The sequence below is a fragment of the Triticum aestivum genome, chromosome 4A, assembly GCF_018294505.1.
Source record: "Triticum aestivum cultivar Chinese Spring chromosome 4A, IWGSC CS RefSeq v2.1, whole genome shotgun sequence".
NCBI lineage: Eukaryota > Viridiplantae > Streptophyta > Magnoliopsida > Poales > Poaceae > Triticum > Triticum aestivum.
Window position 1 is genome coordinate 434,773,717 of NC_057803.1, and position 72,089 is coordinate 434,845,805.

The window sequence follows — 72,089 nt, forward strand, 5'->3', positions numbered from 1 at the left end:
ACTAACTGCAGGAATGGACCGCCTATGAAGAAGATCTGGGTGCCGAAAAGGTGTTTGGAGAATCTTCCTGTGAATGTCATCATGACACCACAGGTGAAGAAGACAAACCCCAGACCACAGGCTTCATACGGTCCAAAGGCTTCATACAGACAGAGGACTCACCTGAGTCGCACTAACGCAAATGTTTTGCAGGGAACCATACTCAGGCCTGTGAATATGAGCGCGTTTCATCAAACCGCCATGTTCATAAGACCAAGAACTATTCTGCTTATTCTTATGAGTACTATTGTCCACCTGCAAGACTTTTTGCTAGGGCTCCAAAGCCAAAGTTCTCAGATGCTGCACTTAGACTCATTGCTTCGAAGCCACCCTTGAAGATGTGGGTGGCTAAGAAAGCTTAACTCTCTTTTGCAGGGAAAGGTCTCCAGCCGAAAACCAAAATCGTCTGACACTATTGCTGGGGACCTTAAACATCTTGTAGGGCGCAAGATCAAATGCCCAAATGGTCTTATTATGTACTTTGTTCCTGAATCGCTTGCTACTTGCCCTATCAGTCCTAATCTCGATCTAAGCTTTAATAATCCACTGGTTCGTCAAATGTTTTTGCTTCACAATTCTCTTCGTGAAGCCTATCCCCCTAACTGCACTGTAGGGTACGACACCAGCTGCTTCAGAATGGATTATTGATAGTGGGTGTACAAATCACATGACTGGCAAGCGAAGCCTTCTCATGGACTCAACTTTACGTCCATCTGACAAAAGTCACATCACATTTGCTGACACTGGTAAAAGCAAGGTATTGGGTCTAGGTAGAGTTGCAATCTCAAAGGATCAACACATGGATAAAGTCATGCTTGTTGAATCCCTTGGTTTCAACTTAATGTCTGTCTCAATGCTTTGCGATTTAAACATGATTGTGATGTTTGGAAAATATCGTTGCCTTGTACTAATGGAATCTGACAAGTCTCTAGTGTTTGAAGGGTATCGGAAAGATGATTTGTACGTGGTAGATTTCTCAGCAGGACCACAACTTGCAGTATGTCTTCTAGCAAAAGCTTCTGAATGCTGGCTCTGGCATCGAAGGCTAGGGCATGCTGGCATGAGGAACCTCCACACCCTTGCAAGGAAGAAGCATGTCATAGGCATCGAGGGCGTCAAGTTCAAGAAGGATCACTTATGCGGTGCCTGTGAAGCAGGAAAGATGACGAGGGCAAAGCATCTCTCGAAGACAATCATGACAACGACTCAACCCCTCGAACTGCTCCAAATGGATCTTTTTGGTCCCACTCATTACTCAACTCTTACTACTACTGCTTGTCTCTATGGCTTTGTCATTGTTGATGATTATTCAAGATATACTTGGGTGCATATAATCCTCTACAAGACTGAAGTGCAGGATGTCTTCAGACGCTTCGCCAATCGAGCAATGAACAACTATGGCGCCAAGATAAAGCACATCAGAAGTGACAATGGCATTGAATTCAAGAACACTGGCCTAGATACATATCTTGATACCTTAGGCATCACACATGAATTCTCAGCTCCGTACACGCCACAGCAGAATGGCGTCGTCGAACGCAAGAACAGAACACTTATTGAGATGGCTCGGACGATGCTTGATGAATACAAGACTCCAAGAAAATTCTGGCCTGAAGCCATTGATACTGCATGCCATATCATCAACCGTGTTTATCTTCACAAGCTTCTGAACAAGACATCCTATGAGCTCCTTACTGGCAAGAAGCCAAATGTCAGTTACTTCAGAGTATTTGGCGCCAGGTGCTGGATCAAGGATCCACATCACACTTCAAAATTTGCACCAAAAGCACATGAGGGTTTTATGCTTGGATATGGAAAGGATTCGCACTCCTACAGAGTCTTCAACCTTTTTCACTATAAAGTGGTTGAAACAGTGGATGTGCGGTTTGATGAGACGAACGGCTCACAAAGAGAGCACCTGCCAAATGTGCTAGATGAAGTTCCATCCAGTGAATCAATCAAACTTATGGGAACTGGAGAAATCATACCGTCTGAAGCTCAACCTGAAGAGGAACTTATCATCTCCGCACCTGATCAACCTGAAGACAATGCTCAGCCTGAAGACAATCCCTCTAACAATGACAATGATCAGCAAGAGCAAAATCTTCGTCCTGTACATCCTCGTGTTGCAAATGAAGTACAGATTGAGAGAATAATTGATAGCATCAATGCACCAGGTCCACTCACTCGTTCAAGGGCAACACAGCTAGCAAATTTCTGTGGGCACTTCGCATTCGTCTCAATATCTGAACCCAAGAAAGTTGAAGAAGCCTTCATGGAACCTGAATGGATTCAAGCTATGCAAGAAGAGCTTCAACAGTTTGAGCTGAATAATGTATGGGAACTGGTTAAGCGTCCTGATCCTCGCAAGCACAATATAATAGGCACCAAATGGATATATCGCAACAAGCAAGATGAGCATGGTCAAGTTGTCAGAAACAAAGCTTGTCTCGTTCCTCAAGGATACACTCAAGTTGAAGGGATTGACTTCGATGAAACATTTGCTCCTGTGGCTAGACTTGAAGCCATACGCATACTGCTGGCCTATGCAAATCATCATAACATACTTCTATATCAAATGGATGTGAAGAGCGCTTTTCTCAATGGCAAGATTGAATAAGAAGTGTATGTTGCACAACCGCCTGGCTTTGAAGATCCAAAACATCCTGACATGGTATACAAGCTCAACAAGGCATTGTATGGCCTCAAACAAGCCCCTCGGGCTTGGTATGACACACTCAAAGACTTCCTGAAGAGCAAAGGCTTCAAATCTGGTTCCCTCGACCCCACTCTCTTCACGAAGACATATGATGGTGAACTGTTTGTGTGCCAAATATATGTGGATGACATTATCTTCGGCTGCACCAATCAGAAATACAGTGAAGAGTTTGGATATATGATGCAAGAGCAATATCAGATGTCCATGATGGGTGAGCTAGAGTTCTTCCTTGGTCTTCAAATACGTCAGCAACGCAATGACATCTTCATATCTCAAGAGAAGTACCTCAAAGATTGCCTGAGGAAATTTGGTATGCAAGACTGCAAAGGCTTCACGACGCCGATGCCAGCCAAACATCATCTGGGTCCCGACGACAATGGTAAAGAGTTTGATCAAAAGGTATACCGCTCCATGATTGGTTCTTTACTTTATCTATGTGCATCTAGGCCAGATATTATGCTTAGTGTTTGCATGTGTGCTCGATTCCAAGCGGCACCAAAGGAATCGCATCACTTAGCTGTGAAGCGAATTCTTCGATATTTGGCTTACACCCGAACACTAGGATTATGGTATCCAAAGGGCTCAGAGTTTGATCTGGTTGGATTCTCGGATGCTGATTATGCTGGTGACAAGGTGGATCGCAAGTCTACATCAGGCACATGTCATTTTCTGGGACGATCACTTGTATGTTGGTCTTCAAAGAAGCAGAACTGTGTATCTCTCTCCACTGCTGAATCTGAATACATTGCTGCTGGATCTTGCTGCGCTCAGCTTCTGTGGATGAAGCAAACACTCAAAGACTATGGCATTCATCTGAAGCAAGTGCCACTCTACTGCGACAACGAAAGCGCCATCAAGATTGCCAACAACCCAGTTCAGCACTCGAAGACAAAGCACATTGAAATTCGTCATCACTTTCTCAGAGATCATGTTGTGAAGGAAGATATTGATATCATACACGTCAACACTGAAGAGCAATTGGCAGATATCTTCACCAAGCCCTTGGATGAGAAGAGATTTTGCAAGTTACGGTGTGAGCTAAATATCTTGGAATCCTCAAATGTCCTGTGATCAGGCACACATCCTAACACTTATGCATATTGATGACTTAGATGTGCAACACACGAAGTAAAGTATATCTTCAATCAATGAAGACATACATTCTAAGTGTGAATACATTAATGTGGAATTTGACTTCGGAGCGCCACGATAATTGTGCGCCGTGTCTGGGTCTAATACTTCCTATACGGTGGGTAACGCCACCACCAAATTCTTCTGTTTGAAGTGTTTTACCCATGGCGTTACATTTGCTATGTCTTCACATTTGTTTGTCTTCATTCTCAACTTGTCTTCATGATTATCTTCACTATGTTGGTTTGATTGTCTTTTCACATATATATATATATATATACTAGTGTTCTGTCCTCTACAGCATTCACTTATAGCTATGTCTTCTTGTTGAATCTTTTGAACTAAGTGAATGTGATCGGACCCTAACCTCTCTATGCTTTCTATCTCAAACTCTATCTCTCCAAATCATATGCATTCTCTTGAAACTGTCGAATGTCTTCTCTGCGTCCTTGTCAGCAGAAGATACAGAGACAAACATTAAGTCCGCTTTCAATGCTAATTCCTTCACCTGAAACCCGGAGAAGTGGGAACGACCACCCGACAATCCAGGCGTGCGTGGGAACGTGGAACAACCTCCGATATGTTGCATGATGGCCACGTGTCCTTCAGATGTGAATCGCCAGGGGCACCTGTGTAATAACACTGTGCCGTCCCTGTCCCTATAAATACACGCCTCACCACAGTCATTATCCTTTCTTCCACTCTCGCACAAACCCTAGCGCCACCGCTAGCCCTCGACGACGCCGGCGACGAAGCGCTTAGCTGCCGCGACCTCTCCGACGCCGTCTTCACGCCGGCCGCGGACATCGTCTTCTCCGCCGTCGCCGTAGGTGTCCTCCGTCGCCAAGTTAGGGCACGGACGATCGAACTGCTCGGCCTCCTCTTCCACTCCGTCTAGCAGTTCTTCGTGTGGTAAATAAAACTTCCTTTTTACGGCCCCTTTGATCCTATAGATTCGTCACTTTCTACCACAAGCAGTTTCTGTTCACACAAGTTGGATCTATTTCATACTGCATCTCATAATATGCCTAGTATGTTCACTTATGCTTCACAAAGTAGTTAGATTCCTCACTTGTACTGATCCGTGGATTCGTACAAATCTGGAACCAACTCCTTATCTATGAGTGAATGTCTTCGCACGATGAGGTCAATGTCTTCTAAACTGATTTATCTTCAAAATCTTCTGAGAATGCATATGACCTCTTCCCCTTCCCTCGCACCTTAATGCTGTCACAGGTACATGTCCGTGGGAGAATCCCTTGGTTCTCATAGTCTGCATTCATTTGCAGAATTCTTACAGCATCATATAAATTCTCCCGAAGCCAGTTCCTGTTTGTCCAGCAAGCGAAAGCCTTTGAAGCCTTTGAACGTGTTGAAGCCATTCAGTTTAAAGTTCATGGCTGCAGAGAAATCAGTAAGGAAGGGTGGCAGAAAGCGTCGAGGTGAAACATCAAGAGATCTGCCCGATGACCTCTCAGAGCTGTACAAGACAGATCCAGAAGAGGATTACAATCAGCGCAAGACACGAATCCAATGGATTCGACGATATTGGGCAGAACAGTGGTTCAAGTACAGGTTTGTGACCAAGGAATATGCTGAGAAGAATGCCATCAAGCGACCATGGGGAGACATCCTATACAGAAATCTTCAACCCAGGTCCAGAGATGAAGCCATTGAACAAGGCTTCTATCCCTGCATGGTCCGTGGACCACAGCCTGCGGATGCTGACCCATCGTCATTGCTATGGTGTCGTGACGACAATCTGTTCAAGCGCAACTTCCAGTTTGCCCAGAATTCGGCGAAGCAGAACAAGAAGTCATTGGGACTAGACTTCAACCCTGGTCCCTCTGCTCCCCGTGCCGATGGCACCCGCGAAGCTGAACCCAATCTTGTTGGGCCCTTCTACAACCTGGAAGGTCTCATCACTCATATCATGGTTCAAGGGACAGCCGTGGATGAGCCTGCAGATGACGCTGAATCTGATGAAGCGCCTGCACCGCCGAAGCCAAAGAAACTGAAGCAGCCTAAAGCTTCAAAGCCTGCCTCAGCACCAAAAATCTCACGGGCGAAGCCACTGGCTACTGCACCTCCTGAAGACAGTGTGCAGTCTGAAGATTTGTCATGCATCTCCAAGCCCTCAAAAGTCAAGATGCCTCTGCAACACACCAGCCAAGAACTGACTGCTGCTGCTATTCTATGCAACGACGCCATTGATCTGTCCAGCGATGAAGATCTTGCAGATGACGCTCTTGAGCAACTGATCAAGAGCAAAGAAGAAGCAGAAATCTTCAATGATTTGCCTCTCTTTGACGTGGCAATCATCCACAACTTCATTGATGAGTGGTTTGACACGCCCAACCTCAGCTTTGAAGATCTGCAACTTCCAATTGGCCTCAGTGTCGCCTTCCATGGCGCCATTGCTCCAGAGCTTGCTCTAGCTCAGCGCATCGTTGAACTGAAGCAAAAGATCGACTTTGAGAAAGCTCAGTTCAAGAAGCACATGGCCAAGCTCAGCGTGCAAGAGGTCAAAATTTCAAGATCATGCTGCACGAGCTCAAAGAAGCCTTTCTCAAGAAGCGTGAAGAAGCTCAAGGTTCTCGTGAGCGCATGAAGAGCCTGGCTGACAAGTGTGTGCAAGCCTACAATGAGGCTGAGAAGCGCAAGGCCCTTGGTCGTCCTGGCATCGACCCCAGGATGGCTGCAAAGAAGAAGAAGAAGCCAGCTGTGGCCGAACCCGAAGCACCAAGGCAGGAAGCACATCCCATTGTCTTCCCAGCCAGCATGACTGGCTCGAAGCCAAAGGTCAGGTCAACCGCTTCAGAACTGAAGAAGACGAGGACTGCTGAGGCTGAAGCGAGAAAGAGGAAACATCCTGAAGCCTCTTCTGCTGCTCCCTCCAAGAAGAAGCGCAAGACCAAGAAGGATCGGGCTGCTCCCACAGAGCCCTTAGTTGTTGAACCTATCTCCATGGTTCGCCCTGCAGCTGAACATCAAGAGCGCCAACTGACTGTCCATGAGCCTGCTTCCACAGAGGCTCATGAAGCTGAAGACATTCCAGCAGCTGATCCCACCGCTGCTGAAGACATTGGTCACCATGACAATGTTGAAGATGATGTAGTTCTTCCTCAGATCGAGCACCAACAGGTATCATCGCCTGTGCTTACGCACAGCGAACTCATCAGCATTGGTCGTCCTCTGACGCCAATTGCTCAGGATGCATCATGGGCTGATCACCCACAACAACAAGTCACACCACCCCGGCAAGAAGAAGAAGATGACTTTGAGGCCCAGCCAACTCCGTCTCCAGAGGCGTCGCCAGCGTTACGCAGGCTTCGCAAAGGACCAAGGTCTCAAGTCCCTCTTTCGAGCGTTCCAGAAGGAGAAGTGCCCCACCAATCTGTTGCACGTCAAGTGTTTCCAGATGCCACTCCTACTGTGAATGTCTCTGAGTCTGAGGCTAAAGCTGCTGAAGACATTCCGGCTACATCAGCCGACGACACCCAAGAAGAAGAACGTGTCCCTACTCCCCCCATTACTGAAGAAGTTGTTCTCGAGGAGAACGTGTCTGTGCCCGACCCTCCAGCTCATCAAGTGGAGGTTGAGAATCTTGAGGCTGCCACCACCAACACAAATGAAGCCAATGACGTTGTCATGGCTGAAGCAAATGTGGAGCCTGCACCAACCAATGTGCCAGAAGTCAGTGAAGCCAATGATGCTACTGCTCCTTTCCTGCGCCTGCTGCTGGTCCTCAGTTTGACTATCACGTTGAGCACAGACCTCAGGTACAGAAGCCAATGCCAAGGTTGCCCAGGTTTCCAGGTCCTGCATCAGCACCCGGATCCTTTAATGTCAATGGCTTCAAAGCAGACAACACCTTCTTCAATAGCGCCAAGAACCCCTACTCAAGGGAAAGAATATCTTCTGATCGGTTCTGGAGCTATCCGCAGCGAAGTTATTACTCATGCATTCTGTACAATCAAGGTCGCATTTTCCCTCATATGCGTCTTGACACTGAAGCCATAACTGGTCTGCCCTTGCTTGGAAGAAGCTCTGGATTGCTTCAAAGAGTCTGGATTGTTGCCTTTCGTCACCGACCAAGAGCACTGGAACGAAGAGTTGCTGCTCCAATTCTATGCCACTCTTCACATTCGTGGCTACAACAGAGATCCGAAGACTTGGGTCCTTGAGTGGATGACCGGCAATGTTCATCACGAAGCCAAAGCCTTTGATATCATTGAGCTCACTGGTCTGCCCACTCCTGGAGATCTTTATGAACCTGGTTGTCAGCTTCACAGTGCAGCTATGGAGAGCATCTTTCAGAAGCCTGAACCGAACATGAGTCAGATGCTTAGCATGATGAAGCCTTTGCCTCCAGATGCTGCATATCCTAAGGAGTTCTTTGTTGAAGACCTTGAGTATCTGCCACGCACTATCTATCACATTATCAGGCGAACTCTCTGGCCCATCAAAGGACATTCTCCACATGCAAAGCTGGAAGGTGCAATGAAGACTTTGGTCTTTTATATTCTTCACGGCAAATGCTTCAATGCACAAGACTTCTTCATCCGCCAACTTGCTGCATCAGGATCTGATCTTTTTGGCTTGAAGTTTTACGCTCCATGGATAATGCGGCTGATCAAACTACACTCAGCTGTCTCATATCAGCCCTCTGCTCGCAATCATCGGATCTTTCTGCCTGACGTGGATATGTCCGTTGAAGCCATCTATCCAGAGCCTGCCAAGGAGCCTCTTAGTCTTCAGAATGCTGAGCATCAAAGTTTCTCTCAAAACATTGAAGGAGTTGAAGCAGTCACTCGTGTTTATCCTCTGGTTGGTACTACACGTGCACCTCATGTGCCCTCACTGAAGCCACTGAAAGCACTATTGCCCAACGGCCCAAGAAGCGATCTCGTGTTCTCAATGACCGAGAGCTTCTGGTTGCCCTTCATCAGAAACAGGATAGGCATCATGACTGGCTGAAGCGCCAAATGCAAAGCCTCTTGGTGGATGTCAACCGCATTCGCAATCTTGCCACCAAGAATGCCTTTGTTGCCCATGAAACCTGTCAGCGTACATGGAAAGGGCTGACGCTTATGTGTTCTGAGGATGATCTTCAAGAGGATGGCTTCTCTGAACGTTTCAAGTTTGACTCCACACCTCCAAGAAGGACTGTGCTGCGACGAACTCCGTCTCTTGAAGACTCTGAGTTCTCTTCCTCCGCAGCAACTGTGAATGCCAGAGTGATCGAGGACGAAGACGATGCCACTTCACCGCCCCCTACTTCTGCACGCATCGACACTGCCCCGAGTTCGTCTGCACCGCCGAACAACCACCGACGACCTTGCTGCTTCACCTACTCCTCATGGGAACGAGTAGATGCTCTATGTCTTCAAACCTTTTTGGTCCTTACTGACAAAAGGGGGAGAAGCATATGAGTTTGATAGTCTTCAAGCGGGTCCATATGGGCGGTTACTTTATGTTTTGCCTAGTGTTTACAACTCTCGTTTTGATACATTTGGTTCTTTGAGTTGTAACACTTAAACTCGATGGTCGTCTGCTACTTATTTGCTATTCTGTGATGCGATGATAAATTCCGCATGTGCGACGATAAATTCCGCACTTAGATCATTTTGCAGACGTCCATTTTTCATTATGCATGTCATTATCTTCACATACTTTTCATGCATGATGAATTGTCATCATAAGTTGAAGAGGATCTCCACAAGTACAACCTGCCATGTGCATTTGCATTCCAAAAGCAAATTACTTATATGCACATCTTCAGGGGGAGCCCTTGCAACTTATGAAGACAATTCCCTATCCTTTACAATTTCACATATTATATTCCCCGTTGAAAACTTCAACTAGTTTGTCATCAATCACCAAAAAGGGGGAGATTGTAAGTGCATCTAGTGCCACCCCTAGTTGGTTTTGGAGTATTGACGACAAACCTAGTTGAGGGACTAATGTGTTTGTGAGAATTGCAGGATAACACAGGTAGAAGTCCCTCATTGATTCGGTTTTCCTACCAGAGATGACCCCTAAAAATGTATGAAGACATTGAAGTCAAAGGTGGTATGTGAAGACATTCACATTGAAGACTATGACAAGAGAAGACATCGCATGAAGACTATGGAGCGCGAAGACTTAGCAGTTTCGTCGTTCTGTGTTTTTCTTTGTTGAGTCATAGGAACCACCGTACTGTGAAGTGGGGTCCAAGAGAACCAGTCAGAATGACTGAAGTGATGCTTAACCAAAATCCTATGTCTTCGAGTGAAGACTATGAGAGCGAATCTTGTCCAGAGTTGGACAAGTCAGCTTTGCTTGTAGCCCAAGTAAAGTTGCCGTGTGTGTTTGAAATCTGACCGTTGGAACACGTGTCAGTTCCTTAGTGACCCAGGGTCATTTCGGACAAATCAGGTCGGGTTGCCTAGTGGCTATAAATAGCCCACCCCCTACAACCATAAACGGTTGGCTGCTCAGAGTTAAAGTACGGCTTTTGTCGTTTGAGAGCAACCCACCTCGAAGCCTTTGAGAGAGAATTCCTTGCGAGGATAAAGCCCTAAACACCCAGAGCCAAAGAGTGTTAGGCATCACTTAAGTCTTCCTGTCTGTGTGATCTGAAGACTTATTACACTTGAGGACTGTGAATCCTCCAGCCGGTTAGGCGTCGCGTTCTGAGCATCCAAGAGTCATTGTGGATCGCCGGTGAACAAAGTCTGTGAAGGTTTGGAAGTCTACCTTGAAGACTTACCAGAGTGATTGGGCGAGGTCTGTGTGACCTTAGCTCAAGGGGAATACGGTGAGGACTAAGTGTCCTGAGCTGCGTGTTCAGGACTAAGTGTCCGGGACTGAGTGTCCTCAGGTTTAAATACCTATCCACCCTAACCAGACGTACAACTGTCACCGCAGTTGGAACTGGTCTACTAAACCTTTGTCTTCATCTCGCACATTGGTTCTATCCTTCCCATCTCTTTATTTATAGTTGGCTCTAGTGAAGTCAGTGCCTATTTGCATTATCTATTTGTCTTCACTGTGTACTTGATCCTTACTGCCTAGCTGCTATTAGTCATTGTGGTTTCACTTCATTGAATATGTGACTATGGTCTGCCTAGTGTAGTCTACCTTCCGCTGCATGGTAATAGGTTCGTTTCTATCATTTGTCTTCAAAACTTCCATGTATTGAAGACTTTCATAAAAATCGCCTATTCACCCCCCTCTAGTCGATATAACACACTTTCAAATCATACACACAATATGCTCGATATGTGTAAATACAACATGGCATCACAACATAACTCTACGACTCAAGTATTTATTCATTAGGCTCCGAGGAGCGAGATATTACAAACATGGGTCTCAGGACCCATCATTCAGAGCATACAAGCAACAAGCACATGCGGAAGCTTAACTTGCATGGGTACAGACAACTACAAATGAAGAAGGCTCAAAAGCCTGACTATCTACAAGACCCTCCCAAGGGTACAAGATCATAGCTGAGGTAACAAGCTAAACGTCGAAGTCCACACGGAACTATTAGCGAGACTGACGTCTCTCTGCAAAACATAGAATAAGCAAACGTGAGTACAAATGTACCCAGCAAGACTTACATCAGAACTATCTACATATGCATCAGTATCAATAGAGGGGTGGTGGAGTTTAATTGCAGCAAGCCAGCTTTGACTCAGTGGCTAACCTGAACTACGACTGCAAGTAACTCTTTGAGTTGGCGCACACGAGTCCACATATTCACCATATCAATACTCCACTATGGATCCGCTCACGTCTCCCTACGAGAACGCCATCCATAGCACTCACGCTTATCTTGCGCATTTTAGAGTATCCACTTTCACTTGTCTATGAACTGTACAAGGGCTCCAAGTTTTCATATCCGAGGAATCCGGCTATTTGAATAGATAATGATAACCCTGCATGGGTGTACTTCTTCACACACGCTCTCGCCACTTACCGCCATGTACATGTCATGTACCTCGGCAACCTTCAAGAGGAAGCCGGGCGAGGGAGTCGGCCACGACATGACTAACCAACAAGTCTCTAGTCCAGGTTTATCGCCTATTTGGGTTCCATCTGCAAGGAGATCCGGCTGGGGTGTCGCTCACAGCCCCAAACAATGTGTGCAGGGTTCCCAAGCCCACCATCCGGGTGCCACTATGCCTAGTCTGTCCCAAGCCCACCTGTACCGGGTGCCACTTGGTAGACTACTAACACTACCTACAAACACTAGAAACTAGTTGCAACTCCTGGACAGAGATCGAGTTGATTAATAAGTCGAGATGGGTCGAGTTACCGGAACCCAATGTGTGGTAGTAACTATTCATGGATCACAAACACATAACTCGGTTCATAAGGACGGCTACAATGAGACAACCCACCATGTACTCCTACATGGCCTCTCACCGCTACCTTTACCAAATCGTGTTCACACACTTAGCTCTCAACGGTAGGACATGTTCACCACATTCCAATTCATCCCCAATGAATCAGACCTGACTCAACTCTAAGTAGTAGTAGGCATGACAAACAAACATGAATGATTAGGCACATCAGGGCTCAAACAAGTCCTACTCATGCTAGTGGGTTTCATCTATTCACTGTGGCAATGACAGGTCATGCAGAGGAAAGGGGTTCAACTACCGCAACATGTAACAGTTGAAACGTTGTTGTCCTAATGCAGTAAAAGAGAGCAGGAGCGAGAGAGTGGGATTATATCGGAATGAACAAGGTTTTTTTTTGCTTGCGTGGCACTTCTGAAGATAATATAGTTCTTCATGGGTGTCATCGATCTCATCGTCGGAACGTCGTCTACTGAGAGGGGACAATCACCAGCAACTGAGAAAGAACACAATCAATGCAATGCCACAATATGATGCATGATCATGACATGGCAATATGCTGTGATTTGAGCTAATGCATCTAGCTATGATTTAAATGAAGTTGGTTTGAATACATGATTCAAATTCCAACTCCATATATGATTATTTAAATGCCCTTTATTTGTTTTGTCCAAAAAAGAGGACAAACATTGTTCAAACATGCATCAAAATGGTACAGATGGATTCCTTGAATTTTTCTGATAATTTTTCACATATAAATTATTTCATTTGGAGTTATAGATTAATTTCTATGATTTTTTGAAGTTTATACTATTTTCTGGAATTTTCTGAATTATTTTTAACCTAGAAAATGACTTATTGCATCAGCAATGCCTCAGGGTGATGTCAGCAGGGTCAACATTGCTGCCCGGGTCAAACCTGACCGGTAGGACCCGTAGGTCAGTGACACAGCGCTGGCTAGAGTCACAGACATGTGGGGTCGGGTCAACGGCCACATCAGCACAGTCAAAACTGATATGTGGGCCCACTAGAATTAGATTAAACTTAATCTTATTTAGTTAGCCGGTCAGTTAGGTGGTGGGGCCCGGATGTCTGTTTCACTGGAGGTTAATTAGAGGCGCGATTAGCCGCTAATGACGGCCACGTCGGCAGTCGCCGGAGCCTTGTCAGCGGCAACCAAAACGACGGTGGCTCTGCTCGGATTTGAGCTATGGGTGGTGGTTTGGCGAGCTAAGGGCACCGGGGAGTAGCTCTTGCTCGTCCGCATCCAAAGGACCGGATGGGAGGCTGCAAGGTGGCCGGGAGCAGCGCCGGCGGCGAGCAAGGCGGCAGCCAGAGTTCGGCGTCGGTGAGGACGACGCTGCGGTGCACATGAGAAGGAGCTGATGCGTGCGTTCGGCTCCTGAGAGCACGGTGAGAACAGCGACACACTCAAAAGCGGGCGGAGGCAGCTCTGGCCGCGACAGCGACATGGCACAGCGGCGGCGAGGTTCGGGCACGGCGGTGAAGCTAGCTGGGGCGCAAAAGCAGAGAGAGGAGAGAGGGGGGAAGACGCAGTAGCTCACAGGGAGGACGGGGAGAGGGTCAGCGTGCTCGAGGAAGGCTTGACGGCGTCGGAATCCCGACTGCGATCTCCCATGGCCGAGGAAGAAGATGAGGTCGAGGACGACGCGTCGGGGCTCTTCCAGTCGCCTGAGTCGACGGAGAGGGCTACGGCGATGATTCGGAGCTCCTGGACTGCTCAAGGGGAGGAGGGAGAGGCGGTGGCTGCGCGTACGGCGGTCGGCGTCGACGACCACGCTCGGTGGACGCGCGTGAGAGAGACAAGGGAGGGGAGAAAGAGCGAGGAGAGAGAGAGATCGATCCAGACGGCTCCAGGGCTTATCCCCTCACCGACGAGGCAGGCAAGGAGGCAGAAGGTGGCGCGAGGAGGGAGTGCGTGCGTTGGCCACGCGCTCAGTATCCTACTGGCGAGAGGAAGGCGATGACTAGCGTGTTGGCTGCCTGCTGGGCTGGGCCTCAGCTACAGTGCTGGGCCACGAGGTGGGTTGCACGGGTGATTTCACTGCCTCTCTTTGTTTTGCTATTTAATTTTCTGTTTTCTATTTTTTTTCTCTGTTTTGATTTAGTTTTAAAACTAAACCATTTTTGTTGCTTCTGTAAATTATTGTATGGACTAGAGGTATTACTCTAGAGCCCCACAATAATTTCCAAAATTATTGGACATGTATTTATTTTATAACAGAAATAAAGCCAATTCAAATACATTATGGTTTAATTCAAAATGCCCAATTTAATTACCCTTAATGCCCTAAAATATTGGTTTGGATTTTTACCTCTTGCCAATATTTTCAAGGATTAAAGTGTACATTTCCTTGGGCTCATTTGAAGAAATTTTTAACTTGCTCATTTTTTTAAAAGATTTCTGAGGCTTTGGGAATTCCCTCAATTCAATTTTCCTTTGAATTTAAACATGATGCAACAACCAAGGCTAGACCACAACAAGGCTGAAGCTAGGGCTGTGACAGCACCCTTGATGAGTGATCTATTCTTGTTGAATCTCGATCGTAGTGATACACATATTCATAATATTTATGCCAAAAGATGCAAAGTTGATAATGATAGTGCAACATACTTGTGGCACTACCGTTTAGGTCACATTGGTATAAAATACATGAAGAAACTCCATGCAGATGGACTTTTGGAATAACTTGATTATGAATCATTTGATACTTGTGAACCATGCCTCGTGGGCAAGATGACTAAAACTCTGTTCTTCGGAACAATGGAGCGAGCTAATGACTTATTGGAAATAATACATACAGATGTATGCAGTCCGATGAGTGTTAAGAACGCGGCGGGTATCGTTATTTTCCGACCTTCACAGATGATTTGAGTAGGTATGGATATATCTACTTGATGAAACACAAGTCTGAAACATTTGAAAAGTTCAAAGAATTTTAGAGTGAAGTGGAGAATCATCATAACAAGAAAATAAAGTTTCTACAATCTGATTGCGGAGGCGAATATTTGAGTTGCGAGTTTGGCCTTCATTTAAAACAATGTCGAATTGTTTCACAACTCATGCCATCTGGAACGACACCATAGCGTAATGGTGTGTACGAGCGTCGTAACCATTCTTTATTGGATATGGTGCGATTTATGATGTCTCTTACCAATTTACCACTATCATTTTGGGGTTATGCATTAGAGATAACCGCATTCATGTTAAATAGGGCACCTTCTAAATCCATTGAGAGGACACCGTATGAACTATGGGTTGGTAAGAAACCTATGCTGTCGTTTCTTAAAATTTGGGGTTGCGACACTTATGTCAAAAGGCTTCAGCCTGATAAGCTTGAACCCAAATTGGAGAAGTGCGTCTTCATAGTATACCCTAAGGAAACAATTGGGTACACCTTCTACCATGGATCCAAAGGCAAGATCTTTGTTGCCAAGAATGGATCCTTTCTAGAGAAGGAGTTTCTCTCGAAAGAAGTGAGGAATGTAGAAGTTGATGAGGTAATTGTACCTTCTCTTGAATTGGAAAGTAGCACATCAGAGAAATCCATTCCCGCAATGCCTACACCAACTAGAGAGGCAGCTAATGATGATGATCATGAAGCTTTAGATCAAGTTACTACGGGACCTCGTAGGTCGAACAGAGCATGTTCCGCACCAGAGTGGTACGGTAATCCTATCCTGGAAGTCATGTTATTAGACCATGGCGAACCTACGAACTATGAAGAAGCTATGATAAGCCCAAATTCTGATAAATGGCTTGAGTCCATGAAATCTGAGATAGGATCCATGTATGAGAACAAAGTATGGATTTTGGTGGACTTGCCCGGTTATCGGCAAGCCATTGAGAATAAATGGATTTTCAAGAAGAAGACGAACACTGATGGTAATGTCACCATCTACAAAGCTCGACTTGTCGCAAAAGGTTTTCGACAAGTTTAAGGGGTTGACTATGATGAGACCTTCTCACCCGTAGAGATGCTTAAGTTAGTCCGAATCATGTTAGCAATTGCCACATTTTATAATTATGAAATCTGGCAAATGGACATCAAAACTACATTCCTTAATGGATTTCTTAAAGAAGAGTTTTATATGATGCAACCAGAAGGTTTTGTCAATCCTAAAGGTGCTAACAAAGTGTGCAAGCTCCAGCGATTCATCTATGGACTGGTGCAAGCATCTTAGAGTTGGAATATGCGCTTTCATGCGGTGATCAAAGCATATGGTTTTATACAGACTTACGACGAAGCCTGTATTTACAAGAAAGTGAGTGAGAGCTCTATAGCATTTCTAATATTATATGTGGATGACATATTGTTGATTGGAAATGATGTAGAATTCCTGGATAGCATAAAAGGATACTTGAATAAGAATTTTTCAATGAAAGACCTCGGTGAAGCTGCTTATATATTGGGCATCAAGATCTATAGGGATAGATCGAGACGCTTAATAGGATGATACGTCCATTTTGCATCATGCTTTTATATTGATATTTATTTGCATTATGGGCTGTTATTACACATTCTGGTACAATACTTATTCCTTTTCTCTCTTATTTTACAAGATTTACATGAAGAGGGAGAATGTCAGCAGCTAGAATTCAGGACCGGAAAGGGGCAATTCTGAGAGACCTATTCTGCACAACTCCAAAAGCCCTGAAAATTTACGGAGAATTATTTTGGAATATATAAAAAGTATTCGGTGAATAAAATACCGAAGGGGACCCACCAGGAGGCCACAAGCCTGGGGGGTGCGCCCTACCCCCTTGGGCGCTCCCCTTGGGCTTGTGGCCCCCCTGGCAGGTCTCCGGTACCCATGTTCTGCTATATGAAAGGTTTTGACCTAGAAAAAATCATAAGGAAGTTTTCAGGATGAAGCGCCGCCATCTCGAGACGGAACCTGGGAAGAAGCAATCTAGGGCTCTAGTGGAGCTGTTCTGTCGGGGATACTTCCCTCCCGGAGGGGGAAATCGAAGCCATCGTCATCACCAACGATCCTCTCATCGAGAGGGGGTCAATCTCCATCAACATCTTCACCAGCACCATCTCCTCTCAAACCCTAGTTCATCTCTTGTATCCAATGTTTGTATCCAAACCTCAGATTGGTACCTGTGGGTTGCTAGTAGTGTTGATTACTCCTTGTAGTTGATGCTAGTTGGTTTACTTGGTGGAAGGTCATATGTTCACATCCTTAATGATATTCAATACCCCTCTGATTATGAACATGAATACACTTTGTGAGTACTTACATTTGTTCCCGAGGACATGGGAGATGTCTTGTTATAAGTAATCATGTGAATCTGGTGTTCATTTGATATTTTGATGAGATGTATGTTGTCTTTCCTCTAGTGGTGTTATGTGAACGTCGACTACATGACACTTCACCATGATTTGGGCCTAGGGGAAGGCATTGGGAAGTAATAAGTAGATGATGGGTGATAACCCACATGTATAGGGCATTATTTGTAGCCTTCTTCGATAAATAAGAGTGTCAAACCCAATGAGGAGGTAAAGGTAGAACAAATATTCCCTCAAGTTCTATCGACCACTGATACAACTATACACACACTTGACTTTTGCTTTACCTAAAACAACTATGAAACTATTTTGCAAGAATAAAACTACAAGTACTTTGCGAGAATAAAACTACGGATAAATTGCAAGGTAATAAAAGTGGATAGCTTTTGTCAACAAGAAATTCATTTGTCCCTAGGCAATCGATAACAAGTACCGCTAATCATTCTTGTAAGTTTACATGAGGAAGAGGCATGAGCTAACATACTTTCTCTACTTGGATCATATGCACTTATGATTGGACCCCTAGCAAGCATCCATAACTACTAAAGATCATTAAGGTTGTGAAACCCAACCATAGCATGAAGTATCAAGCCCTCTTTACTCCCATACACCATAACCCACTTATCCGCGTTTAGGCTGCTTTCACCCCCGCAACACCGACAATAAGCAAACCATGAACATATTGCAACACCATACATCGCGGGCCCCTCATGTTTGCGCGGGACGGAGGCACCGTAGGACAGCACCATAAATAAAATATACAATCATACCAACCAAGATCACGATTAACCCGCAGGACACAACAAATCTACTCAAACATCATAGGATAACCATAGATCATTGGGAAATAATATATGGAGTTGGGCACCATGTTTAAGTAGAGATTACAGCGAGGGGATGAGCTGTTACACCGCCGCATAGAGGGGGAGAAAGTTGGTGTAGACGGTAGCAAGATTGTTGATGTAGATCGCCATCACGATCCTAGCCCCGGTGGCACTCCGACGGCACCGGGAGAGAGGGGAGAGAGCCCCCTCCTTCTTATTCTTCCTTGACCTCCCCCCTAGATGGGAGGAGAGTTCCCCCTCTGGTCCATGGTCTCCATGTAGGCGGAGGGGCGGGAGCCCCTCCGAGATTGGATCTCTCTCGCTATTCTCTTCTATTTCGCGTTCCCCAGATCTGGCCGAAAACCGTTTCTTATATTCTGGGAGATCTGTAACTCCGATTGTGCTGAGATTTTAACTCGATTTGTTTCCGGATATAATCTTCCTTGCGCCCGAAGTAGAGCCCCGACTGATATTCGGGGAGGGCACAACCCACCACCACGTGCCAGGGGTCTGGGGTGCGCCCTGTTGTCTTGTGGGCTGTGTGGGCCTCCGTTTGCGGTGATTCCAAGTCCCAAAAATCACATATATTCCAAAATAATTCTCCGTAAAATTTTATTGCATTTGGATTTCGTTTGTCATGGATTTTATGCAATACAAAAAACATGCAACAAACAGGAACTGGCATTGGGCATTGGATCAATAGGTTAGTCCAATAAGCCAAAAATAGGTGAAAGTTGTATAATATTGGCATGAAACAATCAAAAATTATAGATACATCGTAGACGTATCAGCATCCCCAAGCCTAATTTCCACTCGTCCTTGAGTAGGTAAATGATAAAAAAGATAATTTTTGATATGGAATGCTACCTAGCATAAACTTGATCATATATCTAATCATGGCATGAATATTAAGACATAAGTGATTCGAAGCAATAGTCTATAATTTGATATAAAGACAACAATACTCAGGCATCCCAACAAACAATCATGTCTTTCAAAATATCAACGCTAAAGAAAGCTATCCCTACAAAATCATATAGTCTTGTCATGCTCTGTCTTCTTAACAGAAAGTATTTATCATGCACGACCCCGATGACAAGACGAGCAATTGGTTCATACTTTTTAACGCGCTTCAACTTTTTCAACCCTCACGCAATACATGAGCATAAGCCATGGATGTAGCACTACGGGTGGAATAGAGAATGATGATAGGGGTAAATATAAAGAAGACAAAAAGTGAGAATGTCTCAGATCGATGCGGCTAACCAACGGGCTATGGAGATGGCCATCAATCGATATCAATGCGAGGAGTAGGGATTGCCATGCAACGAATGCACTAAGAGCTATAAGTGTATGAAAGCTCAATATGAAAACGAAGTGGGTGTGCATCTAATCCTATAATGAAAAATTCCCACTAGTATATGAAAGTGACAACATAGGAGGCTCTCCATATGAAAAACATGGTGCTACTTTGAAGCATAAGTGTGGTAAAGGATACTAACAATGCCCCTTATCTATTTGTTTATTATTATATTTTTTCTTTTTCCTTTTTTGTTTCTTCTTTTTTTCTATCATTGTCCAGAGTCTCATCCTGACTTGTGGGGGAATCATAGTCTCCATCATTCTTTCCTCACTAGGGCACTGCCGTAAAAATGAATAATGATGATCATCACACTTCTATTTACTTATAACTCAAAAGAAATAAAAATTACAACTCAATACCTATGACAAAGTATGATTCTATATGAATGCCTCTGGCATGTACCAGGATGTGCAATGATCTAGCATAACATGTATGAAAAATGATGAACGGTGGCTGGTCCACAACTACTATGTCAGCTATATGATCATGCAAAGCAGTATGACAATGAATGCTCAAGTCATCAAATGGAATCGGTGGAAGTTGCATGGCAATATATCTCGGAATGGCCATGGAAAAGCCATAATAGGTAGGTATGGTGGCTGTTTTGAGGAAGATATAATAAGGCTTATGTGTGATAGAGCGTACCATATCACGGGGTTTGGATGCACCTACGAAGTTTGCACCACGTCTCGATGTGAGAAAGGGCAATGCACGGTACCATAGAGGCTAGCAAATTGCGGAAAGGTGAGAGTGCATAAAATACATGGACTCACATTATTCATAAAGAACTCATATACTTATTGCAAAAGTTTATTAGCCCTCAAAGCAAAGTAAAACTACGCATGCCCCTAGGGGGGTAGATTGGTAGGAGAAGACGATCACTCATCCCCGACCGCCACTCATAAGGAAGGCAATCAATAATAAATCATGCTCCAACTTCATAGCATAACAAGAGACTATACTTGCATGCTTCGGGAATCACAAACCTTAACACTGGTATTCTTACTGAACACAACCGTTTACTAGTACCTCCCACACATATTTCATCTCTATATCGCAAAACTATTGCAAGGAATCAAACATATCATATTCAGTGATCCACAAGTTTTATGTAGGATTTTATTGACTAACCATGCAATTGACCAATTCCTATTGACTCTCTAAATATATATAAGTGAAGCATGAGAGTTTAATTCTTTCTACAAAAGACCATGCTCTAACAAATATAAGTGAAGCAAAAGAGCATTCTTCAAATAACGGTTTTCTATGTGAAGAGAAACAGGCAATCCAAACTTGAAATGATATAAGTGAAGCACATGAAGCATTCTATAAAGCCACACTCAAAAGATATAAGTGAACTGCAATGAGCATTCTATAAATCAACCACGGACTATCTCATACCAGCATGGTGCATAAAAGAAAAATGAAAACTATACGCAAAAGATGATCCAAGATTTACACATATCACATGAACGTAACGAGAACGAAAACATATCGATACTTGTTGAAGAAAGATGGGATGCCTTCCAAGGCATCCCCAAGCTTAGACACTTGAGTCTCCTTGAATATTTACTTGGGTTGCCATGGGCGTCCCCAATCTTGAGTCTCTTGCCTCTCCTCCTTCTCCTCATATCGAGACCTCCTCGATCTTTGATCACTTCATCCACACAAAACTCAACAGAAAGCTCGGTAAGATCTGTTAGTATAATAAAGAAAATCACTACTCTAAGTACTGTTGCAAACCGATTCATATTTTGTTTTTACACTGTAGCTACTATAATATAACTTCCATGGCTTATACCACCAATAAAAATCAATAGTTTCATCAAAATGAGCAAAACAATGCATCAAAAACAGAATATGTCTTAAACATGGTAGTCTGTAGTAATCTGAACATTACCCATACTTCTGGTACTCCAACAATTCTTAAAAAATTAGGAAAAATAATTTTTTTTATAGCAAGACTTCACAAAAAGTTTCAGAAGCTTTCGACGTTCCAGTAAAACTGTAAAATCATGCACTACAACCAAAGTTTCTGTTTTTGCACCGCACATACCAACAAGCAATCTAAACATCCTAAAGGCAAATCTTGGAACATTATTTTTATAATAAAATGGATTTGTACAATGGGATAATTATTTTTGTTGAAAAGTTTCTGCAATTCAAGATTCACAAAGTTTCGATGGGCATGAACAAAGTTCAAGGCATGCTCCCGCTTTCACGGTGCTCGTCTATCTCACTTTCAGTTTTCTTTTTGTGAAGTTTTAAGTTCCCCTCTATATTTTTTCGTTTTTAAACTTTATAAAAGCACTCAATATAAATAAATGACTCTCGAAAACTTATGGGTTGTCTCCCTGGCAGCGCTTTCTTTAAAGCCATTAAGGTAGGCATAAAGTGCTCATGTAATGGATCCACCCGGATCCCAAGGTATATCAAAGCCAATTTTAATTAACAATGATTTGGCATTTAGTAGTGAGCACAAAGCAACATATATCATGCAATGACGAAGTATAACTCTCTTCCCATGCATCGGCATGTCATACAAGAACAATTCATGCACATCAAGTAAAGGCCAATGCATAGTATAAACAATTTCTTGCAATTTTATCATGTTGGAAACATAGAGAGGCGGAGATGTAGTTCCTCTCTCATAATAGTTGCAAGTAGGAGCAGCAAGCACATGCATATTATATTCATCAAAATCATCATGTGTAGCGGTAAAAGGCAACCCATCAATGTAATCCTTAATAAGAGCAAACTTCTCCGATATAATGTAGTTGGGAGAATCCAAAAAGATAAGAGAACTATCATGTGTGGGTGCAATAGCAACAATTTCATTCTTAATATAAGGAACTATAGCTAGTTCATCTCCATAAGCATAATTTATATTAGCATCTTGGCCATAATCATAGCAAGCATCAAGTTCATCAAAAAGGGATATTTCAAATGAATCAATGGGATCATAGCAATTATCATACCATTCATCCTTCGGTAAGCACGAAGGGAAATTAAATAATGTATGAGTTGAAGAGTTACTCTCATTAGAAGGTGGGCACGGGTAGCTAAACCGCTCTTTCTCCTTTTGTTCTTCGCTCCCCTCATCATCTTTTTCATCCAATGAGCTCACAGTTTCATCAATTCCTTCTTCCATATACTCCTGCAAAATATTAGTCTCTTCTTGGACAACAGAGACTTTCTCAATAAATTCATCAATATCAGAATTGTATTTATAATTCTCATAGCAATATTTAAGGATAGCAAAATTTCTAGGTCTATAAACGGAATCATCAAAATCTTCAAACTTTTCAAACAAAGATTAAATTTCATAAGCACCCCGAAAAGCAACAAATTCTTCTATTCGTTCCACATCATAATAATCATATATACCATTAGCATAAGAAGCCAAGGTTTCATTATCATTAAATTTGAATGAAAAGGGAAGGTGTGGAGAATTCATCCTAGAGCAAGAAGTAAAATCATATCTCAAGCATAAATCCCGAGCATACCAATGCAACATATAAATTTGATTCCACAAAAGTTTCCCTTTTTGTGTCAACCGATAACCCCTAAAGTATTCACGTTGATCCAACGTTACTCCCATTATCATGTTGAATGGGGTTTTCTTAGGATTATCAAAGTAGTGCATAATATTTTTCACATAACGAGCATCGAGGGTTTTAGGAGATTCCCCATCTCCATGAGTAGCAAGTACAACTAATTTTTTTGGTGTTTCGTGTCCCATATCCATAACTAAAGATAGAGGACAACTTAGAACATAAAATAAAAAACTACTTAGTGATAAATAAAACAAGCAAACACGAGAATATTCACCCCATGCTATTGCTCCCTGGCAACGGCGCCAGAAAAAGGTCTTGATAACCCACAAGTATAGAGGATCATTTGTAGCCTTCTTCAATAAATAAGAGTGTCAAACAGAAGGAATATTCCCTCAAGTTCTATCGACCACTGATACAACTCTACACACACTTGCCATTTTCTTACCTAAAACAAGTATGAAACTATTTTTCAAGAATAAAACTACGAGTACTTTGCGAGAATAAAAATATGGATAAATTGCAAGGTAATAAAAGTGGATAGATTTTGTCAAAAAGAAAGTCATTTGTCCCTAGGCAATCGATAACAAGTACCGGTAATCATTCTTGTAATTTTACATGAGGGAGGGGCATGAGCTAACATACTTTCTCTACTTGGAGCATATGCACTTATGATTGGACCCCTAGTAAGAATCCGCAACTACTAAAGATCACTAAGGTCGTGAAACCTAACCATAGCATTAAGTATCAAGTCCTCTTTACTCCCATATGCCATAACCCACTTATCCGCGTTTAGGCTGCTGTCACCCCCGCAACACCGACAATAAGAAAACCATGAAAATATTGCAACACCCTACAACAGGGTCCCCTCACGTTTGCGTGAGACGGAGGGCACCGTAGGATAGCACCATAAATAAAATATACAATCGTACCAACCAAGATCACGATTAACCCACACGACAAAACTGATCTACTCAAACATCATAGGATAACCATAGATCATTGGGAAATAATATATGACGTTGAGCACCATGTTTAAGTAGAGATTACATCACGGGGAAGAGGAGTTACACTGCTACATAGAGAGGGAGAAAGTTGGTGTAGACGGTAGCAAGATTTTTGATGTAGATCGACGTCACGATCCTAGCCCCGGCGGCACTCAAGCGCCACCGGGAGAGAGGGGGAGAGAGCCCCCTCCTCCTTCTTCTTCCTTGACCCCCCCCCCTAGATGGGAGGAGAGTTCCCCCTCTGGTCCATGGTCTCCATGGAGGTGGAGGGGCGGGAGCCCCTCCGAGCTTGGATCTCCCTCTCCGTTCTCTTTTGTTTCGCGTTCCCCAGATTTGGCCGAAAACTAGTTCTTATATTCCGGGAGATCCCTAACTCCGATTGCACTGAGATTTTAGCACGATTTGTTTCCTGATATAAGCTTCCTTGCGCCCGAAGTAGAGCCCCAACCGATGTACGAGGAGGGCACAACCCACCACCACGCGCCAGGGGACTGGGGCACACCCTGGTGTCTTGTGGGCTGTGTGGGCCTCCGTTTGCGGTGATTCCAAGTCCAAAATATCACATATATTCCAAAATAATTCTCCGTAAAATTTTATTGCATTTGGACTTCGTTTGATATGGATTTTCTGCTTTACAAAAAACATGCAACAAACAGGAACTGGCACTGGGCACTGGATCAATAGGTTAGTCCAACAAATCATATAAAAAGTTGCCAATAATATGTGAAAGTTGTATAATATTGGCATGAAACAATAAAAAATTATAGAGACGATAGAGACGTATCAATGGGTTGCTACAATGACAGGAACTTAAACCCTAGTTTATGCGTTGCTTTGTAAGGGGCTGATTTGGGTCCACATATTTCATGCTATGGTTAGATTTATCTTCATTCTTGTTTCGTAGTTGAGGATGCTTTCAAGAGGGGTTAATCATAAGTGGGAGGATTTTCCAAGTAAGGACAACACCCAAGCACTGGTCCACCCACATATCAAATTATCAAAGTAACGAACGTGAATCATATGAGCATGATGAAAACTAACTTGACAATAATTCCCATGTGTCCTCGGGAGCGCTTTGCTTTATATAAGAGTTCGTCCAGGCTTGTCCTTTGCTACAAAAAGGATTGGGTCACCTTGCTGCACCTTAGTTATAATTGTTACTTGTTACCCGTTATGAATTATCTTATCACACAACTATCTGTTACCGATAATTTTAGTGCTTGCAGAGAATACCTTGCTGATACCCGCTTGCCATTTCCTTCTGCTCCTCGTTGGGTTTGACACTCTTACTTAGCGAATGGACTATGATAGATCCCCTATACTCGTGGGTCATCATAGGACTTCCGCAAATAACATACCTTGATAAAGTTTTGAAGAAGTTCAAAACAGATCAGTCAAAGAAAGGGTTCTTGCCTGTGTTACAAGGTGTGAAGTTGTGTCATACTCAAAGCCCGACAACTGCAAAAGATAGAGAGAAAATGAAAGTCATTCCCTATGCCTCAACCATAGGTTCTATCATGTATTCTATGTTGTGTACTAATAACCCACAAGTATAGGGGATCACAACAGTTTTCGAGGGTAGAGTATTCAGCCCAAATTTATAGATTCGACACAAGGGGAGCCAAAGAATATTTGCAAGTATTAGCAGCTGAGTTATCAATTAAACCACACCTGGAGATTAATTATCTGCAGCAAAGTGATCAGTAGCAAAGTAGTTTGATAGTTTTGATAATAGTGACAGCAGTAATAGTATTGGTAACAATGATAGTAGTAGTTTTGTAGCAAGTGTAACAGTAATGATATCTGTAGTAACTTAGCAGAAAAAATATGATAAAATTAGTAGGCATTAGATAGGTAATTTGTTGGATGATATTCATCATGTGACAGTCATAACCTAGGGAGATACATCACTAGCTCCAGTTCATAAATATAATGTAGGCATGTATTCCGTAAATAGTCATACGTGCTTATGGAAAGAACTTGCATGCCATCTTTTGTCCTACCCTCCCGTGGCAGCGAGGTCCAATTGGAAACTAAGGGATATTAAGGCCTCCTTTTAATAGAGAACCAGGACAAAGCATTAACACACGGCGAATACATGAACTCCTCAAACTACGGCCATCACCGAGAGTGGTCCCGACTATTGTCACTCCGGGGGTACCGGATCATAACACGTAGTAGGTGACTATAACTTGCAAGATCGGATCTAGAACATGGATATAATGGTGATAACATAAACGGTTCAGACCTGAAATCATGGCACCCGGGCCCAAAGTGACAAGCATTAAGCATAGCAAAGTCATAGCAACATCAATCTCAGAACATAGTGGATACTAGGGATCAAGCCCTAAGAAAACTAACTAGATTACATGATGAATCTCATCCAAATCCTCACCGACCAACGAGTCTACGAAGGAATTACTCTCTCCCGATGGGGAGCATCATGGAATTGTCGATGGAGAAGGTTTGATGATGACGAAGAACGAAGATCCCCCTCTCTGGAGCCCCAAACAGACTCCAGATCTAGCCTCCCAGTGAAGAACTGGACGTGATGGCAGCTCCGTCTCGTGGAACGTGATAATTCTTTCTCCCTGATTTTTTTTCTGGAAATATGGGATTTTATAGTGCTGGTTTCAGGGTCCGCGGGGCCACCAACTGGGGACAACCCACCTGGGCGCGCCAGGAGGGGGGCGCGCCCTGGTGGGTTGTGCCCACCCAGGTTCCCCCTCCGGTGGATCTTGGTTCCAGAAATTCTCTTTATTGATACAAAAATTCCTCGCAAAGTTTATTCCATTCCGAGAACTTTTATTTCTGCACAAAAAAACACCATGGTAGTTCTGCTGAAAATAGCATCAGTCTGGGGTTAGTTTCATTCAAAACATGCAAATTAGAGTCCAAAACAAGAGGAAAAGCATTAGGAAAAGTACGCTGGAGACATATCAACTCCCCCAAGGTTAAACCTTTGCTTGTCCTCAAGCAATTCAGTTGATAAACTGAAAGTGAAAAAGAAAAACTTCTATGAACTCTTTTGCTCTTGTTTGCATAAATAAGCTTAAACAACACCCATGTTTTTAGCCAACATTATAACTAACCATGCCGACAATAAGTCTTAAAAATTATATTAACTCATATCAATGACATAATCATCTAGCGAGCAATAATAAGATATCTCAAACGGCAACACATTGTCAAAACAACCATAATCATCTTGCAAGCCCTTTCTAAGACCGCAAAACATAAATGCAGAGCACCTCCAAAGTTCAAGCAGCGACTAAACATTGTAATTCATGGTAGAAAAGATCCAATCATGATGCACCCAACATTAGCTACACACAATGCATAAGCATGACAGAAGTGCTCTCAGGTTCTGGCGCTTATTTTAGAAGGTGATGCACAACATAAAAGTAAATAGATAGTCCCTTCACAGAGGGAAGCAGTGATTTGCAGAGGTGCCAGAGCTCAAGTTTTAAAACAGAAGTAAATGATATTTTGAGACATGCACCCTTCTTGTTTACTTCACGACCATTAGTTATCAATATCTTCCATGCTAAGCACGCTAGTGGCGGTTCCCAAGCAATAAAAGTAAAGGTTTTGACTCCATTGGGAGTTTTTTTGATTATTTGTAAGCTTTTTCTGTTTGCAGTTTGGGACTGGGCATCCCTATTATCGCCCTTTTGTCATGCGATGGCGAGTGAATAAACACTCAACCTGAGAATAACCCGCTTAGCATGGAAGGTACCGACCAACTCCTGTCATTCCATGAACGATCCAGGCACACAAAAAGGATATTTATTAGAAGTTTTTAGAGGTGGCACATGCAAATTTACTTAGGACGACAGGGTAATACCGCATATAGGTAGATATGGTGGGCGCATCTGGAATAACTTGGGTTCAAGGTTTTTGATGTACATGCAGAGTTCCCACTTAGTACAGGCGAAGGCTAGCAATTAGATTGAGAAGCAGCCAGCTAGAGAGCAACAATGGTCATGAACATGCATTATGCATAAATAATATTGGACACTAGCATGAGTAGGATATGAACACCATGAACATAAATATCATAGAGGCTATGTTGGTTTTGATTCAACTACATGCATGAACATGTGCCAAGTCAAGCCACTCGAAAATTCAGAGGAGGATACCATATCATCATACTACATCACAATCATTTTAATGCAATGTTCATGTCCAAGATAAATCATTATACACTCCTAGCTACTTATGCATGTCATGAGAAACTATAATCTCTAATTGTTATTGCAAACATGTTTAATCATAATGGACTGAATCATGGATACTAGGTTAAACATATTTACACAAACAGAACAAGTCGAGTTCATTCCCATTTCTCTCTGCCATGGCCAGTTCATCGAATATCGTCATTATTCCTTTCACTTGCACGACCGAACAATGTGAAAATTATAGTAGTGCAAGAGTACCGTGGACTAAGCTGGGATCTGCAAACATTTTATTCAACAGGAGAAGACAAGGTAAAATGTGCTCTTTATTAGATCAACAATTATTCAAATGAGAGCCACTCAACATTTTCATCATGGTCTTCTCCTTGGTAAGACTCGAATAAAAAGAAAAGAAATTCAGAGAAACACACTGAAATATTTTTGGAGTTTTTGGTTTGCTTGAAGAAGCAAATAAAAGAGAAAGCAGAAACGAGAAAACTATTTACACGGAAAAGCTTCCAACAAGCAAAAGAAGAACAAGAGAATCTTTTGGGTTTTGTTTTGGTGCTACAGCTAAGCATGCATAGAAAGTAAATTAACTACAACTAATTTTTGTGGTTTTTTTAAGGTTTGTTAAACACACAAGAAGAAAGCAAGAAAATAAAATTAAGCATGGATGATACAATAAAAAAGTGTGAACATCGACAACTGGAATGAGATGTGTGAACATGAATGTAATGTCTGTGAGAAACACGTAGTCCCATAAGCTTAGGCTTTTGGCCTAGCTTGGTAATCGATCAATAGCCTGGATAGTAGTCGGGGTGCTGAGGAGTAGGCATCCATGCATCCCACTGCTGAGGCTCCTCCTCTGCTACAGCCTGATCGTTTCGGTGGGCGATGATGTCCGCATGCATAATCCTATTTCCGCCCCTGGCAACAGGATCAAACAAAGCAGGAGTAGGCAATGGAATAATATCATGACTTTCAATGCTAAAAACTAGTTTATAAGGAATAGGAATGTTAGGGTAATCTCATGCAACAAAATGGTGGTGTTCCATGGCTGCATGGTCTAGGTAAACCTTGGTTAGAGGGTAATCATGAAGGCATATCTCAACATTAAAGTGAGCTGCCAAATGAGTAGCGAAAATCCTACCATGTATTTTACCCTTGGACTTATTAATGTGGAGGTGATGTGCCACAATAGCTCCCAAGTTATAAGTGTTGTCGCCCTCTAGTGCACGACATAAAACAACAAGGTCTGGTGAATTGAGTGCACCCACCTTCTCTCTAGCAAGCAAGCATTTTGCAATGAAAAGAGCAAAGTAATGACGGCAAGAAAATGCAAGCCAGCGGCAGTGATAGCCAACACCTCTCTCTCATCTCCCATTGTCAAGCTACGATAAAAGTCCTCAAACTCTGCCGGCCTAGGCTCAACTAAACTCCCGTCAAAAGGGATCATGCATATGTTACAAAATTCAGTAAGTGGTATCTGATGGGTTTCTGCATATAAATTAAACTGCACCTCAGGAGGATTATTCCTAGGAAAGAAATTAAAACTTTGAACAAAGGTGTTTGTGAGGAGATGATACTGTTCACATTTAGCTGCGATGAAGTCGGTGAGGCTGGCATTAGCAGCATATTATGTAAACTCTTGCAGGATTCCAGCCTCTTCCATGAATGGGGTATGCATTCATTTGCATGGCCGTACTTCTGCCAACCTCCGGGGGTGGAGATCACTGTCAGACGACTCCCCAATAACTCCCTTTGAGTTCTTCTTCAAACCAAACTTCCTAAAGATATTCATGTTTTTCCTATGAACAAAAATTCTGAAATTTTTAGTCCACAAAAATTTTCTCAACAAAACTTCACAATAATGATACCAACTACTCATAGGGATACATAGAGGCCATAGCAAGTATTCAAACTACTTAGAACTCTAAGAATTCAACATGCAAGCTCATCTACAGCAGCACCAAGAGTAGCTAATTATTCAAAATATAAACAAGTAAAAAAAACTAATTAGACAAACGGTGGAGCCACATACCAAGCAACAATCCCCCGAAATAGTTTCGAAAATAGAGCTTCGAGCAAAGTGATCAAAATCCGCGGGTTTGATAGCAAGAACACGAGAGAGAGAGAGAGAGCAATGGAGAATTTTTTTTTCTGGAGGTAGGTGATGAAGTGGTGTAAAGAGATAAGTGAGGGGGCCCATGTGGGGACCACAACCCACCAAGGCGTGCCTGGGGGTCCTGGTGCGCCCAGGTGGGTTGTGCCCACCTGGTGCACCTTCCTCTGATGTTATTTGCACCAAAAATTCTTAAATATTTAGAAAAAAATCGTATTAAATTTTCAGGGCATTCTGAGAACTTTTATTTTCGGGTCATTTTTATTGCACCGAAAATTCAGAAAATAAAAAAACATGGTATTTTATTTTATTTAACTAATAAAAACAGAAAACAAAAGGTAGGGACACAAGGTAGTGCTTACTAAATTCATCGACTCCATACCTCTAAAAAATGATCCATTAATAAGGTTGTTCAGGTCTTCTTAACAACCACTTTCGATTAGCATGAAACCAAAGAACTTCCGTAAATCACTAAGTTACCTCGACGGGGATATGAATGTCCCCAACAATAAGCATTTCATATTTCTTTTTAATAGTAGGTTGAGGTATTTGAAAACTTCCAATAGTGATTGTGGGAGATTTTTCAATAACATTAATACCATTCACTTGGAATTGTTTCTTTGGAAAGTGCACCGTATGCTCATTACCATTGATATGAAATGTGACCTTGCTTTTATTGCAACCAATAACAGCCCCTGCAGTATTCAAGAATGGTCTACCAAGGATGATCGACATGTTGTTGTCCTCGGGCATCTCAAGTATAACAAAGTCAGTCAAAATAGTAACATTAGCAACAACAACGGGCACATCCTCACAAATACCGATAGGTAAGGCAGTTGATTTGTTAGCCATTTGTAAAGATATTTCAGTAGGTGTGAGTTTATTCAAATCAAGTCTTTTATATACATAGAAAGGCATAACACTAACACCAGCTCCTAAATCACATAAAGCAATTTTCACATAATTCTTTTTGATGGAGCAAGGTATAGTTGGTATTCCCGGATCTCCAAGTTTTTTAGGTACTCCATCCTTAAAAGTATAATTAGCAAGCATGGTGGATATTTTAGCTTCCGGTATTTTCTCTTATTGGTAATGATGTCTTTCATATACTTTGCATAAGGAGGCATTTTCAAGATATCAGTCAAGCGAGTACGCAAAAAGACTGGCCTCGGCATTTCAGCAAAGCGTTCAAATTCTTCATCATCTTTCTTTTTAGTTGACTTAGGTGGAAAGGGCATAGGTTTTGAAACCCACGGTTCTCTTTCTTTACCATGTTTTCTAGCAATCAAGTCTCTTTTATCATATCTTGTATTCTTAGGTTGTGGGTTATCAAGATCAACTGGTGGTTCTATCTCAACATCATTTTCTGGTTCTTTACTATTTGCTTGACTATCTTCATGAACCTCATCATTAACTTTTTCATTATCAGAAGGTGAGTGTTCACTACCAGGTCAAGTTTCAGCATAAGAGATATAAACTTCATTATCATTATCAAGAGGTTTCTCTACTTTAGGTTCACTAGAAGCATGCAAAGTCCTATCATTTTTCTTTTTCCTTTTCTTTTTAGAAGGACTAGGTGCAGTGGTGTTGTTACTTTGTGAACCTTGTTCAATTCTTTTTGGATGTCCCCGAGGATAAAGTGGTTCCTGAGTCATTTTACCTCCTCTAGTTGCAACTCTAACAACAAAGTCATGTATATTATTATTCATTTCATCTAGCAACTCTCTTTGTGATTTAGCAACTTGATCTAACTGGGTTTGTACTATAGAAGCATGCTTTCCAACACCTCTAACATCATTTGAGATTCTGAATAACAAGTCACTCAAGCGAGCAATCATATCAGAATTGTATTTCAATTGTTGCATAACATTTGCATTGAAGTGATCTTGTTTTCTAATGTAGTTTTCAAATTCATAAAGGCATTGGATAGGGTACATATTGTGAGGATTGTCATTATCATTGAATTTCATAAGAGAATTTACCTCTACCACCTTAGGAGGTGGTAGTGTATTAGGCCCATGTATTTCTTCAATAGGAAGTAAATTTTTAACATCCTCAGCTTTAATACCTTTTTCCTTCATGGATTTCTTTGCCTCTTGCATATCTTTAGGACTGAGATATAATATACCCCTCTTCTTCGGAGTGTGTTTAGGAGGTGGTTCCGGAAGAGTCCAGCCATCATAATTTTTTAATATTTTATTCAGTAATTCTTCAGCTTGCCCAACAGTTCGTTCCCTAAAAACACAACCAGCACAACTATCTAGGAAATCCCTAGAAGCATCAGTTAGTCCATTATAGAAGATATCAAGTATTTCATTTTTCTTAAGAGGATGATTAGGCAAAGCACTAAGTAACTGGCAAAGCCTCCTCCAAGATTGTGGGAGGCTCTCTTATTTTATTTGCACAAAGTTAAATATTTCCTGTAAAGCAGCTTGTTTCTTATGAGTAGGGAAATATTTTTCAAAAAAGTAATAAATCATATCCTGTGGACTACGCACACAACCAGGAGCAAGAGTATTGTACCAAGCTTTAGCATCACCCTTTAATGAGAATGGAAATAATTTGAGAATATAGTAATAACGAGTTGTCAGGGTAGCTGATCCACCAACACCTATGGGGACCGGGCCCCTTTCGGTTCGGAGGGGGGCAGAGGCCGCACAAAGAGTGGATCGAGGCGGTACACGCGAGCGGTTTTTACCCAGCTTCGGGCCGCACGGATGCGTAAAACCCTACTGCTGCTTGTTTGTGTGTATTGAATTCTTGCTCAGGAGCGATGGACGCTGCCAGACCGAGCGTGAGAGTGTTCCTGGTGTTTCGAATGAGCCGAACCCCTTCTACGTTGCGCTTGGGCCTCCTTTTATACTTTCAAGGGGTCACCGACAGGTAGCAACGTAGACTAGAAGGGTAAAAATGGAAAAGGCTGCGGTAGGTGCAGCTACCGCTACTGTGGACACAGTGCACCCTACCTAACACTGACGGCAGGGGACAAGGTCATTGAATGCCCGTCTGAGTTGCCTAAACAGTGCAAAAAGTGACCGTTAGGAGCGCCACCGTTTGCCACGATGGCCTTCTCTTCATCTCCGCTTGCCACCGCGCACCCCTAGCTGCGCGGCCTCCTGCCACGTGTGCTTGGGAGAGTCCTAGAGCGACACGTTAGCAGGTGAGCTGGAGCGCAGGTACAGAGTGGCAGCGGGCTCCCGGCGAGTACCTTGCCGGGGTCGTCGTCTTGTCGTGTTTGGGAGCTTGTTGCTCACCGGGCCTTGCCGGGACGCAGGGCGCGTCGCGGCAAGCTTTCTTGGTATGCCTTGAGTGGCCTTCCCGGCAAGCTCCTCTTGTCGGGGTCTTGTCTCTTCCCGGCAAGATCCTCTTGCCGGGGCCTGGGTTGGCCTTCCCGGCAAGCTCCTCTTGTCGGAGCCTTGGTTTGAGTACTTTGTTCTTGAATGGTCTCCAAGGGAACCACGGAGGGTCTTGGCGGTCACCCGGCAAGCCTTGCCGCGGGATGCTGCGACCGCCCGTGCGCAAGTTCGGGGTACTAGGGTACCCCTACTCTAGTACACCGACAGGAGCCCCCGGGCCTGGGCCAGACACGGTGCCGACCGCTGTTGGGCCAGGCCCAAAACAGTGCACGGGCACGCGCAGCCTAGGTCACGCAGCATATCTCTCCGCTCCCACCGCACCCCCCGCAACGGCACGCGTCAATCACGGCGTCGTGGGGGAGATCGTGGGTGGTTCTTTATTCGGAAAGAGCGTAACGTCCGCTCCCCTCCTCCTTATAAGCAGGGGAAATAGGAGTATTTCCCCTATCTTCGTCATTCGCTGCTGCAATCTCAGAAACCTCCGCCGCCCTCCTCCGCTTCCAAAGTCGAAAGAGAGCAGCGCTCCGCTCCCGTCGCTGCCGCCACTACCAGCGCCGTCGATCTCCCCCACCGCCTCCGCCATGGCTCCGAAGCCCGGAAAGGGGAAGGCCGCGAAAGCTGTGAAGTCGACCGAAGCGCAGCGGCTTGAGGCGCTGCGGAAAGAGCGGCCACCTTCCTCCCCGATCTCTCCGCAAAGGATCTGAGGGAGTGGTACTATCTCTTCTGGTCGACGGAGACACGGGTGCATCCGCGCACAAAGGTACTCTCCGCCATTACCTCGGAAGAAGCTCTAGTTGGCGGGTACCCTTTCTTTGCCGTGTTCTTCTACTGCGGGCTCTGCCCGCCATTCTCTAATTTCTTCTGTGATACCATGAACACCTACGGGCTCCACCTCCTTGATTTTACCCCCAACGCCGTCTTGACCATGGCAGTTTTCGCCCATCTATGCAAAAACTTTGTCGGAGTCCACCCCAACGTAGCTCTCTTCCGCCATTTCTTCATGCCCCGTGTCGAGAGAGGGGAAACCCTTGCCGGGGGGATCGCCTGGATCTCGCGAGCCGGCAAGAAGGAGACCTATCTGGAGGGGGAGCTCCGCAGCAAGTGGGATGAGTGGAGAGCAAACTGGTGCTGGGTTGTAGAGGAGAACCCGCAGCCGTTCACCGCCCTGCGCCAAGCCCCAGCAGTGCGAGGCAATGATTGGAGCGCTCTGTCCGCGGACGACGACAAGTTGAAGATCGCCACCACCCGGATCTTGCGCCTCAGGCTTGCCGGGTTGACTGTAGGAGCTGTCGGCGCAGATTTCCTTCACCGGCGGATCGCCCCTCTGCAGGCGAGGGGGAGACCCGCCTGGGAATTTGGAGGCCCGGCAGATATCATGAGGTTGCACCCAGGCCTCAACTTCAATTTCACCATCATAGAGTTGGACGGGATACTCAAGGAGATATTCAAGCATGACCCACAGCATCCCGAGTGGTTCAGGTTGCCGGCAGGCGTCGTTCCACTGTGCAACAACTCCTCGCGCGACCGCATCTGTGCCATGATGCCGTTGTGTGATTCGCACGGGATCGCTCCAACTTGGCAAGAGCCTGCCAGAGACGTTGTGCAGCAGTTCTTCGACAGCCTAGTGGAAGTGGCGGTCAATGCTGACGAGAAGAAACTCCTCACCCTCGACACCACTGATCAAGAGATGGAGCGCATCGCCACCAGGGCGGAAGAGGCGGCGGCAGCCGCGGCCGTGGGTGAATTCGGGTTCACCGTGGAGGAAGCGGACGCGGCGTTGGCGATGAGTCTTGCCGAACGGGAGCAGCCCGAAGAGGAAGAAGAGCTTGCCGCGCCCGACACCGAGTTGAACGAGCCCGCCGAGGGTGCGAGCGGCCCACCATCTCCGAGGAGCTTGCCGCGAGCAGGGCCCGTAGCGCAGCCCCCAGCGCAGCCAAGAAGGCGCCTCCGCAGGGTTGGCGACGTAGCAGGGCGGCAAGTGGGCCAACAGACGCAGCGTCGCGCGATGCACTCTACCGCGGCAAGTATGGTTGCCGCGGGAGCGCCTCCCGCCGCAGCGACAACTGAAGCGGGGCCGTCTCGGGCTGGCGCCGCAGCCCCCGCCAAGCGGTCAAGGGATCCCACCCCTCCACCTCGTCGCGCTGGAAGTCGGCCGAACTTCAACCTCTCCGCGCTCAGCTCCGACGAGGAGGAAGAAGAAGAAGAGTAAGATTCCCTTGCTTGTTCTTGTCTTGCATCGGATCTGAACCCCCCTGGGCTCTTCTTTTTCAGGACTCTGGCCCAGAGGGCGGCGAAGAGGGCCAAGGCTCAGGTGGTGGTCATCGAGGACGAGTCCACTGCGACAACAGGAGGCGCGCCCGAGATCACCTTGCCGGATCCGGCCATCACTTCGCAGAGCAGCCCCCAGCGTAAGCATATGGTTTACTTTCTGCTTCTGGGTGCGCGTGGTTGCTCTTTTCCTTTGTTGACATCTGATCACTGGTTTGTTTGTGCAGGAGCAGAACAGCTTCATCAGGAGGGCGTGGTGATCTCCTCCGACTGGTCGTTTGCTTCGACTACGCCGCCAAGGGCGGACCCCCCGGCAAGGGAGCGTTCTCTGGTAAGGGAGGAGCCTCCGGCAAGGGACAGCACTAACGATCCGCCGGTGGTGGAGGTCATGACAGCAGATCCTAGCACAGGTAGTCCTTCTTGCCCGAAACTTTCCTTGTAGTCTTCTGCTGATTTCTCTTCTCGGATACTTGTTTGATTTCTCCTTCTTCTCCGGTCGTCAGACCCACCCTCCGCGGATCTGATGGAGACCGAAGCGGGCGGCGAGGAGGACGCGCGCGGCAATACTGATGATGCCGCGGCCACCGAAGAAGGAGCCGACGCCGACGTGCCCGTCGGCGAAGAGGCCGCCAAGGCTGCCGCCGAGGAAGCTGGCGGGGGATCTGGCGATCGCACTGACGGCCCTGAGGCCGCAGGAGCGTCAGGCGCTGCACCGACCGCCGATCCCTCCGCTGCTGCCGCAGTGTCAGGCTCCGAGGAGCCCCAGCCCGGCGCCTATCTGAAGGCTGGCGAGGGCATCTTCATCAAGCTCCCTTGGGCGTCAAGCTCCAGGGCGCCGATGGAAGGAGAAGCTCTGGATGGGGAGGTGCTTGCCTCCGCCGGGTTGTCGATCGTTGACGCGCCGGGAAGCAGCAGCGGCGAGCCTGAGGAGGAGCGGCTGCTACAAAGGCTGCTGGCGCTCTACCGCGCCTGCCAAGTCAAGTTGGAGTCCTGGGAAGCGCTTGTCGCGAGGGCGAGCATGGACATAGAGAAGCGTGCGGAGGAGCTCCGGGGTCTTCGCCAAGAAACTCTCCGGGCCTTGGCGGAGGAGCGGGAGCAGCTTGCTGAGGAGCGGAAGGCCTTCCTCCTTGAGAAGGCTGAGGCTGAAGAGCAGCAGCGGCTCACCGGCGAGAAGTTGTACGCGCGAGAAGGCGAGCTGACTCAGCGGAAAGTGAACCTTGACAGCCACGAAGAGGAGCTTGCCGTGCGCGAACGGGCACTTGGCGGGACGCTCCAAGAGGCAAAGGATGCGGCTGCGGCTGCCGAGGCCGCCAAGAAAGAATTGGAGGCAAAGGTGGCGCAGCTAGAAGCTGATCTGAAGGTTGGTGGCGAAGAGCTTGCCGCGCTCAATCTAGAGCGCGAGAAGGACGCCCTTGCCCACGGTGAGCTGCAGGGCCGACTCGCCGAGAGGGGCAAGGAACTGAGTGCCACCAAGGATTCCAACGCAGATTTGACGCTGAAGCTGGCCACCTTGACGGAGACGTTGGACAGCGCCAGGAAACGGGAGGCAGACTTGAAGAAAGACATCAAGGCCAACGATGCGCTACTGGCGAGGGCCGCCGAAACCCAGAATCTCCTCGGAGATACCGTGGCGCTCTGGACGGAGGGCCTCGTGAATGTTGCTGCAGTCATTGAAGAGGAGCTGGTGCAGTTGGGGGTGGAAGGCTTCGGGTACTCCTCCGACGAGAACCTCCAACCCAGCACCAAGCTCACTCTGTTCTTCAGAGGCGTGGAGACGGCACTCCAGCAACTCCGGGAACAAATCCCAAAGCAGTTGGCCGACGAGTCACGCTCGATTTGTGCCGGAGTTCTGGAGAAGGTGCTGGTGAAGGTGGCCGTCCGCAATCCGGGCCTCAACCTCACCAACGTCCTCAAGAGGCTGCCGGCGGACGCTGATCTTGACGCACTCAAGGCCCTCGTCGCACCCATTGTGGACAGGGTGAACGAGGTCAAAAGGGTTGACGGCGGTCGCGTAGATTAGGACGTCCGTTTTCTTCTTTTCTTGTCGCTGCCAGTCATGTCATGGGAACACTTTATTAGAGGCGTGACAAGTTATTTTTGTAATATAACTCTATCTTAGGCAAAAAATTGCTGTGTTACTTCCTTTACTCGACTCTTGGCTTTGTATGGTTCTGCCCTACGCTTTCTAGGGAAACTTGCCGGTGCAGGCACCCTTGCCGCGAGCGCCGAGTGCGGAACTTCAGCAGCCTGCTGGCGGGGTCGCTACCGACAAGCAACCTTGTCGCAACTAGTTGCGGCTCACTTAAGTTGTTGAGCGGACTCGAAACAAAGTAAGGGCGCTAGCGGCTCACTTAAGTTGCTGAGCGGACTCGAAGCAAAGTAAGGGTGCTAGCAGCTCACTTAAGTTGTTGAGCGGACTCGAAACAAAGTAAGGGCGCAACTAGCTATGAGTTGGTTCCTCCGCGCACATGTTTTCCATACAAAGCACGGTCGTTCAAGGAAAATAACTCAAAAACTTAAAAAACTGATTGCTCAAGCTTTAGCAACTTAGCTTTTCTGTCGTCTGGTGCCCGGCAAGGAGAAACTTTCTTGAACGGCCTGGTCCACACCATTATCTTCTCCTTCCCCCCCCCCCCCCGGTAAACCTTGTGGGCGAGGGAGCCTTCCTTATTTTGAGAAAGAAACAGAGAAATAAAGTAATGATATGGAGCCTTGGGCTCGTTATCGCTTACCGGGATCTGGTGCTGCACAAAGTGTCAGATAACATATGCGAAAGATTATCATAGCATAAAAAAACTGACAAGATGTGCGGGGCACATGAACTTTACTGGTGCACGGGGTCTGCGCCCGGCTTTGTACAAAGGATTACATGCAACAGCGGCAAGACTTGTACAAAAGGTGGTTGCCGGAAAAGCTTCCGGCAACCGCGCCCTACGGGTAAAACTTACGAAGATGTTCTATGTTCCAGGAGTTGCTCACCGGAATGCCATCTTCGGTCTCAAGGCGGACAGCGCCGGGCCTAGTGACTCGTTTTACCCGATAAGGGCCTTCCCACTTCGGCGTCAACTTGTTGGAATTCTTGGCGGACTGAACACGCCGAAGAACAAGGTCGCCTTCCTCGAAGCTTCTGGCCTTAACTTTGCGGCTATGGTAGCGACGCAAAGCTTGCTGGTAGCGAGCGGCTCGCACAGCATCCTGAAGACGGTCTTCCTCAAGGAGCAGCGCGTCATCTTGTCGCAGCTGCTCTTGCTCGAGCTCATCATAAGCGAGCACTCGAGGCGACCCGTAAACGAGTTCCGTGGGGAGAACTGCCTCCGCTCCGTAGACTAGAGCGAAGGGTGTCTGGCCAGTGGCTCGATTTGGCGTCGTCCTGATCGACCAAAGAACCACCGGCAGCTCCTCGATCCAGTTTCTTCCGCACTTGTGCAGCCTGTCGAAAGTTCTGGTCTTGAGCCCCCGCAACACTTCAGCGTTTGCCCTCTCCGCTTGACCGTTGCTTCTCGGGTGAGCAACAGAAGCGAAGCAGACCTTGGCGCCAAGATCTTGGACATACTGCATCAAGGTGCGGCTCGTAAATTGCGTGCCGTTGTTAGTGATGATCCTGTTAGGGATCCCGAAACGGCAAACAATCGACCTGAAGAACTTGACTGCTGATTGTGCTGTCACCTTCCTCACTGGTTCCACTTTCGGCCACTTTGTGAACTTGTCGATTGCAATGTACAAGAACTCAAAGCCCCCGACAGCTCGGGGGAAGGGGCCGAGGATGTCGAGCCCCCAGACCGAAAATGGCCAGGATAAATGGATCGTCTGGAGAGCTTGAGCTGGATGGTGTATCTGCTTGGAATGGAACTGGCATGCTTCACACTTGGTTACTTGTGCAGTTGCATCCTGGAGGGCTGTCGGCCAGAAGAAGCCTTGTCGGAATGCTTTGCCGGCAAGTGCTCTTGCGCCAATGTGGTGACCGCATATGCCTCCATGTATCTCTGCCAACAGCTGTTGTCCATCTTCCCGGCGAATGCACTTCAATTTCACACCATTGAGTCTTATTCTGTACAGTGTGTTGTCGACAAACTTGTACATACTTGATTGTCGGGCTACTCTTTCCGCTTCTTCTTGCTCTTCGGGAAGCTCTCCTATCTGAAGGAAACGGACAATCTGCTGCGCCCATGCTGGATCTTGTGGCTCGACAACAAGGACTAAAGGCGTATCTGTTGCTGCGGGAACATCCGCTTCCACGGCAAGAACTTGCGTCTTTGCCGGAGCGTGATATTCCCCGGCAAGCTTGCCGGAGCAAAACTTGTTGGGAGCGTTTGCTTCAACGGAACAAACCAAGAGGTTCGCCGGAGCAGACTGCTCCTCAGCACTCTTGGCGTCGATCTTGGGGACCTTCTTGGCGGCGGCTTCGGGAAGCTCTGCCGGAAAGTAGTCCTCAGAAACCAACTTCCTCTTCTTTCTCTGTCCAGTCGACGGTGTTACGGATGGTTGAGTCAGCTTGAGCACAAAAATCCCTGGTTCCACAGGTAACTTTAGTGCTGCGCACTTTGACAGGCCGTCAGCAATATCGTTCTGAGCTCGTGGAACGTGTTCCATTTGCAGGCCGTCAAAGTGTTCTTCTAGCTTTCTCACTTCATCAACATAAGCTTCCATCAATGGACTCTGGTAGTTCTTGTTCACTTGGCGGACGACAAGCTGCGAGTCACCCCTTACAATGAGTTTCTTGATCCCAAGGTCGGCTGCGATTCTGAGGCCGGCAAGCAAACCCTCATACTCTGCAGTATTGTTCGTTGCTTGCTCCTTGGGAAAGTGCATCTGGACTATGTACTTGAGGTGCTCTCCGGTGGGTGCGATAAGCAGCACGCCTGCACCGGCGCCTTGCAGCGAGAAGGCACCATCAAAGTACATCAGCCACTCCTTGCTTGTCTCCTTGACGGGGATGCTCGTCTCTGGAATTTCTTCGTCTGCGGTTGGCGTCCACTCTGCTATGAACTCTGCCAATGCCCTGCTTTGGATCGTTGCAGTGCTCTCAAACTTGAGGCCAAAGCTTGACAGTTCCAATGCCACTCGACAATCCTGCCTGTTGCTTCTGAATTCTGCAGTATCCTCTTCAACGGAAAGCGAGTGACAACTGTGATCTCGTGTGCCTGGAAGTAATGGCGTAGCTTTCTCGAGGCCATGAGAAGGCCGAAAAGCAATTTTTGCACACTAGAGTACCTCGACCTAGCCCCCTGGAGAAGGGAGCTGACAAAGTAAACTGGGCGCTGCACCATCTTCTTCTGCACCTCCTTGCATGCCTACGCAGACTCAACTTTGTCGGGGCCAGAGCTTGTCGGAGAAGCCCCCTGCTTGTCGCTGGATTCACTTGCCGTGGTTGCTGGCTCATCGTCCGCCTCCCTCTCCGCTACTAACGCAGCACTAACCACTTGATTGGTTGCTGCCAGATATAGCAGCAACTTCTCTTGTGGCTTAGGTGCGACAAGTATTGGAGTGGAGGACAGGTACCTCTTCAAGTCCTGCAGCGCATCCTTCGCTTCCGGAGTCCATTTCATTGGACCTGCCTTTTTCAATATTTTGAAAAACGACAGGGCGCGCTCAGCAGACTTAGAGATAAACCTGCTGAGAGCAGCCACGCAACCGGCAAGCCTTCGCACATCCTTGACGCGCTTCGGTGCTTCAATCTGCTCGATGGCCTTGATCTTGTCGGGGTTGGCTTCAATTCCTCGCTGAGACACAAAGAACCCGAGAAGCTTGCCGGAAGGGACTCCAAACACGCACTTCTCGGGGTTGAGCTTGAGGTTGATCTTGCGCAGATTTGCAAAAGTTTCTTCTAAATCTTGGATCAGGGTAGCCTTGTCCTTGCTCTTGACCACTATATCATCCATGTAGGCTTCCACATTTCTGTGTATCTGTGGCTCAAAAGCGACATGGACTACCCTTGCAAATGTTGAACCAGCATTCTTCAACCCAAAGGGCATCCGTACAAAACAGTACGTGCCGCAAGGGGTGATAAATGCGGTTTTTTCTCATCTTCTTCTGCCATGAAGACTTGATGGTATCCTGAGTATGCATCAAGAAATGAAAGCAAATCACATCCAGCTGTGGAGTTAACAATCTGGTCAATGCGCGGCAAGGGAAATGGATCTTTGGGACAAGCTTTATTGACATCAGTGAAGTCTATACAAAGCCTCCATTTCCCGTTCGCCTTGCGCACGACTACATGATTGGCCAACCACGTGGGATGGAGCACTCCTCTGACAAGGCCTGCTGCTTCCAATTTCCTGATCTCTTCTGCAATGAACTCTTGGCGCTCCACCGCTTGCTTCCTGACTCTCTGCTTGACGGGCCGCGCATGAGGATAGACGGCAAGGTGGTGCTCGATTACTTTCCTGGGAACACCGGGGATATCAGACGATTGCCATGCAAACACGTCGACATTCGCCCGCAGGAAAGCAACGAGCACGCTTTCCTATTTGGGGTCAAGCGTGGCACTGATGGTGAAGGTACCACCAGTGCCGTCCTTCTTGGCGGACACCTTCTTGGTCTCGGGTGGAGCTGCCATTGTCTTCTTGCACTTGCCGGTGGAGCTCGATGGTGCGTCCTCAACGGTAGCGCAGCACTCTGAAGAGGTGCGCTTGCCGGAGTGGGCATCAGAGCTCTTGCCGGACTTTGTCTTCTTCTTCCCCCCGGGAGCTTCAGCGGCAAGTGTGTTGTGATTAGCTGCGGCTGCTGCTTCCCGATAGATCTTGTCGGCGCAGATAAGGGCATCCTTCTTGTCGCCGGGGACAGAGATGACACTTATCGGGCCTGGCATCTTGAGCATGTTGTATGCATAGTGAGAGGCTGCCATAAACTTGGCGAGCGCTGGACGGCCAAGGATCCCATTGTAAGGCAATGGAAAATCGGCAACATCAAATGTGACCCTCTCAGTTCTAAAATTCAGCTCGCTGCCAAATGTGACCGGCACCGTGATCTTCCCCTTCGGCTTGCTCCTTCCCGGGTTGATTCCTTGGAATGTGCCGGTCTCTTCGAGCTCGCTGTCAGGGATCTGGAGTTTCTGAAGGACCGCGGAGGAGATCAGATTCAAGCCGGCCCCGCCGTCAACTAGCATCTTCGTGACCTTGAGGTTGCGGATAGTTGGTGAAACCAACATCGGCAAGCACCCGACCGCAGTTACGTGATCAGGGTGATCCTCAATGTCGAAGATGATAGGCGTGCTGGACCATTTCAGAGGCTTGCGTGACTCTACGGATGGTTCCGCTGCATTAACCTCCCGCATCCACTGCTTGAGTTGGCGGTGCGAAGTATGCAGAGAAGCACCACCGTCAATGCACAGGACCTCTGTAGCTTTCTGAAATTCCTGCTCATCGGCCTCACCATCATCCACGTCTTCGTCATCATCGTCGTCTTCATCCTTGTCGCAGCCACGGGGAGGCCTATCTCCTTGCCGCTGCTTGGCCTTGCCGCGGCGTCCTCCCCGGCCGGGGCGTTTCTTGCCAGCTCCTCCAGCACCTTCCTGGGCCTTCTCCTTGTCGCGTCGCTCGTATTCAGCTTTCTGCAGCTCAACGAGCTGCTCAACCTTCTTGCAACTCTGGAGATCGTGGCCCTTGGTGCGGTGGATCTTGCAATACTGCTTGCCGGAGCCGTCTGGCTTGTCGGCGGCCGCCACAGGCTGGGCCTGCTTGCCGGAGCCACCATCCTTAGTTTCCTTGGCGCCACCTCCGTTGCCGGCCTGCTCGACAGCTAGCACTTCCTTGCCTTTTCTCCTTCTGTTGTTCCGCCGCCGGCCTTTCCTTGTCGGGGTGGCATCCTCACTGTCGGATCCTCCTGCTCCTGTACTCTCTTCGGGGAGCCTCCTCCCCTCTTCAGCGCGTGCACACTTGTCAGCCAGGGCGTAAAGCTCACTGACGTCTCTGATCTTACACATCGCCATCTCCGCCCTCATCCTTCGGTTTCGCACGTTCTGATGGAACGCGCTGATGATCACGGCGAGGTGGACGTCTGGGATGTTGTGCTGTACACGGCTGAATCTCTGAATGTACTTGCGCAGTGGTTCTCCTTCCTTCTGGGCGAGCAGATGAAGATCGCTCTCTTGGCCATGTGGCTTGTGGCCGCCTGTAAAGGCGCCGACAAACTGATGGCATAAATCTGCCCAAGAGGAGATGGAATTGTCCAGCAAGTGCATGAGCCAGGACCTGACGTTGGGCTTGAGTACCAGCGGGAAGTAGTTGGCAAGGATCTTGTCGTCCCGTCCCCTGACAGCCTGCACCGCAATGGTGTAGATGCTGAGAAACTCCGACGGATGCGTCTTGCCGTCGTACTTCTCTGGTACGTCTGGTTTGAAATTCTTTGTGCTGGGCCACTGGACTTGCCGCAGCTCACGGGTGAACGCAGGACAACCTACCGCGTACGGCAGATCGCCTGGTTCCCCTGGCGCATGCATGTCAACAGAGGGCCCAGCGCGCTTCTCGGATTGACGTCGCGCTTCTCTTTGGCGCTCGATGCGGGTTCGAGCGTCTTCTTGTTGTCGTTCATGGAGAACTTGGCGCTGGTCGCGACGAGCTCGTGGGTCCGACGACGCGGTGGAGCCGCTGTCGGGGTGGACCTGGCGAGTCGGCGATTTTGGCCTTCGTAGTGGAGAGTGCATGGAAGTCGCACCTCCCCCGATCTTGTTGCCATCGGCTCGCGTCCGGCTGTCCTGCCGCGGCAGCGAGGTGCTTGGTTGCCGCGCAGTGTCGCCGTTGGCGAAGCCGATGAGGCTCTGGATAGTGGCCCTCCATTCGTCGGTCTTGTCCGCCGTCAGAGGATAGTCTAGGAGCAGTTGAGCTCGCGCCAAGGCTTCTGCTGGAGTGGTGGGCGGCGGAGGTGAACAGTGCGAGGAGTGGGGCGTGCTTGGACTCCTAACCACGTTAGAAGGAGCAGTGCCCCATCCAGGCGACCGTACTTCGCTCGAGCCAGCATGTTGACGTGCATGTTGGTCTTGAGCGCCACGAGAACCACCAGCTTGATCTTGGCCCAGCGGACGTATGGCGCTGCAAACGCCATGACGCTGCTGGTCCCGCGCCTCCTGAGAGGGGCGCGGTGCGCGCATGGACGCCGAGGTCAGTGCCGCCTTGTCCTTGGACTTGGCCGCACTGAGGGCTCCCTCGTCGACGCCCATTCTTCCGCTGGCGTCCACTCCACCGCCCGTTTGCTCCGGAGGCAGTGAAAGCGACGCAGACGGAACAGCTGCCTCCGAATCCTTCTTCGGTGGCATGTCGATGAAGACGATGAAGATTTAGCTCGCGCGCACGCCGGATCGGGTTCGCACAATCTCGACGCCCCCTACCTGGCGCGCCAAAGATGTCGGGGTAGCTGATCCACCAACACCTATGGGGACCGGGCCCCTTTCGGTTCGGAGGGGGGCGGAGGCCGCACAAAGAGAGGATCGAGGCGGTACACGCGAGCAGTTTTTACCCAGCTTCGGGCCGCACGGATGCGTAAAACCCTACTGCTGCTTGTTTGTGTGTATTGAATTCTTGCTCAGGAGCGATGGACGCTGCCAGACCGAGCGTGAGAGTGTTCCTGGTGTTTCGAATGAGCCGAACCCCTTCTACGTTGCGCTTGGGCCTCCTTTTATACTTTCAAGGGGTCACCGACAGGTAGCAACATAGACTAGAAGGGTAAAAATGGAAAAGGATGCGGTAGGTGCAGCTACCGCTACTGTGGACACAGTGCACCCTACCTAACTCTGACGGCAGGGGACAAGGTCATTGAATGCCCGTCTGAGTTGCCTAAACAGTGCAAAAAGTGACCGTTAGGAGCGCCACCGTTTGCCACGATGGCCTTCTCTTCATCTCCGCTTGCCACCGCGCACCCCTAGCTGCGCGGCCTCCTGCCACGTGTGCTTGGGAGAGTCCTAGAGCGACACGTTAGCAGGTGTGCTGGAGCGCGGGTACAGAGTGGCAGCGGGCTCCCGGCGAGTACCTTGCCGGGGTCGTCGTCTTGTCGAGTTTGGGAGCTTGTTGCTCACCGGGCCTTGCCGGGACGCAGGGCGCGTCGCGGCAAGCTTTCTTGGTATGCCTTGAGTGGCCTTCCCGGCAAGCTCCTCTTTCCGGGGTCTTGTCTCTTCCCGGCAAGATCCTCTTGTCGGGGCCTGGGTTGGCCTTCCCGGCAAGCTCCTCTTGCCGGGGCCTTGGTTTGAGTACTTTGTTCTTGAATGGTCTCCAAGGGAACCACGGAGGGTCTTGGCGGTCACCCGGCAAGCCTTCCCGCGGGATGCTGCGACCGCCCGTGCACAAGTTCGGGGTACTGGGGTACCCCTACTCTAGTACACCGACACGAGTGTTCTCATCATGAGTAAAAAGGGTGGTATGTCATTCAACTTAGTAAGATGTGCCACAACCATTTCTGTTTCATAACCATGGAAAGGATCAGATTCAACCAAAGTAATTAACTCTAGGTCGACAGAGAATTCATAATCCTTATCATCAATAAAGATTGGTGAAGTAGCAAACTTAGGATCATATTTCATTCTAGCATTCAGAGATTTTTCTTTATACTTGCATAGTAATTTCTCTAGATCATCTCTATCCTTACAAGCAAGAATGTCTCTAGTTATCTCCTTATTCATAACATAACCTTTCGGTACCTTAGGCAATTCATATATAGGAAGGCTAGTTCTAGCAGGTGTTTCAGGAGTTTCAGTTTCAAGCTCATCATCAAATTGAACAACATCATGCTGTATTACTCTAGCAATTTGTTCATCAAGAAAATCACCAAGTGGCACATCATTATCATCGAGAAAGGTACTAGCATCATCATAAGTATCATTCATAGCAGAAGTAGCATCATCAATAACTTGCGACATATCAGGATTAATAGCATGTGGTGGTGTTGCAAGTTTACTTATAAAAAAAGGTGAATCTAAAGCAGAACTGGATGATAGTTCCTTACCTTCCCTTGTCTTAGAGGGATAAATCTTAGTCTTAGCATCCCTCAGATTCTTCATAGTGATAAATTGATAATAATCCCAAGTTACTCAACAAATATAGCTATGCTCCCCGGCAATGGCACCAGAAAAAGGTCTTGATAACCCACAAGTATAGGGGTCGCAACAGTTTTCGAGGGTAGAGTATTCAACCCAAATTTATAGATTCGACACAAGGGTGCCAAAGAATGTTTGCAAGTATTAGCAGCTGAGTGGTCAATTCAACCACACCTAGAGATTAATTATCTGCAGCAAAGTGATCAGTAGCAAAGTAGTTTGATATTTTTGATAATAGTGACAACAATAATAGTAACGATAACAGTGATAGCAGTAGTTTTGTAGCAAGTGTAACATTAATGATATCAGTAGTGTCGTGGACTTAACACGGCAGATGCCCTAGCAAAAGGACTTAGGTGTGGAGCCATCACGACGTGGTTAGCTTGAAGGGGTTTAAACGGGACAAAGGACACAAAGAGTTTACCCAGGTTCGGCCCCTCTCAACGAGGTAAAAGCCTACTCCTACTTTAGGTTGTATTGCTTGGGTTTCGATGACCAAGGAGTGAATACGCTTGACCTAGTTCTTGATTGAGTCTTACCTGAGTTAACCCGCCATCGGGTCACCCCTTTATATACACAGGTTGATGCCCGGCGGCTTTACAGAGTCCCGATCGGCTCATACACAATGTGTCCGTCTCGGTAACTAACTAAGCTTGCCTTACATGACAAGTTTAATATATGGTGGCTCACACCCGTGGGCCTCAAGTCGTCCCCGGGTCTTGGGCCTTCTATGAGCTTGCTCTATGAACCGCCATCTTCATATCTTCTTGGGCCTTCATCTTTAAGCCGCCAGTGGCATGACCCGGCCCCTCCTGGGCGGGTCATACCCAGTAGCTATATCCCCAACATTAGGCCGCTGGTTGATTTGAACTTGTTCACATCAATCTTCACTGCTTGACTTAGCAAAATCTTGTATCATCAATTTTTATGAACTTGCTATAACCCGACATGATGTCAGCTCACAAAATCGCGTTAACCCACCATGACGTCATCTCGCATTAACTGTCCATGAAGCCCAGAACATCTCAACAGATCTTTATCTTTTAATGGACCTCCCGAAGATCGAGGCATCCACATAGCCACATAATGATTATTTCGGCCTCCTCGATTCCCGCGCATGCCTTTTATCCATCTCCTTATAAATAGGAATAGGGGTCCTTTTCATTTTCCCTCCTTGCCTCCTCATCTTCATCTTCCTCTTCGCAATGCCCACACGCGCCCGAGCTTCGCCGCTGTCGACTTCGTCAACTGCCTCAACTCCGTCCGCTGCATCAACCTGAACGAACCAGAGCACCGCAACGCACCTTCGCTGTCCAGCAACACTAGTAGGTTCTCCTCCTTTCTCGTAGCGGATCTCCATTAGGGTTTGCCCCAGTTCATCGGAGTTCCTCTCCGTTCTTCTTTGTTCTTCCCTAGATTGTGTAGTTGAATCTGAACATGACGCTGAAGACGTGCGGTAGTAGTTTATCATCCTTTTTCCAATTGCGGTAGACACTTTCTCGGTATAAGATCCATCCAAACACATGAGTTCTTGCACTGCCTTCAGTTTAGGTCTAGAATTTATTTTATTTTCTCACCTGTTTGTAGATCCAAAATCACAGCACCCATCTGCAGAACTTGTTTGTCCATCACTTAGTAAAAATTTACCTTCCAATCTGTTGTACTGCAATCGTGTGGGTGGCTTATATGACAAACCATAACCCGCCATATAGCATTAGTCCCCTTGTTAAGCCGCCAGTATATGCTCATTATCCAAATAAGTCGGCACTATTTGTCTGATTTAACCATGAAATCTTCATAGCAGTTATTCTTCCATCTTGCGAATTGACCTCGTATGACATGCTTTACTTTCGATCACTGGCCGGCTTAATAATTTAAAACCGGCAATATTTTCTTTTAGGCCTTCATCGCAAAAAAATGACCAAGACCGTCACCTCATGCAACTGGGTCGCCTCTCGGGTTACCGAATAGACCTTGAACGAGCATGTTCAGGTGGGCATCTTAGCTACCAAAGACGTCATTCATTGGAGGGTCCCAGGAGATGAGACCACCCATGTCCCCTGATACGTCCATTTTGCATCATGCTTTTATATCGATATTTATTGCATTATGGGTTGTTATTACACATTATGCCACAATACTTATGCCTATTCTCCCTTATTTTACAAGGTTTACATGAAGAGGGGGAATGCCGGCAGCTGGAATTCTAGGCTGGAAAAGGAGCAAATATTAGAGACCTATTCTGCACATCTCCAAAAGTCCTGAAACTTCACAGGATCACATTTTAGAACATATAAAAAATATTGGGCGAAAGAAGTACCAGAGGGGGCCACCCACCGTCCACGAGGGTGGGGGCGCGCCCTACCCCCCTAGGCGCGCCCCCTGCCTCGTGGGCCCCCTGGTGGCCCTCCAATGCCCATCTTTGTCTATATGGAGTCTTTCGTCGAGGAAAAAAATCATAAGCAAGCTCACGGGACGAAACTCCGCCGCCACGAGGCAAAACCTTGGCGGAACCAATCCAGGGCTCCGGCGGAGCTGTTCTGCCGAGGAAACTTCCCTTCGGGAGGGGGAAATCATCACCATCGTCATCACCAATGATCCTCTCATCGGGAGGGGGTCAATCTCCATCAACATCTTCACCAGCACCATCTCATCTCAAACCCTAGTTCATCTCTTGTATCCAATCTTTGTATCCAAACCTCAGATTGGTACCCGTGGGTTGCTAGTAGTGTTGATTACTCCTTGTAGTTGATGCTAGTTGGTTTACTTGGTGGAAGATCATATGTTCAGATCCATTATGCATATTAATACCCCTCTGATTTTGAACATGAATATGCTTCGTGAGTAGTTACGTTTGTTCCTGAGGACATGGGAGAAATCTTGCTATAAGTAGTCATGTGAATTTGGTATTCGTTCGATATTTTGATGAGATGTATGTTGTCATCCCTCTAGTGGTGTCATGTGAACGTCGACTACATGGAACTTCACCATTGTTTGGGCCTAGAGGGAGGCATTGGGAAGTAATAAGTAGATGATGGGTTGCTAGAGTGACAAAAGCTTAAACCCTAGTTTGTGCGTTGCTTCGTAAGGGGCTGATTTGGATCTATATGTTTCATGCTATGGTTAGGTTTACCTTAATACTTCTATTGTAGTTCCGGATGCTTGCAATAGGGGTTAATCATAAGTGGGATGCTTGTCCAAGTAACGGCAGTACCCAAGCACCGGTCCACCCACATATCAAATTATCAAAGTACCGAACGCGAATCATATGAACGTGATGAAAACTAGCTTGACAATAATTCCCATGTGTGCTCGGGAGTGCTTTCCTTTATATAAGAGTTTATCCAGGCTTGTCCTTTGATAAAAAAAGGATTGGGACATCTTGATGCACCTTATTTACTTTCATTAATTGTTACTCGTTACAAATTACCTTATCACAAAACTATCTGTTACCGATAATTTCAATGCTTGCAGAGAATACCTTACTGAAAACTGCTTATCATTTCCTTCTGCTCCTCGTTGGGTTCGACACTCTTACTTATCGAAAAGGCTACGATAGATCCTCTACACTTGTGGGTCATCAAGACTCTTTTCTGGTGCCGTTGCCAGGGAGTGAAGCGCCTTTGTTAGGTGGAATTTGGTAAGGAAAATTTTATATAGTGTGCTGAAATTTACTGTCACTTGTTACTATGGAACATAATCCTTTGAGGGGCTTGTTCGGGGTATCTTCACGCCGACCAATAGAGAAAAGAGTTGCTCCTCAACCTACCGAACCTACTGAAAATGTTTACTTTGAAATTCCTTCGGGTATGATAGAGAAACTGCTAGCTAATCCTTTCAAAGGTGATTGAACATTACATCCCGATTTGCACCTAATCTATGTGGATGAAGTTTGTGGATTATTTAAGCTTGCAGGTGTGCCCGAGGATGTTATCAAGAATAAGGTCTTCCCTTTATCTTTGAAGGGAGATGCATTGACATTGTTGAGGCTATGTGATGATATTGGATCATGGAACTACCAACGATTGAAATTGGAATTTCATCAGAAGTTTTATCCTATGCATCTTGTTCATCGTGATCGTAATTATATATATAATTTTTGGCCTCGCGAAGGAGAAAGCATCTCTCAAGCTTGGGGGAGGCTTAAGTCAATGTTATATTCATGCCCCAATCATGAGCTCTCAAAATAAATGATTATTCAAAAAAATTATGCTTGACTTTCTCTCAGTAATCGCTCCATGCTCGATACGTCTTGTACCGGATCTTTTATGATGAAGACTATTGAATTCAAATGGGATTTATTGGAAAGAATTAAACGCAACTCTAAAGATTGGGACCTGAACGAAGGTAAGGAGTCAGGTATAACACCTAAGTTTGATTGTGTTAAATCTTTTATGGATACCGATGCTTTCCGTGAATTTAGCACTAAATATGGACTTGACTCTGAGATAGTAGCTTCTTTCTGTGAATCCTTTGCTACTCATGTTGACATCCCTAAGGAGAAGTGGTTTAAATATAATCCTCCCATTGAAGTAAAAGTAGTTGCACCTATTAAAGTTGAAGAAAAGACTATCACTTATAATGATCCTATTGTTCCTACTACTTATATTGAGAAACCACCTTTCCCTGTTAGAATAAAGGATCATGCTAAAGCTTCAACTGTGGTTAACAAAAGTAATATTAAGACACCTAAACCCCCTGAGAAAATTAAGGTTGAACCTAGTGTTGCTATGGTTAAAGATCTCTTGGACGATAATATTGATGGGCATGTTATTTACTTATGCAATGAATCTGCTAGAATTGCTAGACCAGATACTAAAAATAAACATATACCTATTGTAGGCATGCCTGTTATTTCTGTTAAAATAGGAGATCATTGCTACCATGGCTTATGTGATATGGGTGCTAGTGCAAGTGCAATACCTCATTCCTTATACAAATAAATTATGCACGATATTGCACCCGCTGAGATAGAAGAGATATATGTTACAATTAAGCTTGCCAATAGAGATACTATTTCACCAGTTGGTATTGTTAGAGATGTTGAAGTCTTGTGTGGGAAAGTTAAATATCCTGCTGATTTTCTTGTTCTTGGTTCCCCACAAGATGACTTTTGTCCCATTATATTTGGTAGACCCTTCTTGAATACTATTAATGCTAAGATAGACTGCAATAAGGATATTGTTTCTGTTGGTTTAGGGGATATGTCTCATGAGTTTAATTTTGCTAAATTTCATAGACAACCCCATGATAAATAATTGCCTAGTAAAGATGAAATTATTGGTGTTGCTTCTATTTCCGTGCCTCCTACTGATCCTTTAGAACAATATTTGCTAGACCATGAAAATGATATGTTTATGAATGAAAGAAGGGAAATAGATGAAGTATTTTTTAAACAAGAACCTATTTTGAAACACAACTTGCCTGTTGATATCTCGGAGGACCCCCTCCACCCAAGGGTGATCCCGTGTTTGAGCTTAAGCCTTTACCTGATACTCTTAAATATGCTTATCTTGATGAGGAAGAGATATATCATGTTATTATTAGTGCTAACCTTTCAGAGCATGAAGAAAAGAAATTATTGAAAACTCTGAAGAAGCACTGTGCTGCTATTGGATATACTCTTGATGATCTTAAGGGCATTAGTCCCACTCTCTGCCAGCACAAAATAAAATTGGAGAAGGATGCTAAACCGGTTGTTGATCACCAATGACGGTTAAATCCTAAGATGAAAGAAGTGGTAAGAAAAGAAATACCAAAGCTTCTGGAGGCAGGTATAATTTATCCCGTTGCTGATAGTCAGTGGGTAAGTCCTGTCCATTGTGTCCCTAAGAAGGGAGGTATTATTGTTGTTCCTTATGATAAATATGAATTGATCCAACAAAGAATTGTTATAGGTTATAGAATGGTAATTTATTTCCGCAAATTAAATGAACCCACTAAAAAGGATCATTACCCTTTACCTTTTATTGATCATATGCTAGAAAGATTATCCAAACATACACATTTTTGCTTTATAGATGGTTATTCTGGTTTCTCTCAAATACCTGTGTCAAAAGAGGATCAAGAAAAGACAACTTTTACTTGCCCTTTCGGTACCTTTGCTTATAGACGTATGCCTTTTGGTCTATGTAATGCACCTACTACCTTTCAAAGATGTATGACTGCTATATTCTTTGACTTTTGTGAAAAGATTGTTGAGGTATTCATGGATGATTTCTCTGTTTATGGGACTTCTTTTGATGATTTCTTAAGCAACCTTGATCGAGTTTTGCAGAGATGTGAAGAAACTAATCTTATCTTGAATTGGGAGAAGTGCCACTTTATGGTTAATGAAGGTATTGTATTGGGGCATAAAATTTCTAAAAGAGGTATTGAAGTTGATAAAGCTAAAGTTGATGCTATTGTAAAGATGTCGTGTCCTAAGGACATTAAAGGTATAAGAAGTTTCCTTGGTCATGCCAGTTTTTATAGGAGGTTCATTAAGGACTTCTCTAAAATTTCTCGGCCTCTGACTAATCTCTTACAAAAAGATGTCCCTTTTTTGTTTGATGATGACTATGTAGAAGCATTTGAAATACTTAACAAAGCTTTAGTTTTTGCACCTATTGTTCAACCTCCTGATTGGAATTTACCATTTGAAATTATGTGTGATGCTAGTGATTATGATGTAGGGGCTGTTCTAGGACAAAGAGTTGATTAGAAATTAAATGTTACCCAATATACTAGTAAAACTCTAGACAGTGCCCAAAGAAATTATGCTACTAGTGAAAAAGAATTTTTTTGCAGTTGTATTTTCTTGTGATAAGTTCAAACCTTATATTGTTGATTCTAAAGTAACTATTCAAACTGATCATGCTTCTATTAAATATCTTATGGAAAAGAAAGATGCTAAACCTAGACTTATTAGATGGGAACTCTTGGTACAAGAATTTTATTTGCATATTATTGATAGAAAAGGAGCTGAGAACCCCGTTGTAGACAACTTGTCTAGGTTAGAGAATGTTCTTGATGACCCACTACCTATTGATGATAGCTTTCCTAATGAACAATTAGCTGTCATAAATGCTTCTCATACTACTCCATGGTATGATGATTATGCTAACTACATTGTTGCTAAATTTATACCACCTAGTTTCACATACTAGAAAAAGAAAAAGTTCTTCTATGATTTAAGACATTACTTATGGGATAACCCACATCTTGATAAAGAAGGAGTAGATGGTGTTATTAGACGTTGTGTACCTGAGCATGAACATGAATAGATCCTACGCAAGTGTCACTCCGAGGCTTATGGAGGACACCATGCTGGAGATAGCACTTCACACAAGGTATTGAAATCCGGTTTTTATTGGCCTACTCTCTTCAAGGATGCCCGAAAATTTGTTTTGTCTTGTGATGAATTTCAGAGAATTGGTAATATTAGTAGATTTCAAGAAATGCCTATGAATTATTCACTTGTTATTGAACCATTTGATGTTTGGGGCTTTGATTGTATGGGACCGTTTCCTTCCTCTAATGGGTATACACATATTTTAGTTGTTGTTGATTACGTTACTAAGTGGGTAGAGGCTATTCCATCTAGTAGTGCTGATCATAACACCTCTATTAAGATGCTTAAAGAAGTTATTTTTCCAAGGTTTGGAGTCCCTAGATATTTAATGACTGATGGTGGTTCACATTTCATTCATGGTGCTTTTCGTAAAATGCTTGCTAAGTATGATGCTAATCATAGAATTGCATCTCCATATCATCCACATTCTAGTGGTCAAGTAGAACTTCGAAATAGAGAGCTTAAATTAATTTTGCAGAAGACTGTCAATAGATCTAGAAAGAATTGGTCCAAGAAACTGGATGATGCATTATGGGCCTACAGAACTGCATATAAAAATCCTATGGGTATGTCTCTGTATAAAATGGTTTATGGTAAAGCATGTCACTTACCTCTTGAATTAGAACATAAGGCATATTGGGCCATTAAAGAGCTCAACTATGACTTCAAACTTGCCGGTGAGAAGAGGTTTTTTGACATTAGCTCACTTGATGAATGGAGAATCCAGGCTTATGAGAATGCCACACTGTTTAAAGAAAAAGTTAAAAGATGGCATGATAAAAGGATACAACAACGTGAGTTTAATGTAGGTGATTATGTATTGTTATACAACTCTCGTTTAAGATTTTTTGCAGGCAAACTCCTCTCTAAATTGGAAGGTCCTTACATCCTCGAGGAGGTCTATCGTTCCGGTGCCATAAAAATCAACAACTTCGAAGGCACAAATATGAGGGTGGTGAATGGTCAAAGGATCAAACATTATATCTCAGGTTATCCTATAAATGTTGAAACTAATGTTATTGAAACCGTAACCCCCGAGGAATACATAAGGGACACTTTCCAAAATGTTTTAGACTCCGAAAAGGAATAGGTACGTGGTAGGGTAAGTAAACCGACTGCAAAACAGTTCTAATAGCAATTTTTCTCCGTTTTGGAATATTTAAGAAAATAGGAAAATAAGAAGTAGTCCAGGAAGGACACGAGGCTTCCACGAGGGTGGAGGGCGTGCCCTACCCCCCTGGGCGCACCCCCTACCTCGTGGGCACCTCGTGTGCTCTCCGGACTCTGTTTTCTTGCATGATACTTCTTTTGGTTGGTAAAAATTCACTATATAATCTCCCGAAGGTTTTGACCACCGTATCACGCAAATATCTCATGTTCTTGTTTCAAGCTGTTCAGGGTTTTCAAGGCCAAGCATCATGTCTTCTCCCTCCTCCTCCAACAGGGAGGGAAATGATGCTTGGCTAATGAAGATAGAGCTGAAGAGAGAAGAGACTGAAAAGATCAACAAGGATGATGGGATCAAGAAGGCCATGGGGGACCAAGTTCCGGCAGTAGCAGAAGAAGACATCCTTCAACCTCACCACAATCTCTTTACCCCAACGGAGATTGAGGCTTTCAAGATGATTGAGTTGGCTCGTATTCAAAACAAGTATCTCACAAGTGAAAATATTTTGTTGAAGGAGCATATCATCGCACTCAAGGGCATTATTCACAAATTGGAGGATCTCCTACGCTCAATGTGCGACTATCCATCATCACCAACACCTTCTTCACCAACAAAGAAGAACTGAGTATCGCGTATGGGCACTCCCCTTGGCAACTGCCAAGCTTGGGGCAGTGCCCCGGTATCGTATCACCATCACTTTTATCTTTACCATTTTTCTTAGTTCTATCCTTTTGATAATATCTTGATCTAGTAGAAGAAAGTTTTAGTATGATCTAGTTGTGAGTTTAGCTTTATGATCCTTCTATGTAATCGAGTTTGTGAGCTATATATAATAAAGATTAGTGTTGAGTCAAGGGATTGATTATTTTGCTATGATCCTAAGGGAATAGAATAAAAGAGAAGAAAAAAGAGAGAAAAAGAGATCATATGGATCTTATGGAGAGTAGTGACTTCACATATAAAAATTATGATGAATAAAAGTTGTTGAGAGTTGACAAACATAGTTTTGGTCATCGTTCTAATTAATAGGAAGTAATAAAGAAAGAGAGGTTTTCACATATAAATACACTATCTTGGACATCTTTTATAATTGTGAGCACTCATTAAAGTATGATATGCTAAAGAGTTGTCGTTGGACAAGGAAGACAACGTAATGGGTTATGTTTTCTTATATCTGAGATAAATTATATTGTCATGGATCATCCAACATGTTGAGCTTGCCTTTCTGTCAGGACCCCGATTCCAAGTCACATCGATCTAGCCGGTAACACCTCATATCACTTTGCGGCCTCACGCACGGTATCCCCACGGGTGTCGCCTTACCATGGCCCGGGACCGTTTGTGCCTTTTGGCTCACGTATATGATAGTGTCGCTAGCATCCATATGACAGAGAACCCGGGCCGACATGGCTAGTCGTGAACCCAAAGCGGCACTAACCTATGGGGACAAGCATACATGAATCACATCGAGCATGTCGGTCATCAGCGTGTGAATTTGGGCTGTAGCACTAGGCTAACAGGCCTCCGGGAACCCGGGCTATAGCAGGCTAGGCAGGACTCCGGATGTCACCGCCTGACATTTCCCCGAAGAGACAGACACAGGAACGAAGTGAAACACATGCCGGCCAGTCAAGTGTCCTGAGCAGTAGTGTTGGGCTAGCAGGACTCCGGTGAACCGGGCTATAGCGGACTACTATGGCTCATGGAAGCACTAGACTACATTTCCCCATAAGAGAGGCTGCCAGGGATAAACAACTAGATTGTCGGATCCCACACATACCAAACATTTCAATCATACACACAATATGCTTGATATGTGTAAATACAACATGGCATCACAACAAAACTCTACAACTCAAAGTACTTTATTTAAAGGCTCCGGAGAGCCATACATAACAAGTTCATACAGGTAGGGCACATGACCCGACACTCAAGTCATACAAGCATACAAGCACATGCGGAAGCAAATAAGTCTGAGTACAGACACTAGAAAGAAAGAAGGGTTGACGAAGCATGTCTATCTACATAGGGGCCTCCATGGCCAGAATCACCACCTGGGTGGCAAGTCACTCATAGACGTCGAGGTCTACGTAAAACCCATCGGAGGGGGCGGTGTTGTCGTCTGAAAACAGTAATTAAAGCAACATGAGTACAAAGGTACTCAGCAAGTCTTACAATAGATCCTACTATACATGCTCATTCTCAAGAAGGTGGTGGAGTTATTGCAGCAAGCCAGCTTTGACTCTTGGCTAAGCTATCCTATGAGACACCACTAGTAAATAGTTTTCGCACATGAGTCCACTAATCACCAACACAATACTCCACCAAGGATCCTCCCTCGTCATCCTACGAGAGGGCCATCCTCGGTACTCACACTTATCTTGAGTCTTTTAGTAGTAACCATTAACTTGTCTATGAACTGTATAGGCAACCAAGTAGTCCTTTACCGCGGACGCGGCTATTCGAATAGATGATGTTAACCCTGCAGGGGTGTACTTCTTCACACATGCTCTCACCACTTACCGTCGTTTACACGACATGTACTCGGCAACCTTCAAGCGGAAGCCCAACGAGGGTGTCGGCCACGGCCTACCTAAACACTCAAGTATCTAGTCCAGGTTTATCACCTATCTAGGTTCCCTCCATAGGGAGTCCGGCCGAGGTTTCCATATACGGCCCCGAACGATGTGAACAGGGTTCCCGAGACACCAAACGGGTGACTCGGTACACCGTGCCACGGTGTATCTACCGCATCATAGCCCACCCCTAGGGTCAGCGCTACGCACGGCCACCAACACATAACCTACAAACACCAGAAACTAGTTACAACTCCTGGACAGAGTACTAGGGTGATTAAGAAGCCGAGAGGGTCCATTGGTTTTGGGCCCAATGCATGGTAGTAACTGATTCTTGAATCACACATACAGATCTCAGTTCTTAAGGACGGCCTCAATGAAACAACCCACCATGTACTCCTACATGGCCTCTCATCAATACCTTTACCAAATCATGTTCAACACATCCCTCACATTACCGACGTAATCATTTCACTCTAGCCCATCACCCAGATAAACCAGACCTGACACAACTCTAAGCATAGCAGGCATAGCAAGGTAGGAAACACATACATGGCTCAATCAACTCCTACACATGCTAGTGGGTTTCATCTAGTTACTGTGGCAATGACAAGTCATGCAGAGGATAAGGGTTCAACTACCGCAGCACACAATAGTTTGAAACGTTGTTGTCTTAATGCAGTAAATGAGAGCAGGAGCGAGAACATGGGATTGTATCGATATGATCAATGGGGCAGCTTGCCTGATGGAGTAGTAGTAGGGTACTGCCCTTCAGTTGGATACTCGGAAATATACTCGGAGGCAGAACCTACCACGAAAGACATCACAGAACACAATCATCACATGGCAATATGCAACAATATGATGCATGCTATGACATGGCAATATGAGGTGTCCTACCTAATGCATTGTGAAACAAGCTGGTTTGAGTCTATTTGAATCAAGGATTCAAATGAAAGCTTATGTTCTTAAGCCATAAAGTGCATTAGCTTGTTTCACCTAAACAGCAAGGTTAAAGTGTTTTATCATGCATGAAACCATTACAGATGGAAATATTGAATTTTTCTAATCAAATTTCATATATAAATCTTTGCATTTGGAGTTACAGATTAAAAGTTATGAATTTGTGAAGTTTGTAATATTTTCTGGAATTTCCTGTATAAGAATAATTCCAGTAATTGAATTATTGCGTCAGCATTGTGTCAGGGTGACGTCAGTGGTCAACGGAGCTGGTCCAGGTCAAACCTGACCAGTGGGACCTGCGTGTCAGTAGTTAATTAACTAACTAAATTTACTTAGTGCTAATCTAAGTTAATTAGCAGAGCGGTCCCACTTGTCATAGACTCAGGGGGAGTCAACCTGGGACCACACAGGGTCAACCAGGGTCAACCAGGGTCAAACTCGTCGGCGTTTAGCCGCCGGCGAGGCTAGATGCTGCGGAGCAGCGCAGGTTTCGTGCTCTGGCGACCAAATGGGCGGCAGAGAGCATCTACGCATAGCTGGGCACAAGCCGCATCGTTTGGTGGCAGTGGTGGTGCTCGGGGTGGCCGGATACATCGCCGGCGACGAGATGTGCGGCTGCCGGAGCTCGGGTGAGGTCAAACCCGAGGCTACGGGGCACGGCGAGGCGCGTGGAGTGGTGCTACGGGTTCCTACGAGTGCGGTGAGTGCGTTGGTCACGGTGGTGTGGCCAGTGGGTGGCCGGAGTCACGTCGGCGACGAGCTCGGCGGCGGCGGGTGTGGGTGAACGTGGTGCGGTGCATATGGTGCAGGAGGGAGTTAACGGAGAGGGGGAGGACGGAGCTGAGCTCACGGTGGTTGCAGCAAGCGTCAAAGCGGGCTCGGGGAAGGCCGGAGCTGAGCGGGGCGACGATGGCGATCTCGGCGGCCGGAGTTGGGGGAGACGGGGTCAGGGGCGACTCCAGAGCGGGCGAGCGCCCGGGGCTCGGCCTGCTCGATGTAGTCGACGACGGCGGAGCGAACGGACATGGTAACACGGCACGGGGACGACGACGGACGCGGTTATCACGGTGGTGCGGGCGCGGTAGCGTCGGCCATGGTGCGGGAGAGCGAGGGGGAGGAGCTGGGGGGAAGAGGCCTGTCTGCGAGCTCGGGGGACAAGTGGGTGACCGAACCAGGGTAGCAGGACGGCGAGGGGAGGAAGCAAGGCGGCGGGCAGCTGCGTGGCGCGCGCTGGTGCTGGCGTCGAGCACCTGCCTGCCTGCCTGGCCAAGCCAAGCAGCTTGCTGGAGCGGTGGCTGGGCTGGGCCGGCCAGGTGGGCCTGCTAGGTGAGCGCCAGGTAATCCTCTACTCTCTCTGCTCTCTATTTTTCTTTTTATTTATTCCTGTTCTGTGTTTTGAAATAGTAAAAATACTATTCCATTTAGGAAAACCCTGAAAATATTCAGAGGCACATTTGAAAATATTCTCAACAGCCTAAAAATAGTTTCAAGATTATTTAGGCATTTTAAAATATTTATAGGATTTAAATTGCCCAAATGCAAATAGTAATGAATTAATCCAATGACCTTATGTGTCCTGGAAAAATGTGAACCCACTTTGTGTGAGGTTCTAACCCCAAAACAAAAATGGTGGACTTTTTAGAAGGGCATTTCAGGTTCATTGAAAAAGATTTTAGTAAACCCTAGTTGTTCCAGGGGGGTGCTGGGGGTTTTGTCATCCCCATTTCAGTTTTCTGGAAAAGAAGACATGATGCAACACTCTAATGCATGAACTAGCTAGGGTGTGACACTTACCTCTCTTGCTAGCCAATTTCTTTGCACCAAGTAGAGATACTACTTGTGCTTCCAAATATCCCTACAACCAGTTTTGCCATGAGAGTCCACCATATCTACCTATGGATTGAGTAAGATCCCTCAAGTAAGTTGTCATCGTTGCAAGCAATAAGAATTTCTCTCTAAATATGTATGACTTATTAGTGTGGAGAAAATAAGCTTTATACGATCTTGTGATGTCGAAGAAATAAAAGAGAGGACTGCATAATAAAGGTCCATGTCACAAGTGGCAATATAAATTGACGTTCTTTTGCATTAAGATTTCTTACATCCAACCATAAAAGCACATGACAACCCTGCTTCCCTCTGCGAAGGGCCTATCTTTTACTCTTGTCTTATACTTCATATAAGAGTCACGGTGATCTTCACCTTTCCTTTTTACATTTTATCCTTTGGCAAGCACAATGTGTTGGAAAGATCATGATATATATGGCTAATTGGATGTGGGTTTTCATGAACTATTATTGTTGACATTACCCTTGAGGTAAAAACTTGGGAGGCAAAACTATAAGCCCCTATCTTTCTTTGTGTCCGATTAAAACTTTCATAACCATAAATATCGCATGAGTGTTAGCAATTGTGAAAGACTAAATGATGGTTGAGTATGTGGACTTGCCGAGAAGCTCTTATATTGACTCTTTCCTATGTTATGATAAATTGCAATTGCTTCAATGACTGAGATTACAGTTTGTTAGTTTTCAATGAAGTTTCTGATTCATACTTGAGTATGTGAATTAATTGTTACTTTAGCATAAGCGAACATATGACTATATATATATATATATATATATATGTTGCTGTTCTAAGAATGATCATGATGCCCTCATGTCCGTATTTTATTTTATCGACAGCTCTATGTTTAAACATGTGGACATATTTTTCGATTTCGCCTTCCGCTTGAGGACAAGCGAGGTCTAAGCTTGGGGGAGTTGATGCATCCATTTTGCATCATGCTTTTATATCGATATTTATTGCATTATGGGCTGTTATTACACATTATGTCACAATACTTATGCCTATTCTCTCTTATTTTACAAGGTTTACATGAAGAGGGGGAAAGCCGGCAGCTGGTATTCTGGGCTGGAAAAGGAGCAAATATTAGAGACCTATTCTGCACACCTACAAAAGTCCTGAAACTTCATGGGAGCACGTTTCAGAATATATAAAACATATTCGGTGAAAGAAGTACCAGAGGGGGGGCACCCACCGTCCACGAGGGCGGGGGGCGCGCCCTACCCCCTGGGCATGCCCTCTGCCTCGTGGACCCCCTGGTGGCTCTCTGATGCCCATCTTTGGCTATATGGAGTCTTTCGTCGAGGAAAAAATCATAAGCAAGCTCACGGGATGAAACTCCGCCGCCACGAGGCGGAACCAATCTAGGGCTCTGGCGGAGCTGTTCTGCCAGAGAAACTTCCCTCCGGGAGGGGGAAATCATCACCATCGTCATCACCAACGATCCTCTCATCGGGAGGGGGTCAATCTCCATCAACATCTTCACCAGCACCATCTCATCTCAAACCCTAGTTCATCTCTTGTATCCAATGTTTGTATCCAAACCTCAGATTGGTACCTGTGGGTTGCTAGTAGTGTTGATTACTCCTTGTAGTTGATGCTAGTTGGTTTACTTGGTGGAAGGTCGTATGTTCAGATCCATTATGCATATTAATACCCCTCTGATTTTGAACATGAATATGCTTTGTGAGTAGTTATGTTTGTTCCTGAGGACATGGGAGAAGTCTTGCTATAAGTAGTCATGTGAATTTGGTATTCGTTCGATATTTTGATGAGATGTATGTTGTCATCCCTCTAGTGGTGTCATGTGAATGTCGACTACATGACACTTCACCATTGTTTGGGCCTAGAGGGAGGCATTGGAAAGTAATAAGTAGATGATGGGTTGCCAGAGTGACATAAGCTTAAACCCTAGTTTATGCGTTGCTTCATAAGGGGCTGATTTGGATCCATATGTTTCATGCTATGGTTAGGTTTACCTTAATACTTCTGTTGTAGTTGCGGATGCTTGCAATAGGGGTTAATCATAAGTGGGATGATTTTCCAAGTAAAGGCAGTACGCAAGCACCGGTCCACCCACATATCAAATTATCAAAGTACCGAACGTGAATCATATGAACGTGATAAAAACTAGCTTGACGATAATTCCCATTTGTCCTCGGGAGCGCTTTCCTTTATATAAGAGTTTATACAGGCTTGTCCTTTCCTACAAAAAGGATCGGGCCATCTTGCTAGACCTTATTTTCTTTCATTACTTGTTACTCATTACGAATTACCTTATCACAAAACTATCTGTTACCGATAATTTCAATGCTTGCAGAGAATACCTTACTGAAAACTGCTTATCATTTCCTTCTGCTCCTCGTTGGGTTCAACACTCTTACTTATCGAAAAGGCTACAATAGATCCCATGCACTTGTGGGTCATCATCCCCCAAGAGGGCGAATTAGTAGTCTTTACCGATCATATTCTCAGGGGGTTTACCCCACCAGGTTCCAAATTTTTTTGTGATGTGCTGCACTTCTTCAAACTCCACCCACAAGATATTGGGCCCAACTCGGCTTCAAACATTTGTAATTTCCATGTGTTCTGCAAGGTGTACCTTCAGCAAGAGCCCATTGTGGAACTTTTCAAGGAATTTTATTACTTAAACCGCCAGACTGAATTTACAGACGGCCCTAGTTTGGAACTAGGTGGCATATCTATTCAGAGGCGGAAAGAAGCCACGTTTCTTGCTGATGCACCTCCCAGCCACCCCAAAGACTAGAACCAGACATGGTTCCATTGCAAAGACACCTCTCCAGAAGGTGAAAACCCACCGGGTTATCATGAAAACTGGCTGAGCAACAGATATCCACGCCCAGAGCAGATTAGCACAAAAGAACGCGCCAAGTATATACCTATGTTTTCAAAGACCAGGGCCTTGATGGCCAATGGTTTAACCGGAGTTGACCTGGTCCATTAATGGGTCGCATGGAGGATTTTGCCCTTAAGCCGCCAGTACGGCTTAATGTGCGAGTACACCGGAGACATGAAAGATCCGCTGTGTTACTCCTCCATCCGTCTGGATGACAAATCAATAAATGACATGACAAAGACTCTGCTCAATGAGAGCCCAACCACTTGCAACAAAGTGGGGCTGAACCCCTTCTGCGTGCTCAACAAGCCGCCAGTTGTAAGTATTTTTCAAGCAACCTTTACTGCATCTTTATTTGTCAACCTGCCTTCTCATTATTATCTAAATTTTTGCAGGCTGACTCCCCCTTCTGGAGCAGGAAACTACAAGATAAACCGGCCAAGAAGGTCTGGACAAAGAATAAGGCTCCAAAAAAGCCTACCAAGAAGAAGGCCAACCCCTCTGAGTTATTTAACTTGGACTATGATGAGTCGGAGGTTGAACTTGACTCCTTTGGCTCATTTTTTGTACATCTTATTGACAATAATCACTATTAGGATGACACGGAAGGCGGCCACATAGATGGTGAAGAGGTAATTATTCTCTCCTCCGGCTCAGAACATTTGCCAAGACAGAAAATTCGACAAGCAAGCCGAAAAGTAAGGTTTTCTCACCCTTTAGCTTATCTGGATCCAAACTTTCTTTTGAAGAAACAACAACATGAAGCTCGCCGCACAACCCAGAATAGTGGCGGTGGTTCTTTCTTCTGGCTTACCCAACACGCCAGTTCCACGCAAGCGCCATGGAGAGGTTTCATAGAACTCTGACTTAACTTTCCCCAAGGCAGGCCTTTCTCAACAACCTCGTAACATGTCTGACTCAAACTATCAGGGGACCTCTCACTCATCATCAGGATATTCCACTAGGACTCAAGTTCCTTTGTTCAAGACTGTTCCGGGGTAAGAATACTTAAGCCTGCTTGCTTTAATACCTTACCCAATTGGTATACTAATCTCATCATGTGTTTTACCTTCAGTGCCATGGCCAAGCCCAGTAAGAAGGTGAAGGCAAATAAACAGGCTAAAGAGCCCAAGGTCTGTGACCCGGAGAAACAAACAGTGTGTGAATCCTTGCCTCAAACATCTAAAGCAGCCATGGATGATCTGACATGAGAGGAGCACCCTGTCACCATGGACCCCATGAACGTTGATCCAAAAAATGCTAAGCCGCCCAGCCCCGCTCCAGCGGCTCATGAAACCGAAGATGTTATAGTTACTGGGATGGCTGTCACCGCTCCAGGTAACCTCACCATCTTGTCCAAGAACAACGCCAAAGAGGAATTCTCCGCTGTTGACAAAGGCAAGTGGAAACTAGATCTAGAGAGTTATTCTCAGTTCAACGCCCAGGAGCTTCATGCGGGTTACTTGAACCGCCTCCACACCAGCCGCGACTTTGAAGCCGGCTTGGTTAATCTTATGAAAGATCGTTTTGAGGTAAGAAAACTTTTCTCATATCAATGTATATCTGTCAGCCGCCAAGTCTACTGGATATGATAAACTTGAATATGATGTAGACTTTAATTATCCTTGTTGATCTTAATATCCATGTCATAGCATGTTAGAACTGCAGAATCAACCTTAGTAGCCCCCAAGGGCCGGCTTAATCAGCATAGTTAAGCCGGGACTTCAAAGACGTAGCTCTTAATTTCACATATGTAGCTCCCATGGGCCGACTTAAACTGACAAGTTAACCCAGAACTTCAAATAATAGTGCTTAATTTTTCTCCTGTAGCCCCCAAGGGCTGGCTTAATCAGCATGGCTAAGAAGGAACTTATCACCATAATGAGGAACCAAAATCCAAATATGTAGCCCCCATGAACTTGCCATAGTCGTAGAATTTGAGTCGGGTCATCATAAAATGGTTTTCAAAAAGAGCAACGTGCATTAGCCCCCAAGTGCCAAGTGAAATACTTGTATTGTTCTTAGGACTTCAAATAAGATGATCATAATTTCTCCTATCTTGTTCATGTTGCAGGCTAAACTAAATATGAAGGAATCCCAAGTCAATGATCTAAGGGAAAACATTCAAACCCAACAATCTGAGACTTCAAAAGCCAAATCAGAACTGAAGACCACTCTGGCCACCATTGAAACTTTGAAAAAGGACTTCAATGCTGAAAGAACCGGCTGGGAGACCAAAAAGGCGGCTCTATTAAAAAGAGCAGAAGATGCCAAATCTGCCCTTAAACTGGTGACTGATGAGTTGTCTGGTTTAAAACATCAAATCAACAGCATGACAACAACCATCTTTGGTAATTAATAGTATACTTCAATATTTCTTCATCAATTTTGAACAACCATTGAGCTGGTTTATAAATATACTTGCTAATGCAGGTTCCAGAAGCTCCAAGCTGGGCGACGATATCCGCATAAAGCTGAAAGCGGTATATACCCTTGTGGAGCAGCTGTACAGTGGTGCTCAACGGGATATTTCTTCTGCTTTGCATAAGAAGCAAGCACCTTCCCTCATCAAGGGAGTACTGGAGAGGCTGTCTGTGCTACCACAAAGGGTGGAAGAACTAAAATGATCAGCCGCCAGAGCCGGTGTCATCACTGCTTTGAGCCGGGCAAAGGCGTGGCAAGCTGAACTTGACCCATACGAGATAGCAACCGGCTGTCCTAGTTTAAAAGAGGATGGGTCACCCTTTAGCGCTGATGACTTCGCCAAAATAGCAAGAGAGATGCTTCCTTGAGCAAGCAAGCTGGCTGAGGAAATTGGTCTTTCTAAATACCATCCGGTTTATGATGCAAAAAATTCCAAAGTGAAGGCACCGGTTCATGAGGCCATGGACCTTATCCCGCCAACACGTAAGCACACCTTCGCTCCTGACATTGACCCGTCAACCCTTATAGATGATGAAGCTGTTTTCAAAGCTTTGACTGGGATTGATTGGTCACCGCCTAACTTCCAGACGACGGAGGAAGAAGAAGAGCCAGCACAGGATGATCCGGAAGCCTCAACCCTCCAAGACCAGGAGTCTTGATCCATGAGCCGGTTTATCAGCCACATCATTTGGATGCCGTGTGTCTCAAAACACTTATTCTTTTGGGCTCGGGGAGCCATGTAATAGGCTAGATGAAAAACCATGATCTGCCACGCCATCGTGCGTGTTTATTTGCATAACACTTTTGAGCCGCCCGATCTGTCTTTGAAGATCTGCTGTTTATGCTCATAATTATTGTCAATCTTGCTGATCATGCTATCATAAGCCATGTACACAAGTAAACAACATGTGCCCTGGCGGTGTACCCCAGGGCGGGTCATAATGCCCATTATAAAATCCACTGGTGACTCTATAGTCCATAAAAATGTTGGGTTTATCGAAGCCTCGTATATTCATAACAAGTAAACAACATACCTGTGATATTTGTTCACACTGCCAGCTTGCCACACCATATATAGTAAGGGTAATAGCCCAGACTTCGACCGCAGCGCCCTATCCAATTTATTCATATTGCCAGCCTACAACTCCATATGCAGCAAGGGTAACATCCCAAGAACTTAGAGCGCAGAACTCCAACCGCATAATCAACACACACTGGCGACTTATCGTCCAAAGCTAGGCCAGGTTATCAAAATTCCGGATTGATTCAAATATGAATCATAAGGATCAAGGTGACATGGCCCTAACCAATTTTCAACCATATACCAATACAGCATAAAAGATGAACCCCAAAAATGTGCAAAGCAAATACAAACCGGAAAAACAAGGACTTCAAAGGCTGCCAAGCCTCAATATGAAGTGCTATTCAAGGGTCGCACAACCACTGAGTTAATCCTTAATTCAAACCTGTAAGCCAGGCCTCACATGAGCCATCACCGTTTTAACTTTGGCAATTTCAGGGTCTTTGTAAGATTGACTGTCAAGAGTACGGTGAGTCATTCTAGGATTACCTGGTAAGAGTGGCAGACTTATAAAGGCAAGATAACCCGGAGTTTTGGTGAATACACCTGGCGTCGAAGCCGATCAAAAGGGTAAACATGTAGCTATGTTCTTTAAACAGGAAGCCCCCAAGTGATCTATTTAACAAGCCATCAAGGCAGGTTACCTATGTTTGAACTGCACAGTGTAGCAAGTTCTCTTTGGTAACTGTTTAACATAGGCAGAAAACCCCCCAAGTTATTTCAACAAGGCGTATAAGACGGATCAAAGGGTAGTCATAGCTATGCTCAATGAGCAGGAAGCCCCCAAGTAATTTGCAATCAAGGTGTACAAGCCAGATCAAGAGGGTAGTCATAGCTATGCTCAATGAGCAGGAAGTCCCCAAATGATCTTATGAGTTGACAATAAAGACTCAAATTTTTAGAAATGAAACGACAGATACCCTGGATTATCAGGGATGCCGGCTTTATTATACTAATCATAATATATACATAGATAGAAGTATGTACATCACAAGAGCTAGTGGCTCAGGTGTAATAAGGACGAAGATGAGAAATGTTCCACGGCCGGCGTGTCTCCTCCTCATACTTGCGTGAGTCCTTGTGCTCTCGAACATCAATGAGGTTGTATGACCCATTGTTCAGATTTTTGCTGAACACAAATGGCCCTTCCCAAGGTGGGGATAACTTGTGCATGTCTGTTTGATCCTGGATGAGTCGGAGCACCAAACCACCTTCTTGAAAGGTTCGGGTTTTAACCCGGTGGCTATGATAACGACGCAGATCTTGCTAGTAAATCACCGAACAAGCCGCCGCAAGGTCACGCTCCTCATCCAACAAGTCAAGAGCATCCTGATGTGCTTGCTCATTATCAGCTTCAACATAAGCCGCCACACGGGGCGAGTCGTGACGGATGTCACTAGGGAGAACCGCCTCTGCTCCATAAACCATAAAGAAAGGTGTGTAACCCATAGACCTGTTGGGGGTAGTCCATAGCACTGAGGGCAACTCCTCCACCCAACAACCCGATGTCCTCTGCAAAGGGACCATAAGCCGGGGTTTTATCCCTCTCAAGATTTCTTGGTTGGGTCTTTCAACTTGACCATTGGACTGGGGGTGAGCCACAGATGACACATCAAGACGAATATGTTCACGTTGACAAAATTCTTTCATAGCACCTTTAGATAAATTAGTGCCATTATTAGTGATGATGCTGTGAGGGTAGCCAAAATGGAAAATCACCTTTTTGATGAATTGAACCGCCGTTGCCGCGTCACACTTGCTAACCGGCTCTGCCTCAACCCACTTTGTAAACTTGTCAACAACCACCAAGAGGTGAGTCTTTTTGTCCTCGGATCTTTTAAAAGGTCCAACCATATCCAGACCCCAGACTGCAAATGGCCAAGTAATTTGAATCATCCTCAATTCTTGAGCCGGCACATGAGCTCGTCGTGAAAGTTTTTGACAACCATCACATTTACTGGCCAAGTCCTCTGCATTAGCATGAGCCGTCAACCAATAAAACCCAAGAACAAAAGCCTTAGCCACGAGAGACTTAGAGCCGACATGATGGCCACAATCTCCTTCATGAATCTCTCGTAGAATCTGATAGCCCTCCTCAGGAGAAACACAACGTTGAAACAACCCTGTGACACTGCATCGGTGTTGTCGGATCATGGGTTCCGGCTAACCCTTGAGGTTCGAACACTGGGGTGCGCACGAAGTATTCCTCCTCTCTAGTTCGCTCGCTCGACGATCTCACAGCCTAGATCGACGAACCCAAGGAACATGAGACACGGAGGTTTATACTGGTTCGGGCCACTGTTGTGGTGTAATACCCTACACCAGTGTGGTGGTGGTGGATTGCCTCGTAGGCTGAGGATGAACAAGTACAAGGTATGAACAACCTCATGAGGAGAGATGTTCCTGAGCTCGATGAGCTAGTGGGTGTGTGGGTGGCCTAAATGATCTGTCTCCCTTGCTACAGTGGAGGCTAGCCTTATTTATAGAGGCCCTGGTCCTCTTGAAAAATGTTAGGCGAGAAGGGATCCAACAACGGCCAAGTTTGAAGGGGGACAACTAGTACAAGTTATCCTGACAAAAGGTGGTCTTCGCCTGCCAAAGGCTCCAGTGGTGACGCATATGTTCACCCCGCGGTGACCTCCATCCTGCCGTCCAGCTAGCCTTAGTCTTATTGCGCCGATAAGGAAACCTTTGCCTGATGCCTTGGGACTCCTCGCCCACGCCTGCCTCTTTAGCACCAAAGAGGAAATCGGTATACTGCGCCCGCTGGCGCCCACCTGGTTGGTGGTCATGGCTCACGTCACGTGAACCTAGTGAGGTTTCCCTTGCATATATATCTCTGCTCCTCGGGAGCCAGCCTAGTGAGGCTGCCCCCAGGGAGGTCTTGGCGTCGTCCGCCTCGTGAGGCTTGGCCCTTCACGAGGGTCTTGAGTTGTTGCTGTAGATGATGGGCCATACCAGGCCGCTGGTGGAGCCACGCCATGGGCTACGGACAGGAAAATCTGGGTACCCCCATTCCCAGGACGCCGACAGTAGCCCCCAAGCCCAAGGCGCCCTCGAACTTGGCTTTGAGGTGAAGCCAAAGGGCAAGTGCGGAGCACCGCGGGCCTTAACTGCCCGCAACCTTGGTCACCGCGTGGCGATTGACGAAATGTGGGAACCTCCGCTTCCCCACGCTGCCTTGGAAACCATTCTTACCTGACAAAAGGCTGGTGCGCGTTGAAGAGCCTTCATTACATTCCTTCGTCTTGCTCCAGATCCCCTTTGTCCTCCTTGCCTTGAGAGACTCCAGATCTGCACAAACTTCTCCCCGAGCTTGCAGCCAATTGCGTCCGGCAAGGCGAAGCCCGCGCTCTCGCCCTCCTGGTACGAGCAGGCCTTGAGCGCGCCCAATGTCTTAGAGAAGAACCTTGCCGCCACGCTCCTGATGATGGCAGAAGACAGCAATGAGGGGGAAGACGGCGCTCCAGGTTGGCTCCGCCGAGCCGGAGCCTTAGGCGGTACCTTCTATCCCTTCTTCGTGAATAGTGTCATCGTAGGGCTGGTCCCCCCCTTTCTCCTACTTCTTCTACGCCGTCCTTAGCCACTACAAGCTGCACACCCTTCATCTTCATCCCAACTCCGTCCTCCTCTTGTCGATCTTCGCCTTTTATTGCGAGGCATTCGTGGGGGTGATGTCATCTGTGGCGCTGCTTCGCCACTTCTTCTACCTCCGGATCAAGGAGGATCATTGCTCGGGATGAGCCAACTTCGTCGTGGCTAATGGAACCAACACGCTCTCGAAGGCTAGGAAGAAGGCCAAGGGCTTCAGGAACAAGTGGGTCCTCATGGACGCCAAGTGTACACACCCTCGGATGGTGCTGCCGACGGAGATGCCCTCGCTTCACAAGCAGTGGCTCCGCGCGAACCTCACCGACCCCCGGGCGAAGCAGGTGCTGGAGAAGATGACCACCGACCTGAAGCCTGACGACCCGAAGGCTGCGAAGCTTGTGGGGGCCATGATCGTCAAGGAATTCCTGACGCAGCGCATAGCCCCACTCCAGGCGCGCTCGCATCCCTTGTGGAAGCTCGGGGATGAGGGGGACGACCTTTGTCTACGCCCGAATGTCTTGTCGGACGAGGACCTTGGAAAGGCCCTCCGCCTTCTGGTTGGGGACGATAAGGGGTATCCGCCTAACACCCATGTTGCCCTGTATTGCCGCCCAGATGGGGAGGAGGTGGCTGCCGCCATGCCTGTCTTTGATGGGCACGGGCTTGTGCCGCCAGCACCCTCCAAGGCTCCATCGGCGGCGGCCCCGGTGTTGGTGTCTTTTGGTGATTCCAACAAGGAGGAGAGGCCCAACTCGGAGGCGACGCAGGAGGGGGAGGGAGAGACTTCTCCTCTTGTGGAGGATCACCTCCGCGCCCTTCCTGATGATGACGAGGCCGGCGACCATCCAGTGAGGGAGGCCCCGTCCCACGCTGGGGTTACCACAAGGTCCAGGGGCACTCCCCCGAAGAAGCCGCCGGCTGGGATCCCGACGAAGAGCAGGTCGGCGCTGGTCTCTCAGGGCGGCGCCCCTATCCTGACGTTGACCGGTGCTGCT